The sequence below is a fragment of the Ptychodera flava genome, chromosome 11 (genome assembly GCF_041260155.1).
Source record: "Ptychodera flava strain L36383 chromosome 11, AS_Pfla_20210202, whole genome shotgun sequence".
Classification (NCBI taxonomy): Eukaryota; Metazoa; Hemichordata; class Enteropneusta; family Ptychoderidae; genus Ptychodera; species Ptychodera flava.
Window position 1 is genome coordinate 8,950,792 of NC_091938.1, and position 72,089 is coordinate 9,022,880.

The following is a 72,089-nucleotide window of genomic DNA, read 5'->3' on the forward strand; positions in this document are numbered from 1 at the left end:
AAAACATTACAGAACGAAGGTGATGCACAATGTTACAAAAGAGCCGCTTTACTTCATAATTAATAATGCAAGCGCTTCACATGACAACGCAGAACCTTCTACGTCATATGGAATTCGATCTTTGAGGTTATTTCAGTTATTCAACGGAAACAGAACAATGGTCAACACAGTTATATTCACCGAGGACAATGTCGACCAAGTTATTCTTCAACAGAAATAGTATGCTCAAAGTAGGCCATGCTATGACAAAGATGGGGAAACATTTTTGCGGGCTCAGAGCAGACTGCTGTGAGCATGAACGCAGCCAGTTGATTTCGGTCGCCATGAACAGCTATGACAGTGATGTCACCGGCAAAACGGAGAGTGGCGTACGTTCTTTCATCACGACCAAGAGGATTTAGCAATCGATGCGATAAAGCGAAGACAGCAACTTCGACCGCAATCGTTTCATTGCCTTAAGTTTGTCACTGAATAATATATGAGGTACAGTGGGCAGGCAAGCTGATCGATTGCTGCTCAATATGAGTGGATTGTACACCAACACATGAACTTTCGAATATATTCCTTTTATAAAACTGCTCACGCTTCTCATAAGTTTTCTTAATCATACTTTTAAACATTAACGTGGTGGGTGACTGAGTCTGTCTGTCTGTCTGTCTGTCTGCCTGCCTGCCTGCCTGCCTGCCTGCCTGCCTGCCTGCCTGCCTGCCTGCATGCATGCATGCATGCATGCATGTATGCATGTATGTATGTATGTATGTATGTATGTATGTATGTATGTATGTATGTATGTATGTATGTATGTATGTATGTATGCATGCATGCATGCATGCATGCATGTATGTATGTATGTATGTATGTATGTATGTATGTATGTATGCATGCATGCATGCATGTGTACATGTGCATGCCATATTCCATTTTCGTAAAACAGTTCCGAGAAGATTCGTAACTCCAAAGTTTCGCTTAATCATCATTTGTATCAAGTTAATTCATAATCCCAAAATTCAACGTCACGTATTCCGTTGCAATGCCAACTCGGTGTGCAAAAGAGGTGAGTCATGTGTGACGATCAAGGGGCTAAAAGTTTTGTTTTCGAATAAAAAAGCAGACATAACAAATACCTCACACCTCACATCAACATTGCAAACACGCTCAGGCGACTGCCAGCAAAAAAAAGTACCTGTTGTTGTGGCAATCGCCAGAAACAAAACCAAACCTTGACAAATGGACTTATAGAACTGATCTGAACTCTGACCCTTACCCCTACGACCCAACGCAACGATACTTTACCATGCAGTTTCACTATTATGTCGTAGTAGCGAGCACCTGGATACACCTGAAACAAGAAACTGAAGGCGTCTATCAGATTTCAGAGTCTTTGGTCAATTTTTGTCATTGTTAGCAATGCAATAGTAAGTGTTGTTGTTCACACTTTTTATCTATCTTCAAGCTTGATTCAATATCTTTGTCTTTGCGAGTACATGTACGAGAACAATATAAGCTGTATCTTTTGGCCGCTATTTTTTCAGAACTTTTGTCTTGTGGTTTCCCTACACTTTCTGCATTGAATCCCTAAACTGTAATTTAATGCCAAGTATTTACCATTTTTAGCATATCAACACAACCTATATGAGTATAATCCCCATTGTTATTGTTGTAAATTGTATTCAAGTCCGGACTAGAATTCATTTGTAAACAATAAACAATGATCACTACACACATACAAGCTGTGTTGACAAAAAGAATACTTGAAATTTCAGCATGACAAACGGATTAGGGTCAGACACGGTAGGGTAGTTGATATACAGAAGCAGAATACAAAAAACTTCCCACGAGTTACAGCTTATGGACCTTCTCAACATCGTCTTGCGTTGCAGTCACATCACTTATCGAACCCTTGTTCTCTTTGCTTTTGTATACTCTTGCTCACATTTTCTACAAATACATACACATGATAGAACGAAACTCAACTCCCTTAAGGTAGTATGCGCTTCAAAAGTGGAAGACTTAAATTTTTCAAACTTATCTCAATGAAACTTTCAATCGATCTCTTACTAAATCAAGAAAAATATCAGGTGGCATCGTGTGAAGTTTGGTACTAGAGAAAAAAATATGCCTAACATTTAAGTTACCGATATTTGAAATTCAAAATGGCTGCCATCCCTGTGTTACCTTTTACGGGAAAAAAATCAAATTTTCGCTTTTCGAAAAACTGAGGTGTTGAAAACTTTTCTTTCTCCAAGTGCTTTAAAAATGAGCCCCCTGAAATGGTAGACTAGAAAAGCACTGTAAAAACTTGAGTCCCACCATCGGTTCTTGAGGCGCATTCTACAGAAAACGACGCCGTCGATTTTATTCGCCAGTGAAAAAGGACTCATATGATCTCCTCGTGTGTATAAAATATTGTCCCGATCGCTACAGCAAACAAAAGAAAAAAATCAAAGGCACACGGATTCTGTTGACAGAATATTTTTATTACAATGATCGCATATTATTAAATAGCTGCGGCATAATTGATAAATTTACAATTTTGGTAAATTCAATAAAAAGTAAGTTTTAAAAAAGATTTGTTTTTATGCACCACGAAGGAAAGCACACCGAACCCCTTCCCCCAAAAACCCAGCAACATCAAACAAAGCACTATGCCATTGAAAAAAAGCGACAACTCTTCGGCGATGTTCAGCATCGAGACACGTCATGCTGGGCATACAGCCCGTTAAATCAGGGAACCAACAAATATAGCGCTCGGAGGAACTTCCCGGGAAAATTCGGTAACCCCTATCTTTGCTCCGTGAATATGTGTAACCAAGACTGTTCTGGGCTTTCTGACACCCATTTCCTTCTATTAGGTATATATAATATAGTAGAATAATATGGCTTGAAAACGTGCTTGATAAAAAATTGTATATGTACCGTGCTCATTATTGATTTTAAAGCTTTGTGAATCAGAGTTACATGGTTATCTTTTCATGAAATTTTGTAATCAAGGCTCTGATTTAGCCTTTTTGTCTCCGTCGGACATATTCTTTTCATTTTTTATGTTTTGCTTCTTTCCTCTAGAGGGCGCTGCTGGAATTATATTTACTGTATTGTGATCAGATTGCCCTCTTTAAATGAAGTACAATAATAATAATAATAATAATAATAATCGAGGGCGTCCTCCGTGAACATTTGTGTCAACATAATCAGGATTTTTTTCGTGTTCTTACGCCACCCGTGGGAAAGCATCAAACGAACTTTTTTCTCAACATATTTCTCTCGTGTTTTGTGTAAATTGTATCCCCGCGATCCTTCTTGTCCCCTGTGTTTCGTCTCAGTCAACTCTTCGCAAGCCTTCCACTCAAAGGCCATAAAAATGGCGAGTCCCCCTAGAAACTAAGAGCGTCCTCCAATTTATTTCTTGAATTTGAATCAGTTGCTCCGGCATTGCCCTCTAGGGGTACGTGTCAATCAAAGGATCCATCAGAAGCAGATGCGATCGTTTATTCAGAACCAAAGCCCCCCTCCCCCCGTGTACAGTCCACCGTCCACTACACATTGGAACATACCAGCGCGATTCACAATGGGAGCTAGGTCAGGTAGGGGTCCAGTAATGGGGAAAACACGTTCTGTTTGTAAATGCTCGGAGGATATTCTACAAAGCGCATTAAAGCACGCTCAACGGCTTGGTATTTTTATATCAGAGAAGTATTTCAGTCCCATACTGACATTTTCTGTGTTTGTGACTTGTTATCGCCGACATTGCGTTGGCTTGAATTAACCAATGACAACAACGCTTGCATCTAGAGTCCATGTCGACAACTTGAATATTGGGTACTTTTAAATGATTCGGTACTTGATTAGACCAGACCAGGGAGCTGTAGATGACATTGTATGGAAAACGAAACGATAAAATGCCAAACATGATTAAAGGTATACTGTCACCTGTTCCAATTTTGCCACAGTTACCATGGAAAGAGAAAATCTAACCAATCACACGGGTGGCCGTTTTTTTAAACTCAGCGCCCTCACATGGGCATATTGAATACCAAGGAACGCCCCTTTGACCATAATATGGGCATATTTAGATTACAGGTGACTGTAAACCTTAAAGTTGCTTGGATTTGAACGGACGATTTCAACTTCGACCAGCTGCGTCTGTCTATGACTTGCTACAAATGGTTGGACTACCGAATATTCAAAACGAAGTCATTCAAGTTGAAACTCATCTTTCTCCCTTTCAGCTCTTTCCAGGAGTCCATCAGCGCGTTCTCCAAGAAGCAGGTAACTACACCCGACAGCGCTTCTTCCACCGTCGGCGGTAGATGGTAGAAGGTCATGGTTTCTTTCCTGACTTCGAACTTGCCAGTGACCACGTCCATGTAAGTCAGGCGCAGGGTCTTCGAATTGTCCCTGTAGAACTTCCACCACGACCTCGCCCTTGAGCGGACCATCACGTGCTCTATGTTTCCCAGGACTTCCACCATGTTGCGGAACATCGCCCTCCGCTGTTCCCGGATGTTGTTGCACAGGAAGATGAGGTGCCTCTCGATATCTCTGGGGTTCATCTTTTGGCGACACGCATGGCATCGTCCGGAGAGATACGTGAAATGCGAATCTTGTTTGAAAAAATCATCGGCGAATGATACTTTCTTTCCCTTAAAAGGCGCTTGTCCGCCGCTGAAAGATAAAAAGGGTTATAATTACGGAAAGAAAGTTACAGAACCTACTGAAGCAATACTCGATTTAAGAGTTTAAATCAGATTTGATCTGTTTATTAAGATAGTACATGCCTCAAAATTAAAAGTCTTAAGTTGCTCGAACTTTCCGAGCGGACACAGTAAATCAATTCCCTTGGCTCAAAATGTGCAAGATGTTGGTACTAGAGAAACAAATTACTCAAAAGGGTGTTTTCAATCAGGTTCGAACTCACAACATACGGCAGCCAGAAACCACTCGGCCAAATCCCCACTCTCAAAAAGAGTGGTTCAATAACCGAGCTAAGTTGTCACAATTGTTCTGACTGCGACCACTCCACGCGCACGCGCACTTACATACTCGCTATCACTCATCGCACACAGACTTAATCGAAGCAATATTTTCCGACACTCAAAATTCAAAAGTGCCGCCATCCCTATAGGGAAAATACAATTTTGGATTTTCACAAAAATAATCCTATCAAAATTTTATTCACTCCATGCGCTTCAAAATAAGCCCTCACAAGTGGTAGACCTAAAAACGAATTGTAAAAATTTTCCGAGTCCGAATATCCGTTCCCGAGGCCCATTGTACCTTAAGATCTGATCAGTCCGGCAGTATGACATTGGACGATGCATGAAAAGTCCATACGTGCACTCGACTGAGGTAAACACTATGGAAAGCCACAGGGATTGTGTGTTAATGTAATCAATATCCCGGAGAAAAACGGACTGCCCAGTCGTATTGTTGAGCTGACTTAGATTCTGATATTAATTCTCGTGAATCATACATGTACATGGATATAAAACGGGTTTCTGTAAAACGCATTTCGAATGATTAAACTTTTACCCATCATTTGCAAAATAGCGACCCGTTGACTATTCGCAGGGCATACAAGTGCTGCTGTAAACACAATCATGTCGCTCAAAATTTTCACTTGAAAATTCCTGGTATAAAACGTGCCTTACTCCCCAGTAGTAACAGAAGAACGACCGTGTGTTTTGTTCGTAATATTGGAAATCCGCAAGTAACAGTTTTAAAGGTCAGCGGAAGATAATTCTTCGAACGTTAGAATAATCAGTACAAATGCCAAAACCTAGTACCAATGCACGGGGAAACGAAAGTTTGTGGGACGATTTGTAAAGATCAGCGTCTGTCACAGATTGACCAATCTGCAGATGTCCTAAACGATGATTTTCGTGCAAGCGAGACGATAAAGGTTAAACGGTTGGCGGTCTGTGCTGGCAGTGCATTTTTACGACAGCTAAGCGGCCGTGTAATAATTGATGTCACAGGCTACGACTAGTATGCTCTGGACATGGTTGAGAAAATAATGTGCGCATGAGCAATTGTAACAACTCTGATTAATTATCCTGATGCACTGTGACATAGGTCTCGGCTCCTGTCTTACCCTGAGATGGAGATTCCATGTGCCTTTAAAACTCTGTACAGGAAACTGTCGATCCAGGCGACTCTGTCCTCCAACGCGGCGATGTCGCAAAGTTCGGGGGGAATCCTGACCGGAGCTGCCAACCCAAAAAGAGAGAAAGATAGAAACGATGAAGATTGATAATAATACACATCAATCTAGAAAAAAAAACCCACTACAATAGCGATGTGGGGAAATTGTGACACAAGCACAGTTTTGAAAATGCATGTCACTCACCGTGAATTTGAAAGGCACAACAAGATGACTTAAAATGGACTGAAAAGTTCCGAAAATCAACTTGAAATGTCGTAAAAAACAATTATAGCAATTTGCCCTACGATGTATTGAAATTCCAAATAATTTTTTTCATATATGACTGGAGAGCAAATCCGCAATACAAGCAATTTGATTTCAACACGCAAGATGAGATGACTAGAAGGTAGAGGGAAATAGTTCGTTCCATGGGACATGAATATCACTGGTTGCCCGAGTTCTACGCGTGTATTCCAGTTGACCTAACAGAGTCATTATTTGCCGAAAGACGTGGCCCTTGGTTTGCCAGTATGAATCTACTCATAGATACACGTGATACTAGGCGACTCTTCTGGTAAAACGAGTCAAAACTCAATATTTCATCTGATACTGTATCCCCGTCATTTTGGAAGATCTGTTTTTTGGGCGGGGTGAGGGAAGGGGGTTGGAATTTGTTACCTTTCGTAGACTGCAACTTTTGTTTGCCTTTCTCTTTATTTGTTTCTACAATACAGATTCTTGTTTTACTGCCAAGCACAATGTCGAACTTTTAAAATCTTCTGAATCAGCACAATCAGCCGGCATGTCTGTGATGCCAATTTATATTTTCTACGACTAAATTTTAGTCCGGACCTACAATGGCCGATTGTGCACACTGCACACAGGTCGATGTGTTTGCAAAAAACCTACTACTACTTACTACGGCATACTTTCGATAGTCGAAGAAGAAGATGCACTTATTTTATCATGCAAACATTATGAAAACCAGACCCAAACGTTGCAGTTTTTGTCACCAAAACTCGATCCATTACATATGAAAGGTCTCACGACTGCTGCGCATTCGAACGAAAATGTGTATATCTTGCGCCACTTTAATCTTATCACACACCTTGTGACGTTGCGCCCTCGTCTCCGCCTTCGTCCTCAGAGTCGTCGTCGGAGTCGTCGCCACTAGGACCACACATATCTTTGAATCCTCCGACGATGAAGTCGACCAGCTCGTACTCGCTCTCCGCGTCTTGGTTTTCCGCGTTGATTATGGCGAATGAATAAACGATGATGGCGATGAAGACCGTGGTCAGACCAATGATCATCACGACATTGAAAGCGAAGAAGATGATGGATGCTAGGATTGGCGACGTTTCCACCGTAGCATTGTAATCGAAGACTCCTAACCAGACAGACAACAGCGTCTCGAAAGCAGCTATGAACGACTTGTAATCTTCAACCCCGGCTCCGATGACCAGGTAGAAGACTTGACTGAACGCGAACATCACCACGGCGAACATCAGGCCGAAGCTGCCCAGGTCGCGCGCTATGCGGGACAGCGTTTTCGACAGCAACGATATCCGGCGGTTGAAGCGGAGGAGGTGCAACAGCTTGATGAAGGAAACGAATACCACGGTGGAGAGTACGTACAAGAACACTTCGTCCATCGCTGCCACTCCCTGTAGATTGATGAAGTCCTGAGAACCTGTAACGCAAAGATCTATCACACGTGAGTTTGTGACCAAATACCGCTGTTTGGTTTGTAACATGTACACAGTCTAGTAGTCATTATCAATACCCTGAAACACGATTGGAACTAATCTGGGATAATTGGATGGCGAAGTAAGGTCATTTTAACCTGCAAATGTAAGCTAATCTGCTTTTCTTTTTAAGTTACACACTGGTTTTTTATGAGTAATTTGTTATATTGCAACATTCAGCTATATGGCACCTAACATTTTTCAGAAATTTGAAAATGATGAAGATCCAATTATCCCAAATAAGTTCCAATCGTGTTCCCATGAGAGTGAGTGTGTGGGGACTTGGGTTTTGTGCAGATTTCTCAGTCATTGCCGCGAATTTTCGTCATTAATCTATTCTTGAAAAAGACAGCCGACTTTTGTTCTCTTTTTTATTGGTTCTTTTTCCTCATGCCAGATACGGCTAATTTGTTTTCCAACTGAGTAGACTGCAAATCTTTTGAAGGCAAATCTTCCGCTCCCTTTACAGGAATAAATAGTTCACTGTTAACGCGACACAAATGTGGTTCTTTTGCGTTGGTGCAAACTTGCTCGTACACGACAATAGTTTGTGTTTGAAGGTATGCGAAAAGAATCTTCTATGAGCGGACACTATTATGCTCCTAACTGGCAAGTGCAACATTCGTCGTTTCAGCGTAATTCAAACAATGAAATCAACAAAATATCCACACATATACTGCTTGTCAGCATGCTACGGGCAACTTCAGAGTCGTTTTCATACAACACTGTTGCTCGTTTACTACCAAGGACAAGATAAACGCGATAGAGCTAGCTTTATGTTTATTACATACGGTAATGGTCACTGCGCAACTTCGATGCGCTTCTGAGAAACGCTAATGTGTGGCTCCATAGTACGATTATCAAAAAGAGTAAATATGGCGTCAGAAGGAATACACGGTTGCATTTTTCACCAGAATTGTATTTGATTCTCTTGATAGCTGAAATTTTCAGCTTCAGCTCTGTCACAGGTACAATTATGTTAACAACATCAGTGTAGTGTTGTCACGGCTGTAATGAGATTTCTATGGATAGCTAGAGTCCAACAGTGAAATAAATAAATAAATAAATAATAAATAAATAAATAAATAAATAAATAAATAAATAAATAAATAAATAAATGTTTACTACTGTTGTAGGCAAGAAGTGCACTTACCGCCGTTTGACAATGTTTTGAGAGCAGATCCCAAAAAGATGTTTTTGTAGAGATGCATCATAATACCAGTTAAGGCCATAAAGATTTTCAACATCTGTGAAACAAAAAAGATAAAAAAGTCAATACGTTGTGTCAGCCGACAGATGAGTTTTACAGTTCTTAAGTGTGAGTGTTCCTGGATATTTCAACGTAGCACATCACATAGGCATAGCTCAATAGAATTTCGCGATCACGTTTCATCACGGGTTTGTGGAGGGGCCGTGGTTTCATTCAACACTAGCAGGGACGTACGAAAATGCCCAGAGGAGGGCAAGACGCCACAATCATGCTCAAAAAGAGATATGAAGGCCGAAGTTGTAGAGATGGGGGAGGGGTAACAAATTAGACAGGTGCAAATGAGTTCGTAAGTTTGAACGAGTGAAATCATTCTTGGTAAGGAAGTCTCAAGGGACTTGACAGAAATTACAGGGGGAAGCCGGTACGTGTTTTTTGGGGGAAGGTCACCGTTTTTTTGCGCAATCATTGGAAGCCAGGATATGGCCGATATGGGGACTTCGTCCATAAATATGAAATCATAATACATGAGAGTCTATTGGGCAAGGGGGAAGATCACTGTGTTTTTGCGCATGGCAATTGGGGAGGGTTACTATTTTTTACGCAAACGCTTTTGAAGGGTCACTATTTTCCGCGCAGCGTCATTTTGAAAAATACTGCCCCCTGTTATTCCTTTCCAATCCCTAATAGGGAACTCATTAACTTCCATACTGTTAGAGCAAGTTACAGTTTTCCCTTCGGTATTTCGTGCACCTGGAGACGACATAAGCAATCATAACTCTCTCACCTCAACCCAATTCCAGAAACTTTTAAAGTACTTCGTTTTCAGTTTCTTCACCTGCAAAATGGCACGCACGATGAAGAAGATGACAAAGCCGGCGAATATTAGTTCACATGTTAGATAGACAGCCATGGAGTGCCCAAGGTAATTGTACAATCGAAGGACGCTGATCTTGGTGTAGGCCAGACTCGCTCCGGTGGCCGGAAATTCCAACAGTAGCGTTACCATGCTAGTGGACAAAAAATTCCCACTGTCATAATTAGAATGTTTGATCATGTATTAGACATCAGCAGAACACGATGCAAAATAATCACCATCATACCCATCCATAATCCGATAACATTAGGTCAAAATTCGTAATACATAGTCAATTGTTATAAACATAGACACGAAACAGCACAGAACAGACAGTAAAGCACCGGTACACACAACAAAGTCAAATTCATGAAAGAAAGGTATATGGACCTCTGGCAAAAAGACCAAGAAGTGATTTCAGATGTTTCGAAAATAGTAGGCTCGTCCTGTCCCACATGTGGCATCCGCCATATATCAATCTGTAAGTCAAATAGGTAGTGGTCACCAACTAGGGCCAAATGTCACTGATGCCATCAGCGATCATTTGTCGAAGAGAGATATCGTATCTATCTACCAGCTTTTCATACCTGCCAACTTCACAGTTACCACACAGAGTATGGTGTTCGTGTCGAAAAGATATACACCACTAGGGGTCATAGCAAACATAACATATGAACGACCAACTTCGAACTTTCCCCGGACAAGGCTTTGTGAGTAAAATCTTTGTTTGGAATGTCCCAGTAAAAATGTATCATGATTCAAATAAGAAACCAACGGTCTGTCATGGCGACTATCACACACAGCATCAGATTTTCATGTTTGGCGCAGTCGTTCACTGTTCAGGTATGCACGAACGCGGGTATGCATTGATGTAGACACGACCCTCACCTGAACAGATTTACATTTGCGTTGTAGAGCGGGAACTCCACCAGCACCGCCCTAGTGTAATGGTCAACCCATTTCGCGTTCCATATGGTACTCCAGGTGGCCTCTGCTTGGCTGGGGCTAGAACCTTCGATATGAGAAAAATCGCAAACAAAAAAGAAATAAATGTACAATTTTATCTGACATCTTTAGGGTGTGATGCGGAGAATTAAGCGTGATGTATAACCCGTGGTAGTTGTAATATGAAAACTATAGTGTCACTATTTTACTACCTACTTGCTGGTGTCAACGTGATTGTGAGATCTGTACAGTGGATTGCCGCCACGTACGTGCCGACGTGTGTTTGTAAGAGCGAGTCCCTACTTCACTTTGATACATTGAGAGTAAAGTAAATAGCTCAAAAACATTCATGAAGATTTCAAACGCACAATATCGTTGGAACATTTCGGATGATAGGAGTCGTAGAATTCACAATTTGAAACAAAACGGAAACTTCATTGTCGTAGTACCACTTGGAAACCTTCATTCGCGTCAGTAATTAAAACTTGCAGACTTTTGGCAAACCGGGTAATATAGAGTGATAATATTCCAAAAATGATCAACTGCTTGATGAAACAGTTCATTTTATTACGAAAACGACAGAAGAGAGTCACTTTGGGTTACCTAGCTCGGCCACGTATCCCCCGCCGCCGTAGAAACGTGAAACACCGTAGATGGCCACTCCGTCCAGGTCGCCGGATGTTTGATATCCCCAGAGGCCCTGGTCGGCGCCGCTCGAATTGACGCTCGACCAAAACTCGTTGAAGGAACGCTCATCCTCAGTTGAGCTCGAGTACTCGGCATAGCAGTAAGGGATAAGAGCGGAGAGCTGTTTCAGCACGCGGCAGTAACCTGTCACAAAATGTTCAAAACACGCTTTAAAGTCTAAAATTGTGCAATTTACTCAGACCCATTGTGCTATTGAAGACTTCGACATAAGATTTGTGACGCATGAAAAAAAAAAACAATACAAAACCGAAGTTTAGACAGTAACCTACCATCTCTGATTCGCAAGTGTCTCAGTCTCGGTGGACCGACTCGAAATGACGCCATATCCGAGATGAATTTCCTCTCCGATGACGTCATGTTTGAACTGTCGTACCACTGGGTCGGATACAAACTCGGAATGAGAACGTCAGTGGTCCACGTCCCAAAGTACGAGACGCCTCCTTCAATCTGGAAACGAACAGTAAAATGAATTGTAGACGGATTTTCAAATATCTTTCAATTCAGCACGTAATTTAGAAGTTTAACTTTGCGTTGCCTTTCTAATGACGAGTCAGGTGTCTTGATGTTTGTGATGAGATGGTGTCCGGTAAAGCTAGAATAGATCTATTCACAGCAAATATCAATTTGAAATAATCTAAGATCTGACAAATGTTTTTAATAGAACCGTATAGACTATCAGATATGTCAAAACATAAACACTCCGTGACAGACAGACAGACAGACAGACAGACAGACAGACAGACAGACAGGCAGGCAAGTAATCATGGACAGGCAGTCTAATCAATAGGTAGACGGATTAATAAGACAGAACGACAGATAAACAAAAAGCGAACAAACCAGCCTGCTAGACAGAGAGGTAGCTTGAATATAAAGATGGCAGGACTGACAACTATACCTGTCAGCCAGCCTCTACAGCTTGATAGCTAGGCAGCCAGCAGGCCAGAACAAAAGATAGATAAACAGCCGATCTTAGAACAACGGATCCTCAGGACTAACTAGATTCCGATGAGGTTTTTTCCATGCACATGTTGAGACTCTCTAACAGGCAAAATTTAGATGATTATAAGAACGTCTACTTACGTTATTAAAATGACGATTTTGAAATAGTTGGTCATCGATCGACTTGTGCAAGTAGTACGCCATCTTGTCGCGATTTGCATATGCAATGATCCAGACGACCGCCATGTAAAGTAGGTACGTCACTATTTCCTTGATAAGCTCCATCATTTTTTCCTCCTTCTCCCTGGCGATGCGGGCATCCTCCAACATCTTTGGATCGGGTGGATCAAACACCGGCGGCTTGTATTTGATTAGGTCCGCTTTGAACAGACAGGATTGAGAATATCAATATTAAAGCCTATAAGTCGTCTGCATGTTGTCACATTAGTGCCATGATTTCAGTGTCAGGCTAAATTTATCTCTTGTTATTGAGAGATGTGTGCCTGCTGTGTGTGCATCCTAAAAATGCCGACAAGTATAAATCTTTTTGTAACAAATTTGACGCATTATATTCATGCTCAGTGTAATATTAACAAAATTATGGTTAAATGACCATTTGGAATTCATTCACCAATACTGTAAAAATGTTTTAGGATGGTATCTAGTGCTAGTAAAAGCAGCCTGTTAGTTCTCGTGTACAATGATTGGGGGGAGGGGCAGAATTTGAACTTGCGTAATGGCTTCTTCGTCGACAGTTTAGTATAAATGGTTGACATATCCGACAACGCCATCACTATTCGGAAGGCAATTACGCGCTGTCAGAGTCGATAAAGTGATCATTCGATTAGTGACCAGCGTAACGACAGATCTACGAATCTGTGGGTCGGCTCAGTCAACTAGTATTGGCTCACCTTCCATTTTTGATGAGTCATGCAAATATTCTTCGTCATCCTTCAGTTTGACGTCATACACTTCGACATCGGATTCGACTTTCTTGAAGATTAAAGACAACAGAATCGCCAAACAAAGCACCTGCAGTGTTACACAGAAAGAAGAGAACGAATGACGTCACAAAATTACCGCACAGTCTTCTACAGTGCCTCTACGATGTTTAAATCTCGGTACTCAAACCTTTATAATGTCCGAATATTGATGTCACTTTAACAACTAGACCGCATATCGTAGTATGCAATAATGTGTTATGCGACTTTTGTGTGGCCGTGTCTCTCTGAATTAAAAATTCGATCATCAACTGTAATTGTTAAATTGCTCTGCCTGTAAAGTAAAGTGCAGTTTCTCTTTCCACTCCCAAAATCGAGTTCAAAAACTTCAAATCGCTCCCTCTCGAAATCAAGAGTTAAAATCATGAGTCACCGTGCAAAATTTGACAGCAGAGAAGCAAATTACCTAACATGTACCGATATTTGAAATTCATAATGGCCGCCATCCCTGTGTTAACTATATGGGGAAAAATTAAATTTCGAATTTTCGAAAAATTAACACGATTTCTATTTTACTCATTCACAGAGCTTTAAAATAAGCCCCCATAAGTGGTAGATCAAAAAAGAATTGTAAAAATTTGAGAGCCCGAATATCTGTTCTAGTACCCGCGACACATTCTGCCTTAAATTGTTCATATTATTTTGGTTTACATTGTTCATGTCTCTGACGTTATTTCGGAGTGATATTTACAGTAACACTTTATGCGACTTTTGTCTCTACAGCACAGTAGTTACGTCACGGCAAGTGACAACCATCGGCATCACAGAAAGTGAGATCTCGCGCGACCAGCGATTGCTGGGCCGGTATCTTACCTTTAGCGGCTGTATGATCAGAAGACTCTGGAAAAAAGACATGAAGAAAGACACCAGCCACTCCACCGACTTCTCGTGACCCCACTCCAAACTGTAGAGCACGGTAAAGAACGCTGACCCAGCCGAGGAAAGAAATCCCAAACAGTACGCGATATAGACACACCAGTGAGGAAGTGAAAATGGCTTCTTTTCTTTCTTTTTCTCCTTCCCTGATTCACTGCCGGTGGCATTTTCCCCTCGCGATTTCCCGTTTTGAATAGGGAGCTTTCTGTCGTTCCTTCCTCCCGTGGCATTCATCCCGCCTGTGCTTTTTTCAAAAGCGCCGTTTGATTTTGATTGACACTCAGTGGCAATGGAGAAATTGATATTCTTTCTCGTGACAATGCTGGCTTTCGAAGGACGCCCCGCCATTTGACCTGTAGCTCTCCCATAGGCCGAATCACCTTCCTCCATATTGCGCAATACTGCCCTCAGTGCCTCGTCGACATCGCTTGACTTGCCACAGTCACCTGCGCCGTGGTCGGAATTGTAGGTCCTATACTTTTTCCCTTGGGTCAGATCAACAGTTCGGTTCGATTTTTGTCGACTTAGGCGGAACAACTGTATCAATATCAAGTTGACTGGGAACACTATCAGACTTCCCATGATTCCAACGTAAATGGATTGCCATGCGACTGAAAAGGGTCCTGTGGAGAAAAGAGCGGCATTTCATGATATCACGTAAAAATTATTCACTCTTTACAGTGAGAGAAGAGATATTTTCTCCGGAGAGAGGGTGCCTTACATACTTCAAATTTACACTTACTTTATTTGATCCAAGGCTTACGTGATCAAGGCAAATTTTCGTACATCCATAGGTTGTATAAAAGCGTCAGCGATATTTAAATGACACGGCAGAAGTACTATGCAGATTTTGCGGCGGACTATGCCTCTCTTTGCGTATATTATAGAAATCCAAATTCCATGGTAATGTTTTGGTAGAATGACTGATTTAGGCGGACTTTGTCAATAGAATATACCCCAAAATGACTTCAGTGAAGACCTCATACGAGAGAAAGCCTATGATTTGACACGCAAGCGTGTTCCCTGCTGCCTCATCATGGCGTCCGGTGATTAACCCTTTCACCCCAGTTCCCTGTATACAGGTCCAACTTTACCATAGAAAACAATGGATTTGGGACAAACCATGGTGGTGAAAGGGTTAAAGGGGCAGGTTTTTTATCAGCTTTATCTCTGAGTAAACAACTTTCAAAGGAGAACAAACACATAAACGGTCATTGCTAACAGTCACTAATGGGAGAACCAGGGATTGAGGAATGCCCCTTTAAGCGCCCAAAAATTGTTTGCGGTCTATGTACATTAAACTGCAAAATACAAATCGCGGCGATTTTCCAAACCTCCTTACCGATTCTCACGACGTATCCTGTTGTCTCCTCGTCCTCTCCCTTGAACCACATACAGTTTGCAATCATGGTCGTGTACAACAACGACAAGCAGCACGTTAATCTCTGCACCCTTGTGAAGTTACTTCTCGACGGTCTGGCGATAACGGAGAACCATATGTGACCGTCTGTCAGGTCCTTTCTCGCGCGAGCAGAAAAGAGTCTGTTGAATTTGACGATGTCTCCGTTGCTGGCGACATCAAGAAGCCGGTTCGTCAGCCCATCGTCTTTCTCAACTGCAAGCCACCTCTCGCAGAGGAAATAGAAGCTGTAGAAAAAAACCCCTCGGTTTTAACATCGTCCATTCAATCAGTGTCTTTTTTTTCAAGTATGTACGTTTGTGTAAATGTAAGCGAATGCTGGTCTGATTGTCTACCTGTCGCGGTCTGTCTTTCTGCCTGCCTGCCCACCTTTCTGCCCTAGCTCCCGTCTGTTTGTATGAATATGAATACTTGCGCGAATGAACGTTTATATTGATATGTGTGCGCATGTGTGATCAAAGTATCTTTCATCATGTAAGCACAACTCTTTTATTAACTATGTATCTGAAAATCCGATATCTAATCCATTAAATGTAAACCTTGTGTAAATTCTGACAGACTACATTCACTTGAAAACTGTAACGGGCAAAACAAAGCAAGAGGCGACAACTTGACCTTGGGATCGTCATGATTTCACTGTAATCAATGTTAGATATTCAAAACTCACGCTTCCTTTGTCTGTACATCATGAATGATCATTTTGCTCAGGTACCAGGACGCTCTCTGACCCTTCCCGGAGTTGTCGTGCCAAACATGGACACTTTTCAGGTCGCCTAGGGAGACCGGCACAGCCATCATGAACGTGCAGATACTGCCGCGTTTGAAGACCTACACATCCGAGAAGAGAAGCGCAAAATAAAACATAAACACATCGTGACTTCTGTATTTAATAATTAATATAAAAGTGACTTGATCAAAACGCAGGAGGCCAGGTGTTTTGATAAATTCGTAGAGCATGAAAATCGCACGTACAGCTTCTGAGCTTGTTAAAGGGACAGGTTATTTATCAGGCTTATATCTGAACAAACTACCAACTGCGCACAATTTCGAAGGAGAACAAAATACTGAAATCACATAAACAGCCAATGTCAACAACCACTCATCTGAGAACCAGGGATTGAGGACTGCCCCTTTAACTGTAAGTTCTGATAGGCAACTGTGCATGCAAGATGCCGTACAACTCCTTAAAGCCCCATTAGCTGCATCTTTTTGCAATTTTTTGATAAGATGGTATGAAATCGACTTATGCAATAACTTTTATCCAAGTATGACCCACAGAACGTTTTACAAACATGGGCGACAAACGTACAATTTAAGATTTTATTTTCGAGTTGCAACTCAAATATGCACGTTGCAAACATTCACTAGATTCATCACTAAGGATAGAAATAGTGACATCTTCAAAGACGATACGGCGAAGCGAAAACATTTCTCCGAAGATTGGAAGATATTTTTTTGACAAGTAAAATCCGAAAAGATATTGCTAATGGGGCTTTAAAGGTATACTGTCACCTGTTCTTATTTTGCCACAGTTACCATGGAAAGAGAAATCTGGCAATCACAGATTTTAAACGGGTGGCCGCTTTTTAAAAACAGCGCCCTCACATCGGCATTTTGAATACCACGGAACGCCCCTCTGACCATATATGGGCATATTCAGATTACAGGTGACTGTACACTTAATGTACTCACCCGTCTTTTCTTGTCTTTCAGACGTCGGATCTGGGTTTCACCTTGACTTCCCTTCAGTATCATTGACACCTTCGATCTTGTTCCGCTGCCGGCCTTCATCCCTGTGTACACGGTTATTTGGTAAAAATACCGATGTCTCTTTCTGTTATCGGGTAGAGGCGTCACTCCCCACTGTAAAATATATATGAGACGAGTTACTCTGTGTCGTCGACTCCCTTGTATTTCAACATATATCATTTCACGCCAAGGACACTAAATCTATGGGCCTATAGGACGTATTCTTTTAATATCGGTTTATAAAGCAATAACTAGACTTGTCCCAGGTCTGTGGGCACATGAATATCAAAACAGAGTAAAATAAAAGCAAATCGAAGCAATATGCTCTGGCAGGATGTTGCGTAGATCGTGGGGTAAACGCGACCGCCCACAGCCCTAACCGTTGCCGAGAAAGGCCGCGACACCGGCGGGGCTAGTCTGTACAGCTATACTTATCATTGGTAAAATATGTCTGATGGTGTGAGTGTGAGAGTCACTGTGAGAGAAATGTGTACACAAGGTGAACATAATCATGGATAATGTGTGTTTGGTTCTGTTCCAGCCATGGTGGCGTCATCGAGGCCTATTTCCGGTTGATTTTGTTCTGCAGCCCGAGTCAGTACGGCAGCATTTGTCCTAAGCTAAATGAAGGTAGAACGCGCCTCGGGGACAGATATTCGGACTCTCAAATTTCAACAATTCTTTTCTGAAGTACCACTTGTGGGGGCTTATTTTAAAGCTCTTGGAGAAAAAAAACTTTCACTGGCTTAGTTTTTCGTAAATCCAAATTTTTCACCATAGAGTTAACATAGGAATGGCGGCTATTTTGAATTTCAAATATCGCAAAATGTTGGGTAATCTGTTTCGCTAGTTCCAAACTTTGCACTGTGACCCAAAATTTTTATTGTTGATTTGGTAAGAGAATGGTTAAAAGTTTCACTTAGGAAAGTTTCAACAAAATTTAAGTCTTTCCATACCACCTAACGGTCATTTAAAAACCTTTTTCTGTTGACTTCCTCTTACTAACAAGCAAGCCGACAAACTTTACCTTTTCAACATCTTTTCTGTCTTCACGTCGAGCCCAGACGACCGCCGCAATGTACAGGCCAAGTATTACGAATATGGTTGCGAAGACGGAGGCGTTCTCGTTCAGACTGCCAAACTTGCTGAACACTGTACTGAAGTCGATGGAGTTCGGCGCTACGATGAAGTCGGACCCGAATGACGTCAGATGGTTGCAACTGCAGTACGTCATCATCGAACTCGACTTGGCGGTGGTCTGTGGAGGAATTGCCATGGAAACGATGGTTACGAACCTCAGAGCTATCTTGCCCGACTTCTGATGGTTTGTTAAACAGTCTACCCATGATACTGAGAGTTGTAGAAAGCGAATTCATTCGTTCGCAGTAATTTCTTAGAACACAATCCGCCAACGTTCTCTAAATTGAATTTCTCTTAATTGAACTTTTATCATTTAATGTTAGCTCCTTCAATTTCAATTCAAATATAGTCGTAACCATCAATGAAAGAAATTTGGGGAAAATATTTTATCGGGGAAATATTAAATCACGTAGAGGAGATCTGTTTTGTTTCCTTATATTGCAAAGTTTTTCCTACGTACCACGCATCCATCGCCTTTGTATGTCTCTTCAACCTCGTCCCAGTACCTACATCCTGTCACGAACGTTTGTGTGGAAATATTTAAGGTGCCTGAGGTTGGGGAAAATGTGAGAAGTACGGAACTATTAGCCTGTGGGCATTTGCAAAGATGATTTCCTGAAAGCTACTAAGTAATGTAATAGAAAATCAGAATTGTTTTCTCTCTCCGAAACTTCGGAAAGTGCGTGTGCACATAACGATGAAGACTGGTAAGGCATACTATTAGCAGATCAATATGGCTGCATTTAGCGCCCGTCTGGTCGTGCCATCCATAGCCATCAGATGAGCCAAGTGCCGGTTCACGTATCAAAATTTCGCTTCTACTTTTCTTTGAATGCTTTGAAGCCGTCTTCTCGAAGCTAGAATACACCGAAGTATGTCAAGAACAAATTTACTCCACTCGTTAACTTGGTAACGTTTTGGCTGATGATTTCAAGTTCAACGAAATTACAGATTAGAAATCAAGGAAATTTGAAAATTCAAAATGGCCGGCATGCGGTAAGTGACGTGAAAGTTATTCATTGAGAACTGCTAAATTTAATTCACTATATCCCTATAGAGATTACAGGTAACACAATATCGATCATATAATGCCTTTATCTCCGCTTTACCTGGTTCGTACAGAATACCAATGTAGTAAGACCCATTTATCGGGACCCTGTCGCCGGGTACAACGAATGTATACTTTAATTCCTCCCGAATAGCGTCACTGAGATCCATGTCATTTTCGTAGTCCACGTTTGGCAGCCCCTTGGAGTAGTTAAAACTGGAAGTTGTCGGGAACGTGTCTTGTTCAAAGAATAGTGTGTAATTTACCTCGTTCCAGGACATATTGGGGAAAACGCGGAAGTGGATTGCCGAGTAGGCTGTCGGGACCTGAAGCAAAGGGAAAAGAAAAAAAATGGCATTGGACGCGGACGTCGGGTTGGATCATCGTTCATTTGATGTCATGGGACAATTTTCAACTTTTCCATTCCGTTTTGCTGCTTTTCACTAAGTCCATATAAAAAATCACAAACTGAATTGTCAGGTGCAACGTTTCCTGACAAAATGGTCGACGTCCTTGCCACTACATAACAAATACCTGTTTTAACAAAATTATAAAAGGTAAGTTATCGCTATTTTACCGATAATTTCATGTAAAAGGCATCCCTGGGTGTAAAATGAATTTAAAGTGTTTGGCTTTCTTTTACGGGACATTACGGATAAGAAGACTTACAGAGCAGAATATGAGCTGCTCGTTCGTGTCAATGTGAATTGGTATTAGACCAATGGCAATCGAGAAGACTACACTTTGCGCGGGATCTTCAGCTGCCGATAAATTTTGGAAGAGAAGACAAAGGAATCCTACTCTAAAAGTCAAATTTCACCATGACAACAAAAATGCACACACTATGGTGATTGTCTGTGTTACCCATTGTAACAACCAATGCATTAAAAGGAGGTTAAGGTGAGAGGCAACGAGACTTGTTTTCTTACTGATCCATTACAACTAGTTCTCCGTATACTAAAGTCACTTGATCCTCTCCACAACGGGACTACGTACCTCTACTCTAAAGAAGACCAAATCTGCGCCCGGGTCCACCGCAGTTTCATTCAGCATCTCAAGATCTGGAAGATCGGAGTTCATCGGCAGCTCAACAGCTATGCTGTCACCGATATCCAACCCAGAAACTGAGAAACAAGAAATAAATCATACAAAATCATTAATCTCTCTCTCTCTCTCTCTCTCTCTCTCTCTCTCTCTCTCTCTCTCTCTCTCTCTCTCTCTCTCTCACATACACAGAGCAATATAGAAATATAAAACGTTCTACTATTTTGTTTTATTTTGGTAGGGGGGGGGAAAGTATACGATGAATAGTTAATCAAAAGCATTTTCTTTGCTTTAGTGATATCTGAGCGCTTTCTGCAGAAGCATTAAGGCTGAAAAACTCTTTCAATTTTCACTGAGAAAAATGGTTTTAATGGAAAGATAGTTACTGAGGCTGTTTTTGTTCATTGGGCTAAATCGAACGAAAGATTTGTTGACCAGAAGTAGTCCCACTTGCTTTTTTAACATTTGAAAATTTCTTCTACAACGTTAAAATATCAGCAGTAAATACATCTGCATTGGAAAAATCCCCATTTTACTGTTTGTTCATTATATCTAGAGCACAGGGTGTAGAAATGTACATTTCTGTGTGTTTGTTCCTATTATGACGTAGTGACTAAACATTCAATAACATCAAATCATCTGGAACATTAAATGCGTATTATAAAAACTCAATTCTGTGGTTTTCGCAAGCAAATCACCGAGTCAGTATGCCTTCCTGCTGACCTCCACAACATTCTAATGGTGTACTTACTGTCCACTGGGTCACCGTTCACATCCGTAAATGACAGTGCAACAACTGAGGAGCTGATATCGCGCGACGAGTCTTCCCAATTGAATGGGTTTCCGACAAATGTCATGTACTGAAATGAATATAGAAAGCAAAGATGTGAAAACGTCTGGTCATAACTAAAGTAATGTACGCGTCGAAATAGAAAGTTTGAAAATTTTCCTAAAACTTTTCCCAGGGAAATTTTTATTTTTTCATAGTAAAGAAAGAAAACAAAGAGCATTTGTTGCAAAGTACCTGCAAAAAATTACGAATGCTTCAAATTCAGAATGGCCGTCATACCCTATGCCCGTAATCGATTTTGATGTGACCACGCAAGCACGCATCAGTTGTAAATGGCGAGTGTACACGCCAGGGGGCAAGCATCGTAACAATAATTGTAGCCCTTGGTTGGTGGGGCCTTGGGCTTCTGGCGCGAGCCGCACGACAGAAGCCCAAGCCCCCACCAACCAAGGGCTACAATTATTGCAGCTATACGTATGTGTCATTTTTATTTGTGACGTGCGTATTGTAATTTCAGAATGAATCGTACAATGTAAACGAACTGCATTGATACTTGGTATTTGTATATGGAACTAAAGACTGGCCAGCCACTTGGCTTTTCTAGTTCTCGGCAACAGTCACGGGTTGTGGGCCATCATCACGTTCAGCCCACGATCTATACGCAACAGCCTACCTTTAACGCGACGTCTGTCGAAGTTTATTCCTTCAATTTGGGCCTACTCTGATATTTTTTATGCCCGCAGACTTGGCGCAAGTCTGGTGTAACTTTATAGATATAACATTGATTTTAACACCGATAAGTTCTGATGGCGCGTTCTTACCTGCAAGTCAACAAAGCGGTCGTTTGCTTTCCCTCCCAGCAGAGCCGATGAAGACGGGAGTTTGAAAGATCCCTGACCGGACGTCAAGGACGCTCCATCTATGTCTAGCGGGGTATCGCGTTGCAGTTGCACATTCAGGGACGTGGTATTGATAATCACCGGTTCTTGCCCCGGCACACGTTTACTCAGGATCGCCTTGGAGACGGAATTTACGGCGTTGACGGCGCTCTTCACGACCGTCGAGGACTGCAATGACAAAAATGGTGTTCGCAAAGTCACAGCCAATCGTTGTGTCAGGGAGAAGGGGAGAGATAGTTCCCGGGCCCGGTCGCAATCGTACAAAACTAGTCTGACCAAATACAAATGAAACCGGTAATCCGACCTACGCCCATTTTAACCCGTCTACTCCGATTATTTTAACGCATATTTGAAATTTTCCAATTTCTTCTATCTTGCAACAAAAGAAAAACAACTCTTAATGCAAAAGTAAATGAAAATGAAATAAACAAATAAATAATAAACAAATAAATAAAAACAATGAATATCCTATCAACCCAACAAAATCCAGTTGGGTGTTTACAGGAAAAAATATTTGTATCGAGGCAAATGAAGAAGGATGGCATAGTCTCTTGCGGGTACATCGACCACAGATAGTGTTTATTTTGTCACGTGTGTTCAGTTTTGCTCATTGGTATTCTGAAGTTAGCGTACGAGGGTAGAAGGTACGGCTTTCTCCTACTTACAGTCGACGCTGAGGGCGTTGAGACAGCGCTGTCGTCGTTGGTAGTCAATACGGTGGATAGAACGTTTGCGGTCGCCTCGGTGATCGCTGGAATAGATGGATCGTGGTGTCAAGTTGAGATTAAAGCGACGGAATCGTCAAGTGCACATCGAGTTTCCAGAAACGTAAAAATACGGCACGTTCACTCAGGCATTGCCGATATGTCTCACTCGCACACAACAGAGGTACAAAAGAGAAGGTTATTGGTCCCAGACAAGAGAAAAAGCGAGTATAATAGCTATTTCTGAAAGTTGTGAAAGTTCGCAATGTTTGGCTGTTCTGACTCATTCTAAGGCCAGACAGTTTGCAGAATGACATGAAAACCTTACAACCAAGTTGATTTAAAGTTTTTTTACTGAACTTGTGCACATCAAAAGTTCGATCTGTTTGTCGAAGGTGGCGGGACCATGATTCGTAACGTCCCATTTGATACTCGGCTATCATGTGTAAACGTTTTCTATAATGTCATAACGCATCTCGCTTGACATTGGCTGGCTTTTGCAAGCCTACAGTGGCACAGCATGAAAATAGGCAGAAGGATTCTGCGGAGGTCATGTGATAGCGCATATCCAGAACAGGCAAAGGTATAAACTGAGGAGCAAGCAGCTTTCTGATTCCTGTTCTCTTGCGTTTCTCCCTTTCAAGTATTTTTCCGACGTCTTCTCTTGATGCGTAAATACATATATAGATGAGCACTTTATTTTATGTATTTTATATTTTATAGCATATATTTACATATATTTTACCAGGAGTTTTTTCTTGTTACCTACCTGTAGCAGATGAAACTACTGCCTCGGCTGTTTCGTTTGCCATCGATAGCAAAGACGCAGATAGAGACTCCATGGCAGCCGCGGATTCGACCTGAGTAGAAAAAAGCCAAACAAACAAACGTGTGATAAATCAGGCATACCGTAATCCGTAACTAATGTCATTTCCACCTACCAGTTACAAGTCTTCTTGACTTCAGTCAAATATACTGTACAACTCAAATATTCTCGAAAGAAACACTGAAGTTGACTAATTTTAACCACTACAAAACATCTGCGGTTACTGTGAAAAATTTGAATTATCAAATATAATTTTGCATGAAAGATGCAAATGACATCAAACCTACAGACACTTGGAATTCAAAATGGTCATCAGTCTGTGTTTGAAGTCTCGTTTCTAAAAAATAACACTTCGATTTTCACTCATACCAATTAAAGAAATACAAAACTAAACAACAACAACAGAACCAAGATGGTGCCGCATGTGTCTAAATGAAGCCTCAAGCTGCCAAAAAAAATATGTAAGCTTTGATCATGACGCGATGAAAACTCTCCCCGCAGCGCGCACTGCCTACGTTGAATCGTAAGGACTCGCATCCCTCACCTGACTTGTCTCAGTGAGTTCATCTGGGGCTGCAGTTACCGACAAGAGGGCGCTCGCCATTTGCGACACCTCGTCCGCGGACCCAACAGACTCTGACATTGCTTTTATATTTCCTATCATGGATTCTCGCATCTGAAAAACAACAGAAGCAAATTAAATGTGGTCTCAATCTTGACAATTTGTCACCAAATGAACCAAATGTGTACCTTATTATGTAAGTGATTTTCAAAATAATGATTTAGAGTGCACGACGTGATTTCCTGTGTAGTGCCGTTTCATGGAGATAATGGCCTCTTGTGGAGTTTCAAGAATTTAAAACAGAAAATCAGCTCCTTTCAAAACTTTTGCTGAACAAATAGGCTTGCGCAAAAAGAGCAAAAACCCCGCAGAAATGGGCAACCAACTCTTTCAAGGCTACCAAGAATGTCGTGAAGTTCCTTGGTCGATCTAGATGCAACAATCGTTTCGTTTAATCATGGAGACCGTTCACTGACATATAGTTGTCGAAGCCTGACACTGATCTCGACGCGGCAACGGGTCTGCTGCTTTCGAAGAACGTATAGAGAAAAGATTGTGACAAAATATTTTCACATAGAGGGAGAATACTGTGACGTAAACTGCAGAGATTGTGACGTATAGAGCACCGTTTCGACTTTCCGAGACGTGCCTTGCAAAGCTTTCGACGATACAAAGAGTAGCTGAGACGTGTCTTGAAGAAATCGACAATATTTACCTCCTTCCGAGCATTTACTGCTTCCGCATTTTCTTCTTCTGTCTGAAAACACAATATGAGAGAGAGAAAAATTACTATCGAGCAAGGAGCCTGTGGATACAAATCTATACTTAGGGTTGACAACCGTATAATATGTGAATGTGCTGTTGTGTGACTGTGGAGGCAACATATTATTAAAAAATACCGCATTTACCCTTTGTGTTTGTAACAGAAGGACTTCATAACAAATGCAATACCCACACAGAACTTGCACCTTCAACCGAATTGTGCCGTTAAGGACACGGTTGGCCCCTGTAGTTTGAATTAAGTAAATGTGGTGAAATTGGGTCAACGGGATGAAAGAGTAAAGAGATATTTCGAAATTCAAGTATTTGCTTTCGACCGCTTCCGTGGAGCTACTTACCGCATTTGCGGAGGTATCACTGTTCAAGACAGACGCCACTGTGAGGACCAGCGACACCGCGGCGTCCGTGTCGCCCCCACTGATCAAACTATCCAACAGACTGCTTTCGCCTGACGTGAGATTCTTCAAAGAATCTATTAAACTGTCTCCAGTCAGTTGTGGCGGTTCAACCTAAAATAAATTATTACGCAAATATTGTACCACTTTGAGGTAACTGTCCCTCTGGGAAGGTCGAATGCTCATGTGGGGTAGATTTTCGGCTTGTAATTGACATTTTTTAATAATTATTCTCTGTTGGTCTCCTGGCTGTATGTTGACTCAATTTTGACTCGGAGGCCCTGCACAGTTAATAAACTTTGCATCGTGTTTTGTGTTGAAAATCAAACTTTAATCTTGTCTGTATAGCTAACACAGGGTAGTATAGCTGCCACTATGAATTTCAAATATTGGTAAATTTTAAGTAATGTGTTTCTCTACAACCAACATTTCAACGGTGATCCCTGATTGTTATAGTTGATTAATGCAAGAGAGTGGTTGAAAGTTTCTGTAAGGGAAGTTGAAATAAAACTCTATCACTGTCAATATCTAGACGTTCATGTACTAGCACCGGGTTCCAATTGATAAGTATAGTTGTGAATTATACCGTGACTGTCAGCGTTTCCGTTGCCTTGGAATTGTACGCATCGATTATTTCCACCACGATGTCAACTTCGTAGTTATACCCCTCGCTGCCCATCTCAAGCATGAACTGTGGGGAGGTGGAGGAGCTACCGCTCGATAAGAGGGACAACGAACTCGACCCTTTGGGCCGGGAGCGGAAGGCGTATTCCAGTGGCGTGTGCGAGTCCTCCCAATTGGCACATGTCACGACGAAGTTGGATTCCACAGCGTATCCTGCAAATTTGACCAAAATATATTAAAATGAATTGAAGTCTAGTAAACAAAGCACTCGTTGAAGGAAACAAGTTCATCCAACATGGAGAGTCGCGTTCACAAGTAGGACGCTTCTGTTGATTCAGCAAACCGCGTGAAAATGATTTTACCCTAACACTCATTACAAAAATCTGGGCGAATTTTCCCCCTTTTCTCATATTTTTGGTTATATTAGCATTGGGAATGTTAGTGGAGGATAGTTTTAATCCAAAGTTGACGTAAAATGAGGATTTTTTAAAATTTGCCTTGAAAAATCGTTCGATCACTCTCTAATCTGCGGAAAGTGGTATATTACCGAGTCTATCACAACGACCACAAAGATATCTTTGCGCATGCGATATAGATCCCACTTTTATTGTGAAGAATTTTGTTGCTGTTTTGCTGAGTTTTAAAATAACGTCTGTTTTCTAGCTTTGAAACAAGATGACCTACCCCCGACGATTGTTATCGCACAAACATTTTCATCCCGTAATGAGTAAATGATTTACTGGAGCGAGTTTTAAAAATGAAACGGTTCTCAGAGACAAAACAGATGTCAGAAACAAATTAAACAGATATACACGAAGCACATTCAGCTTAAGTCCAATAATTGAGTTTAACAAAGTCCGTGAGATAATGTAATTATTGGTATTGCGAAAGTTTTTTCCAATAAGATGTATCTTCGCTACTGCAAATAGCTTTTGTCTCTCGGTTTTTTTTTTGGTTTTTTTTTGGGGGGGGGGTGGGGGGAACTTCATATTGAAATGCATTGTGGGTAATAAGTCTACTTCTCCTCACAGCTAGAGTTTGAGATAGTGATCTTATAAATACTATTAACTCGAAGGTAAGAGTTATGATGGCAGAAAAATCTATTAATGAAACTAAAAACGCTCATGTATCTTTTCGGCTTTTTATGCATTTCTGATGTGAAATTCCTGTGTAACCTAAAACTTTACCTTGGATTCAGTAATTACATGTGTTTTACCTGTAGAAATCCGCCATATTAAAAATGCAGTCGACCGCCTAAGACTTTTGACTCACCTAGGTGGCAAAATCGTATTTAAGGTACCGTGAATCGGTATTTACAATGGTCGATTATTTGAATTAACGGTAACAGGTGCCACCCCCACCCTCATCAGAAATACTGAAACCCCTGAAAATAGACCCAGACACGAGCCATCATGCTTTGATATTATCTGCCGATAAAAATCAGGGGTAGGGGGCCTTGCTGATTTTTTTCAATCGAAAACGGTAAAATATTTACCGCCGCTACCACTGCTTTTGCTGTCGGCCATCTTTTTTTACGCCATTGACATCAAAATATGTTCAAAGCTATCGTTTTAGATGACCAAACTTAGGGATTCCATTCCATCAACTATCGTTTCCCTACCCAAGCTATCCTGCACGGTGTCAAAGCTATCGTTTTCATTCAAAAGCTACACTTTCTTAGGTACCCCTGAAAATAAAAAAAGTGAATTCTCGGGTGTTTTGAAAAGGAACAGATCGAAACTAGCATAGTAGTCTATATCAAACAGGTCGACTACTTCATCTTATCCCTCGGAGACTCAATGCATGGTCAAGGGCCCTATACTCTTTCTGCTGCTCTCTTACCTGACGTTGGCGTCACGCTGCAGTTTCCACTCGTCGGAGGTGAGTTGGTGACGAAAGCCCAAGTTGCAGTGCCGAAACCGTCTGACATGGTGAGATTCGCCTTCAGTTTGTACGTGTACCCATTTCCAAGGTTTCCCGAATTTATGTAAATGAACGACGATGACGTTCCTATGGGAAAATAAATGAGAAGAGGTTTCTTTCCAGTTTATTTCAAACAGTGTTTAACTGAATGGTTAACGCTGTAATTGAGTCTACAAATAGCACGCGTCATTATTAAGGGTGTTGGCGCCGCGAAAATGAAAGACTTAAACTTTTGCTCAAACTTTTCTCAATGAATCTTTGAACCATTCTCTTTCAAAATCAAGAATGAAAATTGGGGGTCACCGTGCAAATTTTGGTACCAGGGAAAGAATTACCCAAAATTTACCGATATTTAAAATTCAAAATGGCCGCCGTCTCTGTGTTAACTCTGCGGAGAAAAATTATTTTTCGAAATCGAAAATCAAAATTTATGTTTCTATTTTCGAAGAACTAAAATGGTAAAAAGTTTCCTTACACCAAGAGCTTTAAAATTAACCCGCACAAGTGGTAGAGCAGAAAAGAATTGTAAAAGTTAGAGATTCAAAGTTTCAGTCCCCGAGGCGCAGTCTACGTTAAAGGGCCAGTTGGGTGTAATGTTTGATGATTTTTTCACTATTCTTGTTCATAATGTCGAGGATACTTTCTTGAGATAGACGGTATTGAGCTTGGTAACTCAGCCTTTACACATCTAGGCTTTCATTGCCATTGTTGACAAGTGAATTCTTGTCCGGACTTGAATTTAAATGTAAACAAAAACAAGGAATTTTTCTTGTAAGGATACCGTGTAGAAACCTAAAAGGCCTGTGTTTCAAAATGTTATGAAGGGAGGGCTGTAGAACAAGAGGTTGCAATGGACGTAGAAAACCAAGAGAAAATCATCAAAAATTACAACCACTGCGCCTTTAATTTCGTCACATACATTATTCTTACGACTGAACATTTACAACAATAACTGTAAACGTTTACTGTTATGAAAACATAATTATGGAATAAACGACCTTCACGAGCCCAATGCTTACTCCATAGTGATTTGTTGACAAAATGTTCATGTGGCAGCCTGTTTATTATTATGCAAAAATCAAACAGGCGAAACCTCTGAAACAGAGAAAATAAGTGAATTTGAAACAAATGAAGAGAAAATAACAAATGATGTAGTTCGTATTGAATATGCTAATGAGTTTTTAATTTGCTAAATACCTGTAGCAGTAAACGACTGATCCATAGACTCTTCTTGGAACGCACCAAGACCTAAGCTCGACGCTGTGTAGAAGAGTTTCCAAGAATACTGGATATTTTGACCGCTTGCGCAGTTCTCGCACGTCACTTCCGCTATTAACGGCTGGGCAGCATCGATGACGTCATAGCAGTTTGAAATGCAACTGTAGGATTCAAACGCAAAAATTGCTGATGTCACACAATGTGAAATCTGGTTATTTATCGGCATAGACGCACTCGGTTCTTCATCAGTACAGGGATACCCTGAACAATCCAAACTACAACACAAACACTGATTTTTTCTTTGAATGAGGGTTTAAAGTCTACAAACTCTGACGTCATCAAAACTCTGTATTTACTACAAAATGATCGGTCAAAAGTCTCCACCATTGTAAAACGTGTTCATGACGGTAAGTAAAAAGTGGCTGTGGAGACAAAAAGAGGTTTCAAAAGTCTAAATTTTGTTACATGTTCCATAGTCAAATGGATGGGTCAAAACCGTTGTACGTCCGAGCATTCGAATGGCATTGGTCCCCTCCTAAAGGCCCATCAGCCATCCATATATAGGAAAATTTCTATCTCGTGCCGAACTTCTACAACGAAATTTACCACTTGTTTTGAAGACAGTCCATAGCTAGCTGCAATAATTGTAGCCTTGGTTGGCCGGGGTGCTTGGGCTTCTGTACCTGTAATGCGGCTCGCTCTTGCCTTAACCAAGTAGGCCTATAGCGCGAGCCGCATGACAGAAACCCAAGTCCCACGGCCAACCAAGGCTACAATTATAATTGCAGCTAATCCAAAGCCTGTGTTGACCAAGATGCAATCGTAAATTTATTTATATCTTTTACTCCAGACGAACCGAAATCAGTAAAAAGATGCATCTATTTCAGTTCGTACTGAAACAAACGCATTCACTTCATGACCCGGAAATGCTTATCACCTTATGGAAACGTCATAGGCAGTGGGTTCCGGTTCCTGTGTAGTGACGACAACGCCGGAAACAAACTGCACTCGCATCGAGAAACCCGCTGCTCCGAAACTAGAGTCACTCACGAACTTCAACCATATCTTATTTGACGACGACAAGATGTCGTCCGGTGGTCGGCTGCCGGAAGCTTTGGCGATGATCGAACTCTGGTTGTCTGGATTGCCGCCATTCCCGAGGATGACGATGTCAAACCCAGACTCGGTGTCGAAGTCAAGGAAGTGTGTGGTCAGGTAGTCCCCGGGCCACGTAGTTATGTTCCAGATACACTCCAGGTTATTAGTGTAGTCTGCGTTGGGGTATCCGGGCGAGGATATATCCTCGTACTGGTTACTATCGATGTAAATAGAGCCTCCACAATCTGTAAGGACAATTACGTAATCATCCCAATTGCATAGCGTGTTAACATCATCTTTACGAGACTTGTATTTAATCGATAAAACTTCTTATATCAATTTTTAACAAAATATCTCTCAACTTTGGACACAATTCTTTAAATCCCTCCTTTAATTGTTTTGGGCTGATTCAGTGTTCGTACGAAATCCATTCCTTGTGAACAGTTAATTGGCAGCTTTATTTCTCTGTTCACCCTAATTATTTGCACACGCACATTTACCTATACATTTCTCGTACAAGCGAAAAAATGGCATACTTATGTGCCAGGGTGAGGACAATGAACAGTGACGTAAAAGAACGGCTGTTTGAAAACCACAATCATGACAAGAAATGAATACAGAAAAAAACCTTTTCTGGTTTTTCGTTGATAGTAATCTTTAATAAATGCTTATACTAGCGATAACATCAAATAGTGACGCACAAAAAACTTTCTTTGTTTCTCAATATTTACTCATTGACGGTACTTACCTTCTTCACCTGATCCAGATCCTGAGAAATAACCATCTAAGAGGTGAAGGAAACAGAAGAAATGTTATTAGGGAAGCTCTGCGTCTCTCTCTCTCTCTCTCTCTCTCTCTCTCTCTCTCTCTCTCTCTCTCTCTCTCTCTCTCTCTCTCTCTCTCTCTCACACACACAGCAAATTAGCAAATTGAGTAAGATTTTAACCACGAATAACTTCTGTGTCAGGAGTCAGTTCAGTCAGCTGTACGGAAAATATGTCTTGTAATTCGAGCACACAACAAGCGAGTCACTGTCAACGTAAGAAGACCCCCAGACCCTGCAATTGCGGCGCCAAGGAATCATGTCCCCTTTTAGGATTTTGTGAAGCTAACAAGATCGTCCACAAGGCTGATGTGCTGGCAGATGATGGTATCAGCAAGTGCTATGTCGGTCTGGCAGAGAATACCTTCAAACTTTCAAACTAAGATATTCCAGCCATGTGTTCCCTTTCAACCATTTAAAACAAACTGAAAGTACGAATTATCATAATACACATGGGAATTAAAGGCGAAGGACGAGCAATTCGGAATTAAAAGGTCGATCCTATCCAATGCAGCTGCTCATTAAATGCTACCACGAGATGTAATGTGTGCCTTGCTGAAAAAACCACACATCATCAATGGAGATAAGTTAAGCTTTCTCTGTAAGCGTTTGGAGCTAATTTCTAAATGCAGACATGAACATAAATATTGCCTGTCGAATTTCCGTACCGTCCACTTATCCTGGATCCACTGGACTGGAAGTTCGAACACAAGAGACAGTCCAAAATCCAGTTGAATTCTACTCGTCATCTGACGATCGGTGAAACACGTGAAACCATGTGCTAATGGCTGAGTACAAGATGAACGCGCAATAGCCACAGGTGAAAGGTTTATCACACTCACCAGAGCAGCCGACAGTCTCATCCGAGCCGTCTGAACAATCTTCAGTGCCATCGCACATCGCCACTCCTGATATGCACTGTCCACTGTTGCACGTAAACTGCAGAAAACTACATGTTCCAGAACTTGGTTCTAAAAGTAAAACGAAAAGTCAGCCAGGTCATTCTTAAAACCCGTGAACGCCTGTACTATTGAAGTGTAGATGTTAATTATTTTTTTCCAATCATCAGTAAGGTTTGAAACACAATTTTGTGTTCTGTCAATTCTGTTTCGTTCTGAGTCCTGTAGTTCTCTACCCTTAACCAGAGCGTACGGTCCATCCAAGATAGTATACACGCCTCGCAAGCAAAGGCTTTAACTTTTACTCAAACTTTCGCGAATGAAAGTTTAAAAAAATTTCTTTCAAAATCAAGAATAAAAATAAGGGGTCACAGTCCAAATTTTGGTACCAGAGAAACGAATTACCTGAGATTTACCGATATTTGAAATTCAAAATGGCCGCCATCCCAGTGTGAGTAACTCCATGGGAAAAGTACGGTTCAGATTTTCACAAAAAGGTGAAATTTTATTCCCAAGAGCTTCAAATGATCCCACACGAGCGGTAGATCGATTAAAAAGTATTGTAAAAGATTTAGAGTCTAAATATATGCCTCCGACGTGTATTCTACCGTGCGGGCTATATTCAGAATACGTCACTATGATGTGTGATTTCATCTCTCAAGAACAGTAAAATGTGTTTTTCGAAGGCGTCTATCGTGAACGTCATTACCAATTCAGTCACATAAGTACCCATACCTCCCGTCTTGACGACCTGGGCAGTACAATAATGTAACGATAAGTGTAACAATAATATAACAATGTAACAAAAATTTAACAATGTGACAATAATATAACAATGTAACAACATCGATTCGCTTACCTGTTCTAGAAGCTAGCGTCAAAAGAAGCAATATCACAACAGTCACCTGTGGAGGAAATATGATAATACAGTCATATTTTATACGTAAGATATTTCAAAAAATATGGTTTTTCTTATCACAGCCTTAAACAGTGATAATCCCTACCATAAAAATGTAACTAGGAACCAGAAAGACAAAGCAGCCTTAAACAGTGATAATCCCTACCATAAAAATGTAACTAGGAACCAGAAAGACAAAGCTAATACAGAATTTTTTCTTTAAAGTATTCTGGGATATGTCTCATAGCCTACTTATACTCAAGAAAAGCGCTATACCCAGCGAACGACTGGCAAAGAAACATACGGCAATAAATTATAAAGAACGTCGAAGCGCTTTGTTTTACAATTGTCAATATCCCATGTAAATCTTTTGTAAATAGGGTAGTACGTTAAGATGTTAAAGGTAAACGTGCGCCTGTGGTACAGATATTCGGGCTCTTTTAACTTTTAACATTACTTTATTGGTCTACCACTTGTTGCAGCGCATTTTGAAAATGTGGCGTAATTTCAGTTGACACTGGCTTCTTTTTGTGAAAATTTAGTATTCCCTCACTCAGGCTGGCACAGACCAACCCAGGGTCGGCGGCCATGTTGAATTTCAAATGCCGGGAGATATCGGGTATTTTGTTTGTCTGGTACTGAATTTAGCATAGTGACCCCCTAATTTTTATTCTTGATTTGGAATGGGAAAGTTTCCTTACGAAAGGTTTGAATAGCTATGTTGAGGGCTTGTACCCTACTTTATCATATACTGCCACTGGCTATGCTTTGAGGGAACAAATAAGCAAATAAAGGCTATCCCATCGCGCATTGCATTGGGCAGTCATTGCTAATCGAGATCTAATACGACTGAAAGGGGGGAGGGGGCAACGATGGTGGTAACATTATCAAGGAGTAAGTTAATTTTGTAGCCGTGGCAACTTGAACATTATAATTAAAGTTACTGGTGTGTCAGAGCGATTAAATAACGATATGAGGCGAAATTGAACTTGAGTCACTTGCCAGTCCTTGTAACAAGTCAATACGACCTCTCCAGTAGGCATTTTACACCAATGTTGGACAGATTCAGACAGAATGAATATTTCGTTACTGTCAGTTAGATGTTTTGAGACCCACTGAGGCAAAGTACAGCGTTCATGCGACCAGGAAATTGGCTTATCGAAATTCGTGCTGCCAGTTTCAAAATATCGATCCTGACATATCCATCCCACTCCAAACTCACCTTTTCGACTCTCCGAGACCCGATGGAATTAGACAACATACTTTCCGATTGCCCTAAACGGTCTTATCCGTAAAAACCTGCCTACGCTGTCCAATCGCGGAACAGGGTAGCTTTCCCGTGTTTTTCCTTGACATTTTCTACTAGTGCCGGTCGCAGCTCACGTTTGACGCATAGCATGGCGGAGGACCGGGGCTACTGAGTGTAGATCTCCACGCCCGTACGATAATCCAAACAGACCCGGGTCGATAAATTGGTACTTATGGCGTTGTCTTTCTTCGCTCATTGATTTAAACTCACGAAATTTTGTATCGATTCCTTGCTTTCAAGAATAGGTACGAGTAGGACTAGATAACCCCGGCGGTGTTTATCTTAGAATGGCCCTCAGGGGTAGATATTCGTACTCTCAAATGTTTCCAGGTGCTTTTCTACCATTTGTTGGGGGCTCATTTCGAAGCTCTTAGAGTAACAAAAAGTTCGCCTTGTTAGTTGGAAAACTTACAAACTTTTATTTTTCCCCTTTGAGTTAATAAAGGGTTGACGGCCATTATGAATTTCAAATATCAGTAAATTTTGGGTACTTTGTGTCTCCAAACTTTCAACGGTGCCCCCGATTTTTATTCCTGATTTGGTCACGGTGAGAGAATGGTTGAAAGTTTCATTGAGGAAAGTTTGAGTTTGAACACTTTGGAGGCGCATACTATTAAGGGTTGTTGCCATACTTCGCACGACTGTTGTCATACAGTGTACCAAGGGCCTTGTCCGCACAAGAGCTTAAATCACTGTAAGGGTGGTGTGGCGGAGAAACTGTCTCCAAGTGTCCGCATCGGTATAAGCATGGCTACTACCTCCATGGTATAAGTAACTTGTGGACGAACGCAATGCAATTTGCATTATTTTGCTTTTTCATCAAAGAAGAGCATTTTGCTTCGAAATACCCTTGCATTTGTTGAAAACCTGTGACGCGCTTGCATATGTCGCCATGGCAATCAAAGAAGGCAGGAAACTCAGTACTTCAAGTTTGCAAATAGTTGCATGATCAACAAATATGAAACGTCATTTAGCGAAATACGAATTACTTCATATCATTTGCATATGAACAATTTTAACCCTGTTATGTCTAACCGAGCAGGTTTCTGACGGGGATATTCAACAAAGTGCTAAAACATCGTGAGTCATTCTACAGACGGCAAAAAACTTACTGAGTTCAGGATACATGCACAAGCACCGTAGCACCTCATTACATCTTTCTTGTATAGGGTATTAAGTAATGTGCTCGCCTCTATAGTATTAAAACAAAAGCATTTCCATATAGCGGTACCTTCCCCATCCGACTCCACACCGATAAAGCATAGCCCCTCTAAAAACATGGTCACAAAATGGGAATCATTTCGAAAAGTAACGAAACGAAGCGAAGGCGAAACCTCTATAACAAATTTGTCAAGGCAGATGACATAGACCACACAAAAGCAGTCTGTGAAAACTCACATGAGTATAGAATTTATGACAACAGTTTGTTCAGGAGAATTTTAACAGTTTGCAATAACTATATTGCTGTACTTTTGATATATGTCAAGATTTTCCCCATTTGTCAAATAAGATAATGAGAAAAACGTAAAAGGAGAGTAATTTTGTGTAAAGACAGCATTAACGACGGACAATTTTCTGAAATGCTGTTTGCTTTTTGGGAGTTTCGTTTTTGGTGAGGGTCATCTTAAGCTACGTGTTGAATACTCCAGTAGCAATAAGACATTACTGATCGGCAGAGTAATGTTGGACATTTGTACACAATCTGAGACAGAAGCTGAGTGATGTGTTCTGACTAACTTTTGTCACTGGCGTAGGAATGTTCTGCTCTTCTGGGTTTTTTTTTGTACCGATCGATATCTTTTATCCACACCACTCAATTGGATCGATCGATACGAGGTCATCCGACTCAGAACCTGAACTATGGCCTTGCTTTGTTGAAAGTTAAAATAACAACTCAAAACACGAGCAACAAAATATGAATGAAATGTTGATGGAAAACTCGAAATGCCCATTCGCACAATCGTACTATATAAGACATGAATGTATTTAGTATTGATGATGATGATGATGACGACGACGATAATAAGCCTGTATTTAAACCCGATAAACTGTTAAGCCAATGGTACTTCTCACACAGTGTCGAGTAATACAAAATTTACACCATATACATTGAAAAAATTCAGAGAAAATAAAACTGACAACATATTGATGAATTATATAAATATGCAAGTGTTACGGGGTTAAAATTAGCACCATTTTAGAAGAAACGTCACCGCCAGGGTACAACGAGACATGTTTATATGTCATTGGCAATGATATCAGGAAAATAATGCGATGAACAGTATTAACTGTCTTCGGCTATCGAGGTTTATGTTCAGAAAACATCTTGTGTGTAGGCTTGTGGTGTTTCTTGTAGTTTCGCAGTCAAATTGCCACGTGAGTGCACCTATGTTTCAACGCCTGTGACTGTATGATGTTGACGTTGAGAGGGTCTTTCTTAAAAGGTCTCACAAATCCGGTACATAGGTATCGAGTCAATCGTCCGAGAGGAAATGCAAAACAGAGGGGATTTCATCGTTGCTGACCTATGAACTCACAGACCGGAAACTCAAAATGATAATTGGGGAGTAGACAAAGCTGCAACAGCGATTGGATCTTGGTTTCTCGCAACAACTTCAAATACATCCTGCTCAATAGTATGACAAAAGCAGAATACCGTTAATCCGATAACACCATCAAATGTTACATAATTTAATAGAGGGAAGGGTTTTGATTAAGCTTGTTTCACCGTACACAAAAAAGCGCATCTTGTGTCTATGGTTTCACAGGAAACAATAGCCACACTTGAAGTGACGTCACATTCCCGTTATCCTTATCGATTGGCACCTGAGAACGTGTTCGTACATAACAGGGCGGATTTGTTGTGTAATATTCCTCCGGGCGAACACTTGATTTCCGAATAACACTGCAATTGAAGGAGAGCATTCAATGTATATTAAAGTTCTCTCTCGCTTGCCGCAATGCTCTCTGTGCTTATGCTGCCACACCACTTTAACGTAACGGTTCACGAACATTGACCACCAACTACGCCACTCACTACTAGATCTACACAGCCATCGTTGGACTTCGATTACAGAATATTTTCACCACAATATTCCCCCCGAAAACGATGTGCCATGACGAAAGTTGTATTTAAAAAAAAAAAACACTGACAAATAAATGAGGTGGCCGAAACCGTTGTGTGGTGATATCTTCAGGCTTCGTCCATCGCAATTTAATAAAGTCGACGTTGATGGCGCTATCAAAAAAAGAGTCATTCTAGATGGAGACTCATATATTGTCTTCCGTGAATGAATACTTTGTACAACAGTACTGAGTGTTTTCTCTTGCAAGAGCTTTGGACAGCTAAGCAGTTGTCTTTTTTCAACGGTGTTGATTGGCTCAACTGCGCAAGCGTGATCTTAAAATATTATCTCAGATTCGAGGCGATTTACAACGTCCACCGTCGCGATTCAACGTGGGGTTGATTTTTCTTACATGAATAGCTTCCTCTCTAAACAAATCTGACTCACGATCCAATATTTTTTTACAAAACTTTTTCAAGAATGTCAGCCTTGGTCGGATGACGAAACGTGATGATGTCGGTGCGCTGCTCATTACAGTGTACCGGTGAGCGATAGATGACAATGACTTGCACCCAAACATACATGTACCAGTAGAGAAGATGTTCGATAGCGCGTTAGTTTTCTTGGATGACGATACAATCAGCCCCCACAGATGGCGAAATTAAAACAGGGTGTATGGGAAATCGACACACACCGACCAATATTTACATTTCACCTCAAATCAACCTCAGTTTGCTTCATAAAATGGAGTTCTTCATCACCGGGCGGATCTCATATGCAGCGACGAAAATGGCTGTAGACAATAAAAGACCCATAAAAATAATTGTTTCAGTCACTGTAGCTACCCACGGAGTACATTTAAGCAAGCTATTCGCCATCTCGGGTCAGGAAATAGAAGTCGGAAGAACGTAATTGAATCAGCCATATACATCAAAAACTTAACAGAAAGACTACAACACTCATTTAGCACGTGTGGTATGCAAGCTACACGCTAGGCCCATCAACAGGAACCTACGGACAAAAGGACCTTACACCATCAAAAGTCGTCTGTGAGCCCAATTGTCAAATTCGATGTAAGGGTTGCAGAATTGACTAAATCGGAGAAACAGACGGTGTGCATGTGGAAGAGCGCAGACGTCCAAGTTGTGGTTTCCAAAAACATTCATTTGGGTCATAATTTCAATTTTTGCACATTGTTTGAAAATCTTCAATCGTGAAACGGATAAGATTTAGAGAAGTTTTCAGGAAGCTGCTGATATAAGAACAATCACAGCGAATTTGAATAGCGACTTTGAACCGTGTAGTCTCGATTCTAGGACAATATTGAAAGATCACGCACGCGCAGTGGGGTTCATTGAACAATCAACACCAGAAGTCGACAGACGGCTGCACAGCTGTTTGAAGTTTTGGACAGTGGGAACGGGAATGCTCCACAAAGGGTTTATCAATAACAGAAGAAAAAAAATGTGTTTGTTGCATATCCTATGCACAGTCTCCATTTACGGACCAATCTGTGCCTGAAGCGGTCGTTCGGCACGGCAAAACGCACATTTCAAAGGTGTGCGGGCAAATCACGCTCCTCGAGTTTTATGATGAAATCGGCGTCGCTACAGTGACGTACTACTGATGTTTTGAAATATGCGACTGGTAATCTAGTTAATAAATCTGCTATCGCGCTTTTTCTGCAACGCCACACGACGGTCATATCATATGCAATCCTGTGCTGGACACTATCCTACGCCCCGAGGGATATTTAGAGGGTTCCGAAATCAGTCATTACTGGCAAAGATGTCGTTCTGTATACAGGAACGCTAAAAATGACTGTTTGTAGGTTCGCGTTATCGAGAAGAATGCCCATCGCGACGAAGTAATAACGTGTATTTATCCAGTACATAACGATGTAGCATTGGTTTACTATGATGTAATAAGCAATGAGATGCAGTGAAAATAAGGATTTCATCATCATATATTTTACCAATCACAATCACCGTACTCTGATATGATTCTGAAATTGAAGACGGCAAGCCTTTGAGTATTTTATCAAAGACTGAAACATTTTCTGTGACTTGAATTGTAAAATTGGCAAAAAATGATTCCTATGGAAATTTCATTTGTGTAACAGTTAGGCCCGTGGTGAAACGAATTTGCTTCAATCTCTTCACAGTTCTCCATGACTTTAGCTAATCATTATCTCAGTACATATTTTCTGACGGTGGACACTTTAATTATTCACCAGGGGCCAGTGACGTGCCATTCCACAAGACAAATAAAATGCCGCGGTCAATTTTCCCATTTTACTAATCATTGAACGTATATTTTACATCAAAAATGGTATTGTTCGAAATGGGTGTTATGACCTTGACATCGGGTCCCACAAAAATAATGAACGACACAGAACTACGGTTTTTAGGTTTGGTACACAAAGCAAATTAGAATGATTTCAATTCACTGACAGGGAGTGTATCATTGCATCACTTTGGTGTAGTCTCGCTTTCAAGACCTTGTCGCTGAGCTCACACAATTCAACCAAGGTACACCAAGGACTAGCTGATAAGTCCTTTACTTTCCGGGCCCACTGCTCGCGACGCGCTTTACTATAATTATGCATGACAGAAGGGACGATGCTGGAAGGCAGGTAACGCCTTGTGTACAATGACGTCATGTATATTAGGGTTACGGCCAAGTAAACCACAAATCCAAACTGAATATTTCAAACTTTGATCATACTTTACTCAAGGGAAGGTTAAATTCTGCTCTTTCATAATCAAGAATGAAAATCAAGGTCACTTTTGCAAACCGTAAACATTCGGATTAAGCGTAGAGAAGCAAACTACCTCAGAAATCTACCTATGTTTGAAATTCAAACCGATCGATAATGTTGTGCTTGCTGTATGGGGGATGAATTTAACAAGAAATCAAATCAGGGACTATGGATAATCCAAGTATGTTCACGTCCATTACCAATGATTTCAATAATAGTATGCACTTTTCATTGTTCAGTGGGATTCATATTCATCAGTAGATTATTCTTTAGATATATTGACGATTATTCTTTTGATATATTGACAGAGCTATTGTTTGAAACAAATTTTATCAATGTCATTTTCTGCCGTGTGCGGCGGAAAACAGGCAAGCTGCGACCGAAAACAAGCCCTTCTCAGGCTTCATGGGTAGTTATCCCAGGCCAAGGATAGTCGTCACAAAGCTCCTCAAAAACATATGTTTATCTTTTTATCGCCCTCATTTTGTATTTCTTTGGTTGCAGGGTCATATGAATTTGCCCTTCCAGATCGGGTAGGGGCCACTTTTCGTCCGATTCCAGTTTGTAATTTTGAAGAACAGACGTGAATGTCAAGAACAACTCCATCTTTGCCAGCTGCTCTCCGATGCAGATGCGAGGTCCTGAAACAAGAGGAGATGATGAATAGGTTTCAGTATTGTCTGAATGTTTGTAGGAAGTATAGTATTGAGCTAGGATGAGATGAAATATCACCTCGACCTTGTGTTGGTGAACTTCTATTATCAGAAAATTTATCCTACTTGGTCAGCCATTACTTGATATCGCAAGTCAAGAAAACCTTTCATTTCAACATTATATTAAACCCTCAACATCTATATTTAATCTACTATTTTTATTTTACCTCTCTCATTTCTCTAGATCATAATAAAACAACCCGCTAATAAAATTTTGATAGTAATGTCAAAATTTTAAGAAACAAGGTGATGGAAAATGTAACCTTGTACTTTGCAAAGGGATACCGCATTGAGACAAATCATTTTATTTTTTCAGCAATAAACCACAACCCCACCAAAAAACACAATAGATCACAACTGCTCCGAATGTGTATGAAAGCCTATAAGGGACATTGTTCAAAGAGGAAAAAGAAATTCTTGTGCGCACGAGATAATATCTCGTGCGCACCAGATTCATATAAATGGACTCTTGATAGATTTAGCGTTAATATATCTTGCATAAACATTGAATGTTACCGTTGTTGTACACCAATGAGTATGGTGTAATTGCATTTTACCTGTGCCGAATGGTATGAGCGTGTCCGGCTTGGAGAAAGCACCTTGAGAATCGATAAAGCGGGTAGGGTCGAATTTTTCGGGATCCAACCAGAGTTGCGGTTCACGGAGCACACTCCACAAGTTTGGCCACACCATGGTGTCCTTGGGGATGTCATAGCCGAACAGCGAGGTGTCATTGACGGTCCAGTGGGGCACTGACAGTGGTACGGTCCCGGCGATTCGCAACACCTCGGCGACAGTAGCTTCCGTATAGGGTAAATCGTGGCCGTCGGACATGACCGGGAAGCGGTGTTTCCCGACAACGCGGTCAATTTCCTCCTGTACTTTATATTGCACGTCTGGATACTTCATCATGAGCAACCAGGCCCACATCAGAGTGGTTGAGGTCGTTTCTGTTCCAGCTGCAAACATGTCTAGAATCAAACAGTAAATATAGTAGTATTTAAACGGCATACCCCTCTCGCCTACGCTTTCGTCTGATTTCACCGAGACTTCACTTTCCCATTCTTTAGTGACGCTAAGGAACACGTCAATGAAGTCTCTCATATCATCGGGGTCGTACGTTTCCGCGTGCTCTTCTATAAATGGCTCAAACACCTCATAAATGATCGTGTGACACTTGAAATTAGATCTCGCCAAGACGTAATCGCACATCTTTCCAGCCAGCGAGTTCATGAACCCGACACCGAGAAAGATTTTGCCAAGTTGGAACAGGGACTCCAGCGCCGCAAGACACGTTTTGAAGCGCGAATCGCTGTATTCGAATCGCCGGCCCACGACGATGGAGCATATGATGTTGGACGCCGCGTTCGAGACTTGCTTGGCCGGATCGAAAGGCTGGCCTTCGTGTTCTCCGAATTCATGGAGCAGGTGTTTGCATTCCTCGATTATCCTCTTTTCCATCGACGACTTTCCCATACCGAAGGTTCGAAGGTAACGAAGCAACAGCCTGCGCTTGAACTTCCACATGGACCCGTTTGAAAAGACCATGCCTAAAATGTAATCAACTTTCTATGTTATTTAAGATAGAATGCGTCTACGAGCAGATATTTGGACTCTCACACTTCTGGTTTGTCTACCACTTGTTCGGACTCATTATGAAGCTCGTATTAAAGGTAATATAATTTTGGACGGCTTCCTTTTGTGAAAATCGAAAATTTAATTTTCCCCATTGAGTTAACACAGGGAAGGTGGCTATTTTGAATTTCAGAGTCGGTAAGTATTGAGTAATTTGTTTCTCTAGTGCCAAATTTTGCAATCCAAATTTTTATTCTTGATTTCAAAATGGAATTCTTGCGGAAAATTTAAGCTAAAGTTTGAGTTTCAATTTCGGGGCACGTGCTACTTGAATAATAAGATGTTTTGCCAAAATTAACAGAAATATTCTTCGACTGAAAACTTTTAGATTTCATCACAATTTGAAGACTGACATTTGAACTTGGTTATCAAAAGTTGCATGAAATAACAAAATATTTTCTAGGAATATTACTTGGCAGTTTTCACCACAATGTGCGTGAACCCATCTAAGCTAGGTCATCCCTAGGAACCAGTGTGGCAATATTCAAAGCTAATGACCTCATGTTTACCGACGTCTCAAATTCAAAATGGCCGCCATCTCTTTGTGAACTCTCTTGGGAAAACAGTCACTACCATCATACACTATCTAAAGTCTAAAGAACTCGTGACCTACATCACCTTTTAATTAGCATAGAGCGTAATTAGCATAGAGCACAATGGCGAACTCTTTTGCCACTGGCCACTTGACCAACAACAGCATGATTTGGACGCATGGAAAAATGTATGTTGTCTCCCCGATGCATGCCATCAGTAAAGTAGGCTCTTTACACTTCGATACTGGCCAAATTTCCCTTTAACATTTAGAAGTAGTGGTGCGCCGTGTGTGTCTCTGTTAAATTTTAATGCTATTGCTTACTCCATGCAACTGACGAGCAACTTTAAATTCTCAACGTTAATGCATCGGATATCTTCTGTTATCACGAGCACGGGGCCGTTTTACCGAGATTTTCTGTCCCAGTCAACGAACTATGCTCGACTATTAGGCCTACGTCCGGGTTTGTTAACCTTTATTAGTAATGCTATTCCTTACTCCATGCAACTGACGAGCAACTTTAAATTCTCAACGTTAATATATCGTATATCTTCTGTTATCACGTGCACGGGGCCGTTTTACCGAGATTTTCTGTCCCAGTCAACGAACTATGCTCGACTATTAGGCCTACGTCCGGGTTTGTTAACCTTTATTAGTAATGCTATTCCTTACTCCATGCAACTGACGAGCAACTTTAAATTCTCAACGTTAATATATCGTATATCTTCTGTTATCACGTGCACGGGGCCGTTTTACCGAGATTTTCTGTCCCAGTCAACGAACTATGCTCGACTATTAGGCCTAAGTCCGAGTTTGTTAACCTTTATTAGTAATGCTATTCCTTACTCCATGCAACTGACGAGCAACTTTAAATTCTCAACGTTAATATATCGTATATCTTCTGTTATCACGTGCACGGGGCCGTTTTACCGAGATTTTCTGTCCCAGTCAACGAACTATGCTCGACTATTAGGCCTAAGTCTGGGTTTGTTAACCTTTATTAGTAATGGTATTTTTAAATTCTTTTATATTAAAGGAGCATTCTTTTTTCGTCATCAATGTTGAAGTCTTTCTCAGTCATTATGATTTACTCATTTCTCTCAGATTTTATCACGGTGTTCGTCAGAACGCGATTCGAAAAAGCTGATCGTCAGGAAGGAACCTCAAAAATGTTTCAAAAATGCAAATGAAAACGAGTTGCTCCAGAGTGCAGGTAGCTATTGTTGATCTGTTCCTACAAGTGGGTACTTATGGGCTACACACTAAGCTGCATGACAAAAGGGATGATTTCGATTTTGAAATCATAAATTATCCCCACTTGTCAAGTAATATTCCGTCTGCACCTGCTTATGGTGTGTACGTGTCTCAACTTCTCAGATATTGTAGGGCTTGTGATTCCTATGCTGATTTTCAACTGAGACACAGCTCATTGGCATCAAAACTAGTGAGACAGGGATACACAACAAAAAGACTCGTTAGGACTTTCAAAAAGTTCTATGGTGGATATGTCGACATTGTGGCCAAATATGACACTTCGGTCACTCAAATGATTAGCGACAGCATTCCCGGCTTTGACTTATTACAGTGATTCATATACTGTATCACTTCATACAATATTTAGACAATTTTGGGACCAATCCTGACGAATGTAGCATGCTAGCAGTGTACGCTTACCCATTCCGGACACCTGGTACCACCACTAACTATCAGTGGTTCAGGATGGTCCTACTTAATAAATTTGTAAATCACAAATGTCCCATGGACCTGGTAGTGTATTACCTTGAATGGAAATAATTATTGAACTAGTTTTGTGTCATATTGTAGTAAAGCATGGCAAAATTGTAGGAGATTTAGATTTGCAACTCTGCCTTCCATACTATCTTATATGTACACTTCTTTTTGGCCTTGTTGCCTGCGGATGGCCCACCATCGATACGCTTGCCAAAAGTCCCATGTTTTAAACTGTGTGGCATAAAAGCCAGGGAAATTATCATGGACCTAAATTATGAATAAAATGTGACTTTATGTCGACTATGGAGGGCTGCTTCCTGCTCAGTGGTCCCCCTTTACAAGTTCACTGAACTTTGCACTCCATTTACTATACAAGCAGCCAAATAAGTAACCAATAAAGCAGAGGGCCCTTAACGGATTTGTCCTATCATTATGCTTGCTAATGATCTAATGGAAGCGAGAACAGCAATTACATGCCCTCTGTTAGCAAATCGAAATATCATTTACAATGCAATTTCCTCAATTTGGCTAGAGATATGCTTTTTGTTCCTAAGGGACTGGACAGAAATTACAAAGGGGGGGGGGGTTCAAAATATGATTTGACAAAGCACTATGTCGTCCACATCTTGCCTTGGTGACCCTTCCGCGACGGCATGCGTGTAATTTCATTACCCTTCAAAAATGCTTGAGTGAAAAATTGCGACCCACCCCTAACAAACACCGCCCCCCTTAATGCTGTCATGTCCCTAAAAGAATCGAACAAAGATGGCGTCGAACCCAATATCCCTTAAGCCTATGTCATACTCGATGAGCGGTATTCATGCCATTTGATTTTTTTATGAAATGGTATCCTGATAATTTTTCAGAATTCTTTAAACACAACCTATTGAAAGATGCAAGGCGTTTCCGTCGATTTGCAGTAGTAGATTGTTAACTTACCATTATTCAGGGTTCCCACTGTGGCTGGGAAGACAGGTCTGCCGACGAAGTCGTCTGCCTTCCTAACAAGAGCCTCCCTGACCGCTTCATGGCTGTTCAGGATGAGAACTAACTGTGAACCTAGTCGTATTGTAAAGACATCGCCGTATTTGGCTGCCAAATCACGTAAAGCAGCCAACGGCCTTTTGCCGGCGACTGTGAAAAGATTGCCGACCAACGGCAGACTTGGGGGACCGGGTGGAAGGTTTCGGTCTTTTGCGAACAGTTTCTGGGAAAGCCAGTACCCTAGCATGAACGTCGTGATGGCCACAAGGAATGTTGTCAGATCGAGCATACCATACATTTTCACCGACAAAGATATTATTTTTCCCGTGCCAAACTCAGTTCTTCGACAACCCCCTTGACACCTCCAAAGCTGTCCCCTTTACTGTGACACTTCAATGGGGACTCCCTAGTTCATCTGTTAATGTAAAATTCCCCTAGGTCATTATATTACATTTATTTACGTCACTTAAGTGGCCTTTCTTCCTTCAAAATAACCACATTGACTTCCTTGAAATCTATTCGCCACAGCTTCTCCGGCAGACGTTTTAGTCCTCGCAGCCATTCACCCTCACAGAATAGTCTTAGGTTTGAGTGACAACCCGCCAATTTTTTGGCTACGTGTTACACAATTGAGCTGCAAAAATTGTTCCGTTCAAGTCCGGCAAAAATTAAAATGTTGATATTAAAAGTTGATTCAACATCTACAGGCGCGAGTGAAGAGAGCGATCCTCTGTTCATCCACATATTTATAATATGGAGTCGTCATTCACATAAGGGACTGGAGAGAAATTACAGGGAGGGGGCGGTGTTTTTCAAAAAGACGCTGCACAAAAAATAGCGACCCTTATAAAGCATTTGCGCAAAAAGTAGTCACCCTCCCCAATTTCAAAGCGCAAAAAAGTGACTTCCCTGCGTGTCAAGTTCCGTATCAATAATGTCTTAATTTAAATTTAATTTCTCATTTGACCATTAAGCTTTAAAAGAATACTTTTTGCCTGTGAAATAATCCCTTTTATGCAAGGATTTTTTTCAAATAATTCAATGGAAAAAGAGCACATTATACAACAAATAATTGTATCAACTACTTGCAGGACAATTGGCCATTCAAAATAAAAAGGGCTATAGCAGAGAGCATTGTTATTGTCTGTCAAAAAACTTATTAAGAAACTTTCTTTGACCTATAAATGCACAGATATAGCAAGGTTTGTTGGGGAAAATGTAAGTTTACCCCGAGACTACAATGAGAGGTGAATTGCTTTCAAACACCCTATCCTGATCAAGAATATTTGTATCAATTGCCAAACACTTATAAAAGCACAGATTTAGTAAGGTTAGCATTACTAAAATATATGCATAGTTTTCTCAAAGACTACAATGAATGGTGAAATTTGTATCGGTAAAATTCCAAAATCAAATTTCTTGTACACATATGCACTTGTAACCATCCTATTTTAATCAAGTACATTTTATCAATGATTCAATGTCTATAAACGAACAAAATATATTGCTAGTTTTTAATTCGAAATATGTTCATAGTTTTTTCATAGACTCCCATGTGCAGTATATAGAAATTTTCGATGAAATCTAAAAACAAATTCCTTGTACATATACATGCTCTTTTTATCTCCTTCTCCAAGCAAATTACCTTTACATAACTTATCAAAATTATATAAATTCCAGATATAGCTTGTTTTGTAGGGGAAAATTGTTAATAGTTAGCCCGATAGACTAACATGTATTGTGATTTGATATTTATGGACGAAGCGCTATAAGCTTATCAGCCATATCTTGGCTTCTAATAGTTGCGCAAGAAATGGTGACCCTCCCCAAAAGCCATGAGTAAAATCTGATGACCCTTCAAAAATGCTTGTGCGAAAAATTGTGACCCACCCCCAAAACCACCTGCCTTCTCCCCTGTAATTTCCGTCAAGTTCCTAACGTTACTGCGGAGCAGTAGTCTAACTATACTCTCTGAGTGGCAACTCTCATCGCATTCAGCACCAATCAAAACACAACTCTATGGCTATGATATCCCAAACGGCACCGTGGTGTGGCCTATGTGGAGTGTACTTCGTGAGCCAAAATTGTGGTCGAACCCAGAAACATTTGACCCCTGACATTTTCTTGATGCAGGAGCTAAGAGGTACTTTTTCAAGATCAGATTTGTTCATGCCAATAGGAACAGGTAAGACGTACTTTTCTTCTGAGTACTGCAATATATTGTATTTGTTATTAAAGCCCCAGTATTTGTAACTTTTAACAATTTTTTTCATATTTTTGATTAAAATGACATCCTCAGTATGTGAAAGTAGACCATATTTAATACTGAATCGCATGGTTTGCATGCCTAGCCCGCCTCACGATTAACAGTAAAAGGAGTGAAAAATGACTTCTTGTCCGGACCAGAAGTCAGCTTTGTTGACACACGAAACGAACGTAATCACACCACCGCGCATGCTCAACCACATCTACGCAAGTTTTACTGTGGCGTCCGTAGAAACCATACACTCTTCGAAAAGGTTTGGTCCATCGAAACTGGAGACTCAGCTAAAAACGCGCGAAAGTTGAGTGAAATACCGGAAAGATATAAATATGTAAGTGTTTACAGATTGTTCCGACTATAATGAGCCGTGCAAACAAACCTCTTGAACAGCTAAACTAAAGACGGAGGCAGTCGATTGTAAGCTTCATGCAAGGCACTGCGCGCTGTGACCGATGATACGGAGGAGATCAAGTTTGCTGAATGAATTGAGAGAGAAAACATATATGAATAAAAATTCAACACTTCACCATTGTAATCATTGAACTAGTCGTTTCTTCCATTATGGAGTATAATGAAAATTTCGTTTAAAATAAATGACGGGACTGATTCTGCTCCGTCTACTCAAACGAAGTTTTGTGTACGGCCAGGCTACGCTACAGGCAACACAGCCTATCAACTTCGCATATCGTTGCCGTACGGCGTAATTGAAAACGCTCAGAAAGGAAAAATTATATCTTGAATGCAGTACAAAAGTCTTACTTATTAAATTTAAAAGTATTTCAAAATAATATCGAACGTAACGGGTATCTAATCCTCACAAGGACTACAGTAGTACAATTATCGGCTAGCAGCGATGCGATGGAGCTCCAGGCATAGAAGCTTAGAAGTTCGAACACAAGAGAGATCCCGGCCTCACTGCAAAGTCGTCCCCTGCGCACCCGGCCCGACAGCAAACTAACCTCTTGGTTTGATTCTGTTGTTTATATATTTTTGTATAAAGTTCATTATACATATATCTGACTTTCACAACTGTACAATTTGCACAGGACTGTGAGTTTGGCTGTAGTCTACAGACGATCGGAGGGAGCTTAGGCAGGCCCCAAATTAGCATGGACAATGCCCGGGACAATTACAGACGCAGCTCGATGAGAAAGTCATTCACATAAACCTAAATGAAGTGATCAATACAAAACTTTTAAACATCACTGGTTCTGAAAATTTATGATCAACGGTTCTGACCTACGGATTTTACACTGTGACGTTGTTTTTTGTATGTTTGGCCGGCTACTAGTCCTGTAAGGCTGTACTACATGGAGGTAGTAGACTGTACAAGTGCAGCGGGCGGGCGGGCCGAGATTGGTGTGGGGCCTGCAGCAAGGTAAAATTGACAGCGTCCATTGCAGAATGCCCGCGTGTTATCCTTTCTCGTTTGGGAGGAAATTTACCGCTGTATTCAGAATGCCTTTTTACCAGTATAAAAGCTCAGTAACTGATGCATCAAGAGCCAAGAGTCTGTAAATTTCTTAGCAGTAGCTCCATTGTTTTCTAAATTGTCGCTGAGATACAGCGGTGCGTAAACTGGTCCCGATCGTTCTGACTCGGGCGTTCACAGCTGTTTAGGGAGCCGTCATTATTTACGACCTGGGGGTCGGAGGAATTACATTAGAAACTCCGAAATTTTGAGTCACATCCCAGCCAACCATGACTTTGAGTAACCCCCTCTCTAACAGAAAGTTTGGCTTACCTGAGCCCATGTAACAATATGTAGATATAAAAGCTCACCTAATAAGCAGTCTCCGACCATATAGTATTGCTAAATCTGGATGGGTAGCATGTCATTATGGTATGCTTTAATGTCCAAATGGTTGTTGAACTCAAGTCAAATAAAATATACATTTCTATGATAATATAAAGGATGAATTCACAACAGTTCAGTTTTGTCCTAGATCCTGTGCACTTATAGTGATATCAGTCGAGAAGATTTCTCCATGACCCAGCCTCTCCTTCCAACCCTGGTAACGACTGCAGAAAACTAGTGTGTGACATCATCATCACCAGTGTTGATCCTCACCTTTACTGTCGCTGGTGCCATTGCGTACATGAACAACGATATCATTCTCATCGTCACTATCTTGTCTTTCATAATAAGTATTGCTAGTAGTAGCACCTACTTGTAGGTTTTTGCCTTCCTTCATCTAGTTGATATTTATTTGTAATGTTAGAGTATTTTTTCTGTTTATTTAATATGTATCAGAGTAAAATATATATAATTAACTAGTCATTATTTCATTTAGGACAGAGTAAGACAAAGAAAAAACATTTTGAGCACCCCCTTATAACTTTCAATTTTTGAATGACCCCCAGGTCGTAAATACTGACGGTTCCCTTACTTGCTGCCAAAGGCCATCACGTTCACTGCATTCGACAGCCTACCATACATTGCCAAACTATGTTGCTTCGATTTCGCAATCACGTTGCCGCTAAAGCGACAATCAGCTGAAATTTATTACTTCAAGTTACTCAATTTTGATAGGTATCTGCCTACAGAAGTGAGCCAAGTGAATATAGTGTCGTCTTGATTTTACATCGGTACCCGGAGTTCTGAGTGACCAACTGCAGGGTGCGCATCGGTGCACTGCCGACTGCAGTTTGAATAATCCGTATATCACGCACACTGTACCAGAATAGAATGTCAGCCTCCTCAGCCAAAGTTCTGTATCCTCTGAAACACAGTAGCAGTACGTATTTGAACGGAGAAGAACAAAATAAAACCATTCGCAGGTCGTTCAGCCGGCGACCATGGGCGATTACCCAGGCAGTGTGGCGTGGCATGGCAAGGCCCCAGGAATGTTGCAGGCTCGATGATGTCATCAGTATCGGCGTTCTCGATCACGTGCACAGCCTACAGTTGTCAACAAACCCACGCGGCAATCCAACTCGATCGGGCAATATTTAGCGTTTGCATGTCACTACAAGAGCACAAATTTGGCTTATTTCTTTACTGAACAACATTTCACGATGGATGTAAGAGAATAATATGTAATTTCGAACATAAAAAAGGTTAAAAGTTACAAATACTGGGGCTTTAAAGTGTGTGTATGTCATATTCATGGCAGTGATGTAAAATTGAAATTTTGCTTTTTCTGGACTTACGAAAACTAAAATGAAACAATTTTTGCTACTTTCGTCGGCAACCTATAGGAGCTGTACTTTCTTTCCTTCTTTCCTGTAAAAATGTGAACATCCGTGTGCATTGTTGTCAACCCTTTGGAGGAAGAATTGAAAACATTTCCATCACGCCACAAAGGGTTTGAAGTGTCTGTACAGGCACCCCAGAATGTGAACGCTTAGTACCGTATCAGCAGCTTGAAATATGGGCAAACGCCAAAAATTTGGTATTTATGCACTGCCATGACGACTTGTGTCGGCCGAAGAGAGCCTTGTTGTAGTTGTTTGTTATTTTGTGGTGACAGAAGGTTCATTTACATATAACAGTATGATGCACGGTTTGACATTGTATATATATTTATTGCATGCCTCGATTTGAGTGAAAATCAATGCATTGATTTCAATAGGAACATCCGGGAGTTAGCGGGCCGTGTGAACGATGTATTTACCGGTTTCCATAGTTACCAGGTCCGGTGAAGCCTTTCGATGTTTTCGACGTCAAAGTAGACACTTAACGCTAGGTGTAAAATAGCATGCGCGCACTTCTAGTTTGACCTTCGTTAAAATCTGTTTAATGCTGGTGGAGAGGCATGTAATAAGAATATTGCCTATATACATAGGTTTATGTGCCCTCGCAGCAAGAGACAATTTGCCTTGTCACCACACCGGTGTGATCTACTCTAATCATACGTACATGTATTCTTGACTACAACGTTTGTCGGTGATGTCGAGGTTATACCCTGGTAAGAAGAAGCACACACATGTAATCATTTCATCTGTCAATATTTACTGAGATATGGTATGTAACTCATATGTGAGCAACATCGAAACCAAAGTTTATGTGTACAAGTCGATACAAAAAAAAACTTACTGGAACTAGTATTACATCTCCCTCTTCACGGAAGATAGGAAGTTGATCGGTTCACCTCGTGATTCCGAGGTATTCATGCTTGCATTTTGCCTTTGGGAACGTTCTTCACCATCGAAAACAAATTTTCCTGTCCTTAAATACTCATATTGCATCCTCAGAAATGAATGTCTACCACGAATCATACACTATTTAAACTTATTTCAAATTAAAAAAGAAATGCAGATTTACATGTTTTGCTGAAAATTTGTATTATTCATTATGCATTAAAAAGAGAATGTACTATGTGAGTCTGTATATGCATTTCGTTTAAATTTAGTTTAGTTTGTTAAGTCTTTTCCGTTGTCCGTGACATAAAGAAGAGCACACCTCGAAATTGAAAGACTTAAACCAAAGCTCAAACTTTCTACTGAGGGAACTTTAAATCTGTTCATTTCTTTTTCAATATCGAGCATAAGAGTCAGGGCTAATCTTTTAAAAGTTGGTACGAGAGCGACAGATAAACAACTGTTTTCCCGATATTTGAAATGACCACCATGCATCTGTTAACACTACGGGAGAACATTAATCTTTTGAATTTAACAAAAATTACCCGGAGAAAAATCAACTTGCTATACGAGCTTCTAATTAGCCGCCCCTCGCAAGTTGTAGACCAAGTTGTGTATTGAAACTTTGAAAATAAGAATATCTCTGTCCAAGAAGCAAATTCTCCTTAAAGACAAAAACTTCTTTTTTCAAAATGTCCTACTTTTAACTGCATTTGCGCCAGAAGCTTACAGCCATAAGAAACGCAAATGCAGCATCAATCTCTTAGAACCACTCTAGAGTGGTGCACACACCTGGTGAGATTATACACAGAAAACAAATTAGTTTAAGGAATTGACATTCAGCGGGAATAAACTTGCAAAGTCGGAACTAGATAGGTACACATGTAAAACAAAAGGGAAAAAACTTGCAAAGTCGGAACTAGATAGGTACACATGTAAAACAAAAGGTGTAACATGTCGTGGAATAAGTACCTTTACACAGTATTGTCAGATTATCAATTGTCATCGTCAACAACATTCATTTCCTTTGTCATTCCGTCTTTATTACTTTTGATCAGATTTACTGGTACTTAAGGCATAGCTACTATCAATTGAAATATTCACTTCATAAAAAGAGAAGATGTGCTGTATTCTACAGTCGTGGAAGCCGGCTTGGTTGCGATCAAGATTGACACATGGATTCTCCACCATATTGTGTCATGAAATGGCGAGATCACACTGTTCTGATTTCGACAACATTAGCCTGATCAGGAACTGGCTTGGCTATGATTAGATTTCAAGGGTAGTAAATTATGAAGAGGTTCACCGAGATTGAAACAAAGTCAATGTACTTTATTTCTGAAAGGTAGGGCCAAAATGCAACATCTAAATCCAAGTTCTCCTATTTGTCTGTGCATCACGTGTCCTTGGCTTGCATTTCTATTGTCAAAATATTTCTAATGTTTTAATGGTAAATAACGGACGTGGCTACTATTACTATATATATATATATATATATATATATATATATATATATATATTTATATATGTGTGTGTGTGTGTGTGTTTTTGTTACTTTCCCAAGAGAACATCTGTATACTTCTAGAAATAATATATAATATATATATATATATATATATATATATATATATATATATATATATATATATATATATAATTAACATGTTAAAATACGAATCATGTTTTCACTGTCACCGGAATTACCTACAGCTAGGTGTACGTGTTGATGTTTATATACAGGAAACAGCTGGGCGCACAGAACGTATGACACTCCGGAATATCATAAGTATGGTCAAAATTTTGTCGTTTGCCTTCAGTAAAGGGCCATGCTCTTCCCGTACAAGTCTTACACACTTTGCAAATTCCATCCCAATTTACACATATCTAAACTATGTCACCACAACAGATTTGCATCAAAATGTTCTAAAGACGTCTGACGAATAGTTTTGAACAATAAGACTTTTAAACCAAAATTAGCATAGATGTACTTCAAATACAAATTTCTGTTTCATCACATTTTGAAGACATCTGAACGTGGTAATTTCAAGAAACTTCAATGCCAATTCCAAAGCTATCAGACGAGTAGTTCGATGCATATGATTTATTGACTGAAAATCACAAAAATTCATAAAAATACTACATTGCAGATTTCACCACATTTTACACACATCTAAATTAGGTCATCCATAGTGATCAGTGTACCAAAAGCACAGCAGTCGAATCTGTAGTTTTCAAAACATGTGATTTGATGACCAAAAAACCCCAACAAAATAGCCTTTAATATGTTACATTATAGATTTCATTATAATTTGAGCAAATTGATACCAGGTCATCCAACTAACATCTGCACCATACTTCAAGGACAAACAGTTCTGAAGATGATATCCTTACAAAAATGACAAAATATTCTTCAAAATAGAAAGTAATACATTTACCCATAAAATGATTACATTTGCATAAAATTAATGCAAGGTACCCATGACGAAACATTACCAAATCTAGAAAGTAGTTCCAGAGTTTTGGCATTTTGACTGATTTTGCTCTTGTCTAACGAGTGCCACGCCCTTCCCACATTTGGTGTACGATGATATCCACGTGATGTCTGGCGTTTCTCGAATGGTCAAAGCTGAGAATTCTCTTGCGAAATCTCTTATATAAACTCGCTATTGTTATATATTCTATACATGTGAATTTAGATTATGACAAGCGAGGACACTGGTTATTAAAAAGGTTGGAGAGTGTAACGAGTGCCATGCCCTTTCCATGTTTGGCGTAAGGTGATATCCACGTGATGTCTGGCGTTTCTCGAATGGTCAAAGCTGAGAATTCTCTTGCGCAATCTCTTATATAAACTTGCTATTGTTATATGTTCTATACTAGTGATATAGTTGCAACCCTAGATGTCTGCAAACGGGACAGTTCATTGGACATCTTGAGAATGTTGAATGATGTGTCGCTTTAATCATAACTAACGCCGTCAACAAAGCTCTGCCTTTTTAGAATAGCTTAATGCTGTCTTTAGCTTAATCTTTAGTTTTGGCATTTTACATTCTTCCGGTTCTTATGTTATTAAAGTAACAAGTCTTAAGCATTCATTTCAATATGTAGATTTGGAAACAATTTCAGTTGTAGCGTTATTACGAAAAGAGTAAAACCGAGCTGGTACAGACATTGTAGAGCTTACTTTGGAGTCGTCTCTGTGGCTGTTTAGCTATAAAGATTTAAAGTGGTGCACATAACCGACAACTTGGTGTCAGCTTCAGTTACTGAAAGCATTACGATCCCCCACCGATACCTCTCGACTTATAGACCATAAAGAAGCAATCGTGACACTTGTTTACGTCATGTGTATACTTTCTACACGAACACGTTTCTTTGAACAAATTCCCATTTCCACCGACGGGTGCAATGACACGCGTAAATAAAATGTCACAGAGATGCAATTTATTCTCCTCTTGCCGATGGAGTGCCTGCACAAACACTTTGGACTCACTATTGAATGGCGGCAGAATTTTTCGCCTCTCTCTTCAAAGGTTGACATAGAGACCGGACAATTACATGAAAATAATACCTGTAGCTACTGTCCGGTCTGGAGATAAAATATAACAAGAGGGGTGCGCAAGACCGATGGTAGCTGAAGACAGTAATTATTGTGTTCATAAGTGTATAATATTTGAATTGTGGCATAATAATGAACCACTGAACTAACCCTGCTTTTTATTTACATTCTGCAAAGCATATCTCAATATGTTGGAACATATGATTGACATCAGACTCAAATGTTAAAAAATGCTAAAACATGAGGATTTTTCCTTTTCATCTCGGAAAATTAGTTGTCTCTATTTTTTCTCTCACAGGCATTGTTCTATAGGATTGTGAGGTTACCGTAGTATTTATCTCTTTACTGCCCGCATATGATATGTAGGGGCTGTAAAGTTAAGTGGACGTGCCCTTCCAGATCTGGTAAAGGATGCTTTTCGTCGGACTTGAGCATGTAATTTTGCAGGATAGACGTAAATACCAAGAACAACTCCATTTTGGCCAACTGCTCGCCGATACAGATACGAGGACCTGAGAAAAGATGAGACAAGAACGATTCTTAGCAGATTCTTTATGCAGGTAAAAACTGGAAACCGCGGTGCTACTGATGTAATCATTGTCACGACATAATCACATCCAGAATGGGTGACTGACACGTTTAAAGGAAAAAGTCACTGTCTTTTGACATCGGTTTGGTCTGTATCATGTGAGCATAAGTATGCACGCTGCTCTGCTCACTGAAACATGCTAAATTGTTAGTCGTCATCCCTCTGCTCCCTCTCTCCCTACTTGTAGATAAAAAATAAAATGCTACGATTACATAATGTATGGTACCTAGTAGAAATTATGCCATAGGCATATTTACATGTTATGTGTATACACAAGGTGTTAGTCAAGTCCTGATGATTGACAATTATACCTGTCAACTCGGCACTCTTATTTACTCAGCACATGTAAATCATAAGTATCCCGAAGGGCATTTCTATAGTGCACAAAGCCCTCGGCTGAATTTAAATACTGCATAAGTATTCCATTGTTGATGCTGACATTCTGACAATGGTAAACAAGGAAAAAATGAGAGGCTTGTCACATTGGAAGTTAAAACGCTATTGCTCTAGAAGAGCTTTAACGAACACGTTTCGGCGTAAGTGGGCCGGTGCCATTCATACTCTTTTTTAATTAGGTTAGTAGAAACTTATCAAATTTTTGAAAGTTACAAACAACTGAGGACGATGTGAACGCAGATTAACAACTTAGGTGAAACATGAAAGTGAAATAAATCCTACCTATTCCAAATGGAATAAACACATCTGATCTTGAGAAAGTTCCACTTGCATCAAGAAAACGACTTGGTCAAATGTTTCTGGGTTCGACCACAACTTTGGCTCACGAGTACACTCCAGATATTTGCCCATACCATGGTGTCCTTAGGGATATCATAGCCATACAGTTGTGTGTCATTCACTGTCCAACGGGGTACAGACAGCGGGACAGTGCTAGCAATGCGCAAGACTTCAGTGATGGTGGCTTCAGTGTAGGGCAGGTTTGGCCTATCAGACATTTCCGGAAACCGATCCTTCCCGACCACATGGTCTAGCTCTTCCTGTACTTTATGTTGTATGTTTGGATATTTCATCATGAGCAACCATGCCCACATCAATGTGGTTGACGTTGTTTCCGTTCCAGCAGCAAACATGTCTAGAATCAAGCAGTAAACATAGTAGTATTTAAACGGTAAACCTTTTTCATCATATGTTTCCGAAGATTCCTTCTCCATGTCTTTGGTTGCGCAAAGGAATACGTCAATGAAGTCTCTCATATTATCAGAGTCGTATGTTTCGGCATGCTCTTCTATTATAGGGCCAAATACATTGTACACAGCCTGGTTGTGACGAAGGTTCTCTTTGCCAAAGATGCGGTCACAGAGCCAACCTGTTCCAGAGTTCATGAATCCCAAGCCAAGATAGAATTTCGCAAGTCCGAACATGGACTCCAGAGCAGCGAGACAGTTTCTGAATCGCGAATCGCTATAATCAAAACGATTTCCGACAAGGATGGAACATATGACATTTGACACCGCATTTGATACTGTCTGTACAGGATCAAATGCCACTCCGTCGTGTTTTTCGAATTCCTGGAGCAGATATGTGCATTCTTCAATGATCCTACTCTCCATCACAGACTTCCCCATGCCAAATGAACGGAGGTAGCTCAACATTAGCCTCCGCTTAAACTTCCACTGTGGTCCGTTGGCAAAGATCACTCCTGGAAGGACACAATATTATAAGTTTTAGTCTGGCAATGCCGATCTGAAAGTTTCCCTGTTAATCCGATGAATGTCATGACTTTTCGATGTTGTACACAGACATAGAGAAATTCCAACACAAACATTGAGGAAAGACGAAAACTGGATGAACTTTCAATGGACTTTTTTCGCACACATTGGCATTTTTCAGAACTACTCTGACGTCATCAGTGCAAGATACCAGGTAGATGAGTATATCAACATTCATCAGCATAAATTTCTAAAATCGAAACAATATCCATTATTACATCATACCAGTATATTGATGGCGCAAATACAGCGATCTGATTTGTCGAGACGCGAAGAGAACCATGGTATATTCGAGATATAGCACTGCCGGCATACGCGCGAGCTCTCAGCTTGAACGAAAATCCATTTTTTACATTCCATGCCAGAATTTCAATATACTGTTATGATATAATGGCAATAAATCACACCCAGTGACGGTATACCACTCGATTTGACAGTATATATATGACATATATGCACTCGCTATCGCTCGTGCATATATGTCGTGCACTGGTAAAAATCTCGTGGTATACAGTCGCTGGGTGTGCTCTATTACTTAAATATTATTTGCTTAAATGAACACCTTTCTGCTGCGCATCTGGTACAAATTGCCGAAGTGACAAGATCGGCAAAGTCGGTATCAACATGGTCGGGGCTGAGGTGGCCATGTACAGACTGTGCGCATGTCAGATGTTGGTTTACACATCGTAGTAATACCTGACACTAGCTACATACTTTACTATATGTGCTCAAAGTTGGGATATATGGCATGAACGCCATTCATCTTCAGCTCACGCTCCGAAATAAATGTATGAGCATTGTTCGAGTATGCAAATCAACTTACAATGTGTCATCATCAATGCAGAATAAGCAGTGGCCTAAAATTGAGCATTGTATTGTGTACCGTCAATAACATAAGTGTTAACCGGATATACACCCAGAAAAATAACATGAAACATTTACAGTTCTATTACGGATTGCATTGTACCTTGGGCAGCTGGAAGATATTATGAAATTGTAAGCTAAGAGAAGGATAAATTTCGAAAAGCCAATGATTGATAGATGTGCGAGGCTATCTTCATGACGAGGTGTTCACATTTCTAAGACTTCGATTGTACAGAAGACCTGAAAAAGGAACCGTGGCAGCAAAACATAGCCAAAACCCCCCAAAATGGTATCCTACACATTTAACGGGAATGTCTGATTTTTGAAGAACTTGCATTTCAAATTTAAAAAAATACAGGACATTGCCTTTCAAATAGCAAAATAGGATTATGTTATGTTATTTTTAAAAATGAGATTTAGAAGTATAAAGTGGAAAGTAATAATGTTGAACTGTAATATAGGCGTAAAACATTGAATTGTGAAACTGTGAAATGATGAAGTAGCAGTAGTAGAATGTCAAACATTATATAAAAAGAGACACAGAAAGTAGAGTTGTAAAATTGAATATATAATAGTAATACAGAAAGTCGAAAGAACGTTGACTTGTAAAATTGAAATTAGAATAGAATATACAAAGAGACTTAAACTCGAGTTGTAAATTTGAAAATAGAAAAGTAATTGGCCGCCCTAGGCGGTGCTTCTCCTGAGCATATGGAAGAATAAGATTTTCTAATTTGCTGATTTCAGCATATTTGTGACTTTTTAACTTTTCATTGGAACAATCTTTTTCCTTGCGCCATTAAAGGATTAAGTTATTTCTCTTCCTCCCTAACCTCGGCTCCCGACACCTCCCCTATCCTCTCCTCCCTATGGCTGTGCATAGCAGGGCTGTGTGTTATCAGGTATAGGCTGCAACCGGTAACACAAAGCTGTGCCACGCAGAGGTACCACTCCCTAGATATGGAGGGTTCTCCCCTGAAACCATACCGTTATCTCGTGTGCCAATCTTAACGGTACAATTGGTCGATAGACGTAGTCATCCGCATTTCGTACAGAGCCTCCTTCACCCGCTTCATAGCTGTTAAGGATAAGCACCAGTTATGAACCAAAACGAATGACAAACACATCACCGTATTTGGACGCCATGTCACGCAAAGCGTGCTGGGGGTTTCTTCCACTAACGGCTAGCAAGTTGCCGATCAATGGAAAGCTTGGTGGTCCAGGGGGAAGGTTGATCTGTTTAGAGAATATCGCTTGAAGATCCAGTACGATATGAAGAATACTACGGCTGCCACAAGGAGAGTTCTGGCATCCAGTATCGGGCGCGTTGATTCCATGCTACAGATGTTGGAATATACAAACAGTACCGTGCAAAATGACAATGTTGCTGATTGATGGTGTTCCACTTTCGCCAGTCTGTACGAAGATAGAAACGTGACCGAAGGAGTAATACGTGTTATTTCGTTGCGTTTCCTGGCGTAATCAGATAAATCAGTTAATAAAATGAGGTAACATCGAAGATAAAAGCGTTCGACCAATCACCATCAGTGGCGTGATTGGAGGTCACCGGCCGAAGCAGCAAGCAGGGCACAAGCAGGTCCCGGTTTAAACACACAACTGTGGCGGCGCTCTTATAGTACAGGCAACGTAGGCATGAGGTCTAAAAATATCAAATTAACTTCAAAATGAATATTAATGTAATAATAAATTAGTTTTTACATAAACCGGAGTTTGGGTGCCTTCCTCGGTGCAGTATTTTGAAATTCACTGGACAGGTGCAGATCATACTTGAAAAACATCTATGGCGCATCCAATATAAGGCTAACATTGTTGTAGGCGGCTTTTACGAGTATAACCTATACCTTTGACGAATTTCCAAGTATTGCAAAGTGAAAAGGAAGCTCAATCCTGATGTAATACTAAAGCTCTCTTACTGATATAATATTCATATTCCACAGTATGGTATGATTATGATGTTTCTTACACTATTTCCAAATAGGAATTTTCCCGACCTTGAAGTTTTTTCAGTGCAAATATGAAAGAGAAATTTGGCACGAGTGAAAATTTCCGACTTTTGCCAGAAAACAAAAGTTGAATAACAGCATCACAGATACAGGAAATAAGTAATAGCAGGGATTGACAAAGGACAATAATGCAGCTTAACATTTTGTTCACTGTACATTCTTCCTGCTGTGAAATACAAAATTTTGGAACACGACAAATTAATTCATGGAGTTGTCCTTGCTGGGGTTTTGATGATTTGTTTCTCTGAGTGTCAAACTTTGTAAGGTGCCCCTTGACTTTTGTTCTTGATTTGGAAAGACAATGTTTTTAAAGTTCATGATTAAGGAAAGTTGAGGACAAGTTCTATAAGTCTGCCACTTTCATTCTACATGAAAATCATGTAGACATGACATTCAATTTGATGGTGGACGCATCTGTCAAACTTTCATTTCATGAATAACTTAAGAAAGTGTGTGATCAGGTCAGTTTAATCTTCCAACTTGATGCTGTCATTTCCATTGGAAAAGCAAAACAAAGGTCATTCTTCCAATCAATTTCAGCTGCAATCTCTTTGATGTGAATCTGTTTCCACCATGCCTAACCTCTGTCTTATACTCTTTAGAAATGGTGTCATTCTTGACACCACTTCCGTTCTTCTCGGGAAAACGTTTGCAATGTCTACCAACATCTCTCAGCATCTGAACTATTCAATTCATTCTCTTATTACCTTGTTAAGGAGGACTTTTGACAAAGGGTGAATCTGAAGATACTTCAAACTGATTGAAGAGTACAGAACTTCGGACAGTCAACAACGGCCTTCATTCTTCACTGCGGGGTCGCACAAAGTTTCAGTTTTTTATTTTTTGTCGTAATTTACATTTTACTTTTGATCAGATTTACTGGTATTAAGTCATTGCTGTGATCACTTGAAATATTTATTTGCATATGGAAGATTTGCTGTGTTCTGTATTCGTGGAAACGGGTTGGTTGCAAGGGCACGCGAGATCGATACATGGATTCTCCACCATGTTGCATCATGAAATGAAGAAAACGTTTCTGATTTCGACGACATCATGGACAACGGGACTTGCTTGGCTTTGATAAGGTTCCAAAGGTAGTAAATTATGAACGATTCACAGAGAGTGAAGTAAATTCCAACTATGTACTTCATTTACGAAAATTTGGGCCCAAAAGTGCCAGACATAAACAAGGCTCTCCTGTTTCTCTGTGTATCGTGTGTCTTGGGCTTGAGTTGCTATTGCATGTGTACATATACTAATCATACATGCTTTCTGTATTGTCATTCTTCTCTTTGTTAGGAGAGTATTGATATTAACCCGTATTTTAAAGGCCAGTAATGCTAACTTTCTATGATTATTTTGTTTATTTTCATTTTATATTCCAATTGCAACTTCTCCTTGTACTCCCCAAAGAATGAAACACCCACTATTTACCTTGTCAACTTCATGTCGTCCACGCTGCTGAAGAGTACGTACGGTCGACATGAACCACTATACGATAAACTTTAATATCTAGGTTGTGAATTATAAGCTTATCGTGTATAGCCAAAGACGAGCCACTAAATCCGACTACATCACTGGAAATACACGAGAGGGAAAGTGCACATGTCATGTTTCATACACAATGAGGCCATGATTATGTTCCGTGTAAGTTTCGGATATAAAGGACAAGATACTCCAAAGTCGGTCACTTTCGCCTAGTTCGTTTACACAACTTTAGTTCTATTAGACGTATATCATTTAGGACATAAATTTGTGTCCTAAACCCCAGCGTCGCTCACGTTGATTGGTAAGTTTTATGTCCCTATGCCTCATTTGCGTTCATTCATTGGCTGCCTATATGTCCTCAAGTCTCATTAATATTTACTGTTCCGAATCCAGTTCATTCATTGTTTGCCTTATGTTCTTGTCCCTGCCTCACTTTCGAGTGTTAATTGTCTCGTTCTCCCATGTGCTGATTACCGTGATGTACAAATGTATCTGCGCGCTCAGCAAAGCAGTCCCACACTCCAGGTGTTTCATTCATCACTTTCGAACAATGACTGACAGTAACCTTTGTGAAGCCGCCAATTATGATGGATTGAAACACAACGTGTCGCCATGACACTCTTAGGTCAAATAGCACCTTTTTACGATTGCTAAATGGTCGTATAATCCAACCCCGTCTTTGTTTGTCTCTGTGGTTACCGCAGCTCCTCTACCAAAAGCATAGTCAACATTCGCCAGAAATTATAAAGAATTCCTCCGTTGAAGGTATCGTGTTCTTTTTCAAAGTCTCAAGTTTATTCGGGAAATGCGGGCATCTGGCAGGGTTGTTTCTGATTGCCCGGAGTTTTGTCAAAGTAACTTCAAACAGGTGCACAACAGGCGCATGAATTGCCCTCCACAGCTAATGTCTTGTAATCTTTGTTTCGCATCGAACGGATCACAAGCAGATTTACCTTGCTTATTTCGATGATATATGTACACCAACATTGGATCTGTAGACGATTGCGAAAATAATCATCAACAGACGTGAATGTCCGAACAAACTAAAGAGCTAGTCTAATTAAGATGCTGACTACGTTATACATGTACATGGATCATCTGGAATCAATGATGCAGTCCTTTATTATCAATTCGGAATTCAAGGGACGTGACATGAGCTGTAACTTTTGGATATTTTTTCAGTATTTTAGCTCCCTAAATCTACTATAGTTTCTCATCCTAATACCTGTGCTATGCTAATTTAAAGTGTCCATCACTCTGCTTGTCAAACAGCCCAGTGCATGTGTAATGGCCATTGTTATTGTTGATAAATGAATTCTAGTCCGGACTTGAATACAGTATTCAACAATAATGCCTGATTATATCCATTTAGACTGCATCGACAAGGTATGCACTTGGTATTTATTTCATCATAGCCCAGGGATTTACCAGAAACTGGAGTCAAACGGAGAACAATACAGAAAAAGCTAATGGGAGAGCTAATGGAGCTTTAATACACAATCCGATGGCAAGCATTTTGTTGTGCAAATGAACCTGTAGCTGAAGAGTGTAACTACATGAAGTTGTATAATTTTCATTTGGTAAGAAGCAGCATATTTTTTACTGACAAAATATTTACAGCTAATAAGACCAATATTTCCACGTGTCACATATCCACGTGTCAGGGGAATGCAGACAACTTTGATGCCGGTGCTTCCTGACAATGATGGCATAATAATGAACCCTAACCCTAACCGGAGGCATCATGGGCCAGTGGCTAGAGCAGTGGACTCACGATCAAAGGATGGTGAGTTCGAGCCCCGGCATGGCTGTGGTGTTGTGTCCTTGGGCAAGGCACTTTATTCCTCATTGCTTCTCCCCACCCAGGAGTGATGGGTACCTGGTAGGACAGAGGTTGTTATGTGTGCGTTTAGCTCTGCTGCGCTTATTGGCTGCACATGTGAGCTGTTGTCTGCTCCCCAGGGAGTTGAGTGGTATAATATTAGGTCCAGTGACCAGGGGTAATAATAATTGTAAAGCGCCTTGATCACATCTACTTGTGGATATGTGCGCTATATAAGAACCAAATATTATTATTATTATTATTAACCACTAAACAAATCCTGTGTACGTGTCTCAACTTCTCAGGTATTGTAGGGCTTGTGATTCCTGCACTGATTTTCAACTGAGACACAGCTCATTGGCATCAAAATTACTGAGACAAGGATACACAACAAAAAGACTCGTTAGGACTTTCAAAAAGTTCTACCGTTGATAAGACGACATTGTGGCCAAATATGACACCTCGGTCACTCAAATGATTAACGACAGCATTCCCAGCTTTGACTTATTACAGTGACTCATATCCTGTGTCTTTTCATACAATATTTAGACAATGTTGGGACCAATCCTGACGGTTGTAGCATGCTAGCAGGGTACGCTTACGCATTACGGACACCTGTGTACCACCACTAACTATCAGTGGTTTAGGATGGTCCTACTTAAATTTCTAAATCACAAATGTCCCATAGACCTGGTAATGTATCACCTTGAATGGAAATGATTATTGGACCAGTTTAATGTCATATTATTAACATTCTGTGAAGAATGCTTCTATATATGCTAGAAAATAATGACTTCTGACTCAAATATCATAAAAATGTTGAACACGAAGGTTTTCTCATTGGAAAGCTTCCTTTTTCTTATTTAGAGACATAAGTTGTTGCTAACTTTTTCTCTCGAAGGCATTGTGTGAGGTAGTTTTATCTCTTTACTGCCCGCATATGATATGTTAAGGGCTGTAAAGTTAAGTGAACGTGTCCTTCGAGATCTGGTACAGGATGCTTTTTGTCAGACTCGAGTGTGTAATTTTGTAGGACAGACGTAAATACCAAGAACAACTCCATTTTGGCCAACTGCTCGCCGATACAGATACGAGGCCCTAAGAAAAGATAAGACAAGAACGATTATTAGCAGATTCTTTATCCAGGTAAGAACTGGAGACTGCAGTGCTACTGATGTAATCATTGTCACGACATAATCACATCTAGAATGGGTGACTGACATGTTAAAAGGAAAAGTCACTTTCTTTTGACATTGTTTTGGTGTTGTTTCATGTGAGCAACTATTCATGTCGTTCTGCTCACTTAAAATTGCCAAATTGCCAGTCATTAGATCTCTGCTCTCTCCCAGCTTGTAGACAAAACATTCAATGTTATGATTACGTAATTTATGGTAACTACTATAAATTTTGTCATAGGTATATTCACATGTTATGTGTATACGCAAGGTATAGAGGGACTGTGGTATAACCAAGTTCAGATGATTGACAATTATAACTGTCGACTTGGCATTGTTATTTACTCAGGGCATGTTTAGATCATAAGTATCCCAAAGGGCATTTCTATAGTTCACAAAGCCCTCGACTGAATTGTAATACTATTGGTTTTCTGTAGTTGATATTGACATTCAGACAAAGGAAAACGAAGAAAAGAATGAGGGTTTAGTAACATCACGGTCCCTGTGGAGGACCCTGGTAACATTGAAAGCTAGAACACCATCACTTGATCGGGCCTTTAACGAAGACCTTTCAGCATAAGGAGGCGCAATAGATACCGGTACTCTCTTTTACTTAGGCTTGGTAAAAATCATAAAAGATTTTTGAACGTTACAAACAACTGAGGATGACATGAGCACAGATTTAAAATAATAACAGTTTCAACTATTAGGTGAGACATGACAGTGAAATAAATCCTACCTATTCCAAAGGGAATGAATACATCTGATCTTGAGAAAGTTCCACTGGCATCAAGAAAACGACTTGGGTCAAATGTTTCTGGGTTCGACCAAAATTTTGGCTCACGAAGTACACTCCAGATATTTGCCCATACCATGGTGTCCTTTGGGATATCATAGCCATACAGTTGTGTGTCATTCACGGTCCATCGGGGTACAGACAGCGGGACAGTGCTAGCAATGCGCAAGACTTCAGTGATGGTGGCTTCAGTGTAGGGCAGGTTTGGCCTATCAGACATTTCCGGAAACCGATCCTTCCCGACCACATGGTCTAGCTCTTCCTGTACTTTATGTTGTATGTTTGGATATTTCATCATGAGCAACCATGCCCACATCAATGTGGTTGACGTTGTTTCCGTTCCAGCAGCAAACATGTCTAGAATCAAGCAGTAAACATAGTAGTATTTAAACGGTAAACCTTTTTCATCATATGTTTCCGAAGATTCCTTCTCCATGTCTTTGGTTGCGCAAAGGAATACGTCAATGAAGTCTCTCATATTATCCGAGTCGTATGTTTCGGCATGCTCTTCTATGATAGGGCCAAATACATCGTACACGGCCTGGTTGTGACGAAGGTTCTCTTTGCCAAAGATGCGGTCACAGAGCCAACCTGTTCCAGAGTTCATGAACTCCAAACCGAAATAGAATTTACCGAGTCCGAACATCGACTCTAGAGAGGCGAGACAGTTTATGAATCGTGAATCGCTATAATCAAAACGATTTCCGACAAGGATGGAACATATGACATTTGACACAGCATTTGATACTGTCTGTGCAGGATCAAATGCCACTCCGTCGTGTTTTTCAAATTCCTGCAGCAGATATGTGCATTCTTCCATGATCCTTCTCTCCATCACAGACTTCCCCATGCCAAATGAACGGAGGTAGCTCAACATTAGCCTCCGCTTAAACTTCCACTGTGGTCCGTTTGCAAAGACAACTCCTGGAAGGACACAAAATTGTAATTTTAGTCTGACAATGCAGATCTGAAAGTTTCCCTGTAAATCGGGTAAAGATGGACGACGTTATGAGTTGTTGATGTGCACACACAAAGAAGGTGAAAAAAAATCCCCACACAAACATGTTTTTGAACAAAGGCAGTAAAACTGGATAAATTTCGATGCAGTATTTTTATACACACTGGTATTTTTCAGTACAACTCAGATGTCTTTAGTGAAAGATGCAGGGTAGATGAATATTTCAAAATTCATTAGTTTAAAATTCTCAAACAGAAACAATATCAAATAATATCATTTGCTTAAATGAACACTTATCAGCTCAGCATCTTACACAAATTGCCAAAGTGACATGGTTGGGATCGAAGTGGCCATGTACAGACTGTGCGCACGTCAGATGTGGGTTTACCCGTCGTAGTAACACCTGACGCTAGCTGCATGCTATGTGTGGTCAAAGTTGTGATATAAGGCATGATCGTCATTAATATACTGCTCATGTTCCTAAATAATTGTATTCATTTATACAACATTGTTCGAGTACGTAAATCAACGGAAAACGATTCATTATCAAGGTAGAATATTTTGTGGTCTAAAATTGAGCATTTTGTCCTGTTATTAACTTACGTATTTACCAAATGTATAGCAAGAAAAATAATATGAAACATAATTAGAACTTTTACAGTTACGGGGTGCACCCTGGGTACCAGGAGGACATAGGGAAATGGTAAACTGCTGGAGGGATAAAATAATGAAAGGCAATGATTTCCTATGTGCAAGGTCATATCCATGATGAGTAGCGTAGACATTGTGATTAATCTATTTTGCAAAGAGATAATGGGCATATAGAACTTGCATATAAAACTTGCTTGATACTTTTCACTGAGGTGTCATTTTTTAGCTCAATGTGTTCACAAAAGAGCTGATGTAGCAGCCATGTCTGACTGTCTCTCTAGCTGTCTGTCCATCGGTGCGATATCTCAAGAATGGCTTTTTGGATCAGATTTAAATCTTATACAAAGATTAAGTTTGCAAATGGCAAGACCTGGTTAGTGTTTGGAGGGTGTGGCTTGCACATTTTATGCTTATTTGTATAATTAATGATTGTGAAAAAACCGATGTACATTGACAACAGCTACACACAATTTGATGAGAACTGCCACAAACGCTGATCACCACGGGATTCATGTACCGTATATCAGCAGTGAAAGATACTACGGGATGATATGTACGTTAATTACTTATTTGTTCATTTAATGAATTTTCCTAATTGGGATGTACATTTGAATCGACTCGATCAAAGTTGACTAAACTTGCTATGTAAATCGAAAATACTGTGACATAACAATTTTGAAGTAGTATAACATTTTGAGATCAGCTAATTACTAGTTTGCACAATGAAACGAGCTTGTTACATTTATGTACATTGAATACTATGATATAAAATTACTGAAAGTCATTGAGAAATATTACTAGGGCTAATTACTAATTTGCATCTCTAAGAAAATTTTCTGAAGTTGGGATATATATCTGAATTGACTTAATCAAATTGAGGAAACTTGCTATGTACATTGATGGTACATGTTTTATGATAAAACATTATTGAAAGTCATTTAGCATTTTTACTTCAGCTAATTACTAATTTTCATATTTTGTGAACTTTCCTAATGTGGGATATATCTGGACTGACTTCATCAAAATCGAGAAATCTTCCTATGTACATTGGAGATACTCAGGCTATGATACAACAATAACATTCATGAAAGTTGTCTTAGCATATTTAAACATACCGATTCATTTGCATATTCAATGAACTTTCTCATTAGGGATACATATCTGAGCAGTCTTGATCACAAAATGTGCTACCGGTATGTGCATTGAAGATACTATGATAAAATATTACTGAATGTTGTTAAGCATTTTCACAGCTGCTAGCTACTTCTTTGCATATTAAAGGGATATAGTCGTCGGAACTGCGCTCAAAGGTCGTATGGGACCCATATGACCCATGGCAACAATGTATCCAAAGCACAATGGTGATTGATGACAGTTAAAACATGTCTGTCATAATCTATTATCGTATAAGTTTAAATATTGCAGCTATGATGATGAGGTGCATCTTGATATCCTGCACGAAATACATTGTTTGTAAACAAGAAACTTGCACAGGCGCAGTTCCGACGACTATATCCCTTTAAACTAACTTTCCAAATTAGGGACATAAGACTGGAAGGACCCTATCAAAGTTTATGAGACAAACTATGTATATTGATGAGACAATTATATAGTATTCATGAAAAACATTTTCATTTTCATGTAAGTTAATTTACGATATGCATATCTAATGAGCAGTTTGGCATGTAAACCTTCAAAAGACTTGACGAAAAGCATTTACACTTGCTATATTAAGTGGTGATACAAATGACAGCACTCAAAGAAATTTAACATTATTATTTCAGCTAAGTACATATTTGTATACTTCATGACCTATGGCATTAATCTGTGTGACTACTATTCACAATACTGGTTATAACAGTTTCAATGAACTTGCAAACTTGTGGCAAAAGTTTTAATTTTCAGACAACTGCAAAATATACTTAAACATTTTCAGTTCATATCTGGTTATGATCAATGGCACATTATCATGATAGGCATTGGCAGAAGATGGGACCACTATATGTATTGTCTGCCTCTGGTCAGCTCATATGAGAGAGTAAGACATTTTCTTGTTTTCTATGTAGGCTTTAATAGTCAGGACACCATGTGTTTTCATTCCATACAATATTGAATACACTGTTCACTGTTTTTTTGTACAACATATGCTTGACTCATTCCTTTTCAGTTCTCATTTGGTACAAGTACTAGCGAGTGGGATAGAGAAGAGCACTCAATTGTACAGGTGTAGTTGGATGTTATGAAACATTTTGATTCTTCCAAATGGCGGTTTGATCTGCCTAGAATTAGAAAAATACTTAAATCCTGTTTTCTGTATAAAACAGTCCTGAAAGCAGGGTCTATTATTTGCAAGTGAGTTTCCTGCAATGATAGAACAGCTTACACTAAATAACTGAGGCTATGGCCATAATGTTATCTTAATTAAAAGAGTGAAACTTCTCTGAAAATAGCGTTGCAAAGAGGAAACTAAGGCCCTGGGACACCTGAGCTTCCTAAAAATGACCTCTCAAATTCCCTATGGCATTTAGCACTGTCAGCGTAATTACTGAACAACCTCATTATCAAGTAAAGGGCCTCCGAAATAGGCAAGTATTAGCACTATGTATTAGACAACAAGTGATGGCACTTGTGTCTACAGCAGATCTGAGGGAGGATGTACCATCAACATACATGAATGTGGGAAAACAAGCCCAGGGCTTCAGGATCAGTGTATATGCTTATACATCGAATAGTACTTGCCCGCATTAATCAAAATGTGTGATATTTAAAGACCTGCCTTTATGACAGTACATGCGTTTTTACAAATTGAATGTGGCTAAATGTTACTGACTAGGCCCATACCTGAAAATACTACCTGCCACTTCAACAAAACAGCAAAATTACATCAAATATCAGAATATAGAAAAGATGAATATTTTTCTTTGCTCTACACGTAGCTTAAAACCATTGTAGTCTCCACGGTGCTAGTGCGCCTCCTATTTTGCAGCTCTGAATGGTTAGCACAGCACAAAAGTAATGTTGACAAAAACAATTGGATAACTTTACAGCTAGCTTTGCCATCACTTAAATTTTGCACTATTTCACCGAGAAGAGTTTATTTATGATGGTTGTTTATCATGAACGTGGCATTTCAAAGTTTCTTTCATTGAAAGATTGTAAAGTTATCAATATTCAGATTCAACTTCCATGAAAAGTGTAAAATGTTTTTTTAAAGAGCAAAATGTAATTATGTGATGTTATGTTTTAACATGAAATTTAGAAGAATAAAATGGAAAGTAACAATGTTGATCTGTGAAATAAAACGTTCAATTGTAAAACTATGAAATGATTAAGTAGCAATCAGGTAGTGGAAAGTAAAATAGAGTGTAGAAAGAGACAAAGTCAAGTTGTAAAAATATAGACTATCAATATACAGTCAGTCAAGAGAAATGTTGATATGTAAAATTGAATTCTGAAAAAATGAAGAAAGAGATAGTCATTATAAATTGAATATAGAATAGGAATTGAGGCTATGATTCACTACATTTCCCCCTTTTTTCGATTTTCTCCAAAATCTATTATTAGAAAGTGGCTTCATTGTCTTGACTCAATGCAATCCAAGAAGAGGAAGAGATACTCTGTAGATCATCAGGAACAAGTGAGTACATAACTCGTAAGATCACAATGGAGTGCAAATACCAAGGTCATGTGAATCAATACAGAATACTGGTATAAGTGCAAGAAACACCTTATTTGCTTAACATGTACATGGTTGATTATGAAATGGTGATCTACAAGGACAGAACCATTTGCTTTTTGGGGGTACGGAGTGGAGGAAATCGGTTTGTTAACATTTTTACTAGTGTCAGTCCTGCATTGAATTACTTTTTACATATGCAGTAGCTATGAATTTTTTTCTTGGTATATTTTTAACATAATTCTACCAACATTTCACTGGTTCAAATCTGTAACTATTAACAACATGTACCGGTAGTGTTCAATATTAACTGGCAATACACAATTTTTTACAATGCAAACCTCTGCTATTTCGATTTTATGTACCACACACAACTGCAAAAAAAAAATTATTCTGAGCTGACTGATCTAATAAGAGTGCCT

The 72,089-nt window shown here is 40.1% G+C and overlaps 3 protein-coding genes and 1 pseudogene across 3 annotated transcripts in view; all 4 read right to left on the minus strand.

Moving 5' to 3' along the window:
• Positions 1 to 2,458: 2,458 nt before the first annotated feature.
• LOC139143466 (polycystin-1-like protein 2) lies at positions 2,459 to 34,691 on the minus strand. Its single transcript, XM_070713805.1, has 33 exons — positions 34,485 to 34,691; positions 33,224 to 33,269; positions 32,308 to 32,436; positions 31,391 to 31,426; positions 30,482 to 30,887; positions 29,524 to 29,705; positions 28,246 to 28,413; positions 26,366 to 26,616; positions 25,723 to 25,893; positions 25,320 to 25,361; positions 24,587 to 24,718; positions 23,986 to 24,076; positions 23,178 to 23,263; positions 22,435 to 22,680; positions 21,575 to 21,683; positions 20,776 to 20,903; positions 19,841 to 20,105; positions 19,192 to 19,280; positions 18,619 to 18,849; positions 17,535 to 17,705; positions 16,510 to 16,670; positions 15,765 to 16,069; positions 14,360 to 15,045; positions 13,457 to 13,577; positions 12,687 to 12,925; positions 11,876 to 12,053; positions 11,502 to 11,729; positions 10,842 to 10,965; positions 9,885 to 10,107; positions 9,044 to 9,137; positions 7,251 to 7,835; positions 6,092 to 6,206; positions 2,459 to 4,662 (listed from the first exon to the last, which is right to left on the minus strand). Exons 1-33 carry the CDS (start codon positions 34,521 to 34,523, stop codon positions 4,170 to 4,172), a joined length of 6,570 nt encoding a protein of 2,189 aa, XP_070569906.1. The 5' UTR covers positions 34,524 to 34,691; the 3' UTR covers positions 2,459 to 4,169.
• A 5,651-nt stretch (positions 34,692 to 40,342) lies between these two features.
• Positions 40,343 to 46,362, minus strand: LOC139144611 (cytochrome P450 2F3-like). The gene is made up of 3 exons (XM_070715321.1): positions 45,948 to 46,362; positions 41,668 to 42,660; positions 40,343 to 41,038 (listed from the first exon to the last, which is right to left on the minus strand). The coding sequence occupies exons 1-3, from the start codon at positions 46,288 to 46,290 to the stop codon at positions 40,860 to 40,862; spliced, it is 1,515 nt and encodes a 504-aa protein (XP_070571422.1). The 5' UTR covers positions 46,291 to 46,362; the 3' UTR covers positions 40,343 to 40,859.
• Positions 46,363 to 54,501: 8,139 nt separating this feature from the next.
• LOC139143173 (cytochrome P450 2U1 pseudogene) lies at positions 54,502 to 58,159 on the minus strand (annotated as a pseudogene).
• Positions 58,160 to 65,140: 6,981 nt separating this feature from the next.
• LOC139143455 (cytochrome P450 2U1-like) overlaps positions 65,141 to 72,089 on the minus strand; it is a 14,075-nt gene continuing 7,126 nt past the window's right edge. The window contains exons 2-3 of the mRNA XM_070713786.1: positions 66,326 to 67,306; positions 65,141 to 65,509 (exon numbers count right to left, since the gene is read on the minus strand). Of these exons, the coding sequence (XP_070569887.1) occupies positions 65,331 to 65,509; positions 66,326 to 67,306 (1,160 nt within the window). The 3' untranslated portion in view covers positions 65,141 to 65,330. The remainder of the gene's footprint in view (positions 65,510 to 66,325; positions 67,307 to 72,089) is intronic.

Excerpts from the sequence above, each read along its gene's own strand:
- LOC139143466 (XM_070713805.1), bottom strand. The coding sequence starts at position 34,523 with ATGTTGTCTAATTCCATCGGGTCTCGGAGAGTCGAAAAG. Across the intron at positions 15,046-15,764 it reads AGGATACGTCGTGAGAATCG|GACCCTTTTCAGTCGCATGG; the intron begins GTAAGGAGGTTT and ends TTTTCTCCACAG. Across the intron at positions 12,054-12,686 it reads AAAATCGTCATTTTAATAAC|ATTGAAGGAGGCGTCTCGTA; the intron begins GTAAGTAGACGT and ends GTTCGTTTCCAG.
- LOC139144611 (XM_070715321.1), bottom strand. The coding sequence starts at position 46,290 with ATGTATGGTATGCTCGATCTGACAACATTCCTTGTGGCCATCACGACG. Across the intron at positions 42,661-45,947 it reads AGTGGGAACCCTGAATAATG|GCATGGTCTTTTCAAACGGG; the intron begins GTAAGTTAACAA and ends ATTACATTTTAG. Across the intron at positions 41,039-41,667 it reads GCTCATACCATTCGGCACAG|GACCTCGCATCTGCATCGGA; the intron begins GTAAAATGCAAT and ends CTCTTGTTTCAG.